The sequence below is a fragment of the Lethenteron reissneri genome, chromosome 64 (assembly GCF_015708825.2).
Source record: "Lethenteron reissneri isolate LAM-NWPU_2019-01 chromosome 64, ASM1570882v1, whole genome shotgun sequence".
Lineage (NCBI taxonomy): Eukaryota > Metazoa > Chordata > Hyperoartia > Petromyzontiformes > Petromyzontidae > Lethenteron > Lethenteron reissneri.
Window position 1 is genome coordinate 4,308,502 of NC_083842.1, and position 72,089 is coordinate 4,380,590.

General features: G+C 52.6%; 3 protein-coding genes and 1 long non-coding RNA gene across 5 annotated transcripts in view; all 4 read right to left on the reverse strand.

The window, feature by feature from the left end:
* LOC133359123 (5'-AMP-activated protein kinase catalytic subunit alpha-2-like) overlaps positions 1–18,314 on the reverse strand; it is a 27,210-nt gene extending 8,896 nt beyond the window's left edge. The window contains exons 1-7 of the mRNA XM_061577518.1: positions 18,287–18,314; positions 12,122–12,395; positions 5,532–5,673; positions 5,272–5,365; positions 3,411–3,555; positions 1,904–1,991; positions 1,304–1,528 (exon numbers count right to left, since the gene is read on the reverse strand). Coding sequence (XP_061433502.1) covers positions 1,304–1,528; positions 1,904–1,991; positions 3,411–3,555; positions 5,272–5,365; positions 5,532–5,673; positions 12,122–12,395; positions 18,287–18,289 — 971 coding nt within the window. The 5' untranslated portion in view covers positions 18,290–18,314. The remainder of the gene's footprint in view (positions 1–1,303; positions 1,529–1,903; positions 1,992–3,410; positions 3,556–5,271; positions 5,366–5,531; positions 5,674–12,121; positions 12,396–18,286) is intronic.
* Positions 18,315–31,194: 12,880 nt separating this feature from the next.
* On the reverse strand, positions 31,195–42,983 carry CMPK1 (cytidine/uridine monophosphate kinase 1). 2 transcript variants are annotated; one of them, XM_061577445.1, is made up of 7 exons: positions 42,718–42,983; positions 40,497–40,559; positions 37,138–37,284; positions 35,932–36,084; positions 34,982–35,058; positions 34,755–34,851; positions 31,195–33,817 (listed from the first exon to the last, which is right to left on the reverse strand). In XM_061577445.1, exons 1-7 carry the CDS (start codon positions 42,913–42,915, stop codon positions 33,779–33,781), a joined length of 774 nt encoding a protein of 257 aa, XP_061433429.1. In that variant the 5' UTR covers positions 42,916–42,983; the 3' UTR covers positions 31,195–33,778. The 2 variants fall into 2 exon arrangements, with proteins under 2 accessions (XP_061433429.1, XP_061433430.1); XM_061577446.1 differs by lacking the exon at positions 42,718–42,983 and having other exon boundaries at positions 40,497–40,791.
* Positions 42,984–43,795: 812 nt separating this feature from the next.
* LOC133359057 (uncharacterized) lies at positions 43,796–45,258 on the reverse strand. The gene is made up of 3 exons (XR_009757146.1): positions 45,078–45,258; positions 44,973–45,002; positions 43,796–44,910 (listed from the first exon to the last, which is right to left on the reverse strand). It is a non-coding gene; the product is annotated as an uncharacterized LOC133359057 (long non-coding RNA).
* Positions 45,259–48,938: 3,680 nt separating this feature from the next.
* Positions 48,939–58,056, reverse strand: SMIM7 (small integral membrane protein 7). Its single transcript, XM_061577439.1, has 5 exons — positions 57,965–58,056; positions 57,658–57,699; positions 51,500–51,555; positions 50,948–51,038; positions 48,939–50,096 (listed from the first exon to the last, which is right to left on the reverse strand). Exons 1-5 carry the CDS (start codon positions 57,988–57,990, stop codon positions 50,081–50,083), a joined length of 231 nt encoding a protein of 76 aa, XP_061433423.1. The 5' UTR covers positions 57,991–58,056; the 3' UTR covers positions 48,939–50,080.
* Positions 58,057–72,089: the final 14,033 nt, after the last annotated feature.

Genomic DNA, 72,089 nt, shown 5'->3' on the forward strand with positions numbered 1-72,089 from the left:
CCTCCCTTTCTTCCTCTTTCTCAGTGGAATGCTCCTCAAGAAGTGCCTTCTGTTGCTCACTGTGGAGTTCAGAAAGTTCTTTCGTGGTCAGCTCCTCCCTATGTTCCTCAACAAGCTCTTCCACATCAGCACAATCAACGTCCAGACCCATACTCTTGCCCATGGACACAATTTCCTCCACTACCTCTGCATCAGACCCTTCTAAGTCATGTTCACGTTCAGTGACACATTCTGGCCAGTTTCCTCCAGGCTGAATTTAGGGTTCGGGGAGTGACCTCTTCCCAGGCTTTGTCAATGAGGTTAATGCAGTGGACAACATTGAAATGTTTCTTCCAGAAGTCTTTCAAAGTCAAGGACGTCTCTTCAGTGACATTAAAACACCTAGTGAAGAGCGCCTTTGTGTACAGCTTCTTGAAGTTGCAGATGACTTGCTGGTCCATGGGCTGCAGAAGTGGTGTTGTGTTGGGGGGGAGGAACTTTACCTTGACGAAGTCATACTCCTGTTCGTGAACCGAAGCGGAGTTCATGAACCGAAGCATATCTTTATGAAATTTTCTGGTCGTGAACCGAGTTGTTCGTGAACCGAGGTATCACTGTACACACAAGCATGTGCGCGACATCCAGCGTGCATGCACACACGAGAACACGCGTGTGTGCGTGCGTACTGGATATCACGCACACACACACGCACGAGAACACGCGTGCGTGCATACTGGATATCACGCACACACACACGCACGAGAACACGCGTGCGTGCATACTGGATATCACGCACACACACACACGAGAACACACGCATGTGTGTGCGTGCGTACTGGATATCACGCACACACACACACACACACGAGAACACGCGTGTGTGTGTGCGTGCGCACTGGATATCACACACACACGAGAACACGCGTGTGTGTGTGTGCGTGCGTACTGGATATCACACACACACACACGAGAACACGCGTGTGTGTGTGCGTGCGTACTGGATATCACACACACACACACACGAGAACACGCGTGTGTGTGTGCGTGCATACTGGATATCACACACACACACACGAGAACACGCGTGTGTGTGTGCGTGCGTACTGGATATCACACACACACACACACACACGAGAACACGCGTGTGTGTGTGCGTGCGTACTGGATATCACACACACACACACACACGAGAACACGCGTGTGTGTGTGTGCGTGCGTACTGGATATCACACACACACACACACGAGAACACGCGTGTGTGTGTGTGTGCGTGCGTACTGGATATCACACACACACACGAGAACACGCGTGTGTGCGTGCGTACTGGATGTCGCGGACGGTGGCGCGCTTCACGGGGTCGACTCGCAGCATCTCGGCCAGGAGATCTGCGGCGTCGGCGTCGAGGTGGGGGGGCACGTGGAAGACCCCCCCCCGGATCTTGCGGAACAGCGCGGGGACGTTGGTGTCGTCGAAGGGCAGCGCCCCGCACAGCAGCGCGTACAGGATCACGCCGCACGACCAGATGTCCACCTCGGGGCCCGCGTACAGCCTGCGGGACACGGCGGGTGGGGACAATGAGCCGAGAGTCGGAGTGCAGCGACGCGGAGAGACACGGGGTGGAGAGACACGGGGTGGAGAGACACGGGGTGGAGAGACACGGGGGTGGAGAGACGGGGGTGGAGAGACACGGGATCGCGAAGACGCACGGGGAAAGGGAGAGACATGGAGACACGACACACGACACACACACGGGTGAGACGCGGGGACAGACCTACATGGGCAGACAGGCAAGGCAGAGACGCGGGGACAAGGGAGACTCGCAGCGAGGGTGCAGGAGGGACACACGGAGACACGTGCACGGGAGTGCCACGGGACAGATGAGGCAGGGAGTGGGGGGTGGGCGAGGGAGGGGGGGCACTCGTACCTGCCCGAGATGACCTCAGGGGCAGCGTAGTTTGGGGAGCCACAGCTGGTGCTCAGGAACTCCCCGTCCGACATCATGTTGGAGAGACCTACGAAGGGGGGGGGGGGGGACACACACGCTTGCCATGGAGCACTGCACACCTCACGCCAGCCATCGCGTCAGAAGCCACGAACCAGGGTGCAGGAAATTCCACATTTTTAAATGGACTTCCCCGCAAAGCGCTGCTGGCTTTATCATCCCTTGGGAAGGAGGATGATGGGCCAAGTAAATCCGCGGCGGCGAGATGTTAACTACCTCGCCTGGCATGCAGGTCGCGCGAGTGTGATCCCGACCGCTGTATATTTGCAGTGCGCCCACCTCTCTCCCCGTGGGTCGTGTGAATTTCCTGCTCAGTTCCTCCGGTTTCCCCCCCTCCACATATAGAATCGGCATGCGGTTCGAGTAACTGGCTGCTATAAATGTCCACGTGATAAGCCACTTCGTTGAGTTATCATTTGTGAGCACTTCTGAAAAAGAGCTGCATCACTCAGTAAGCCTTACCTGGCAAAATAAAAAAATTAACCCGTAAAAACAAAGTTTTTCACTATAAATCCTTTATATGCGTGGCGGCTAGAGTCCTCTCGTCCTCTGGCTTGAGATGGCTGCCACCTATGGGTCAGATGATTGTCTGCCACCATTAAGCAATTGGTAATTAAATATTTAATTTTATTTCCCTAAACAGTGTAAAATTTTGGAGAAAAAAATTTCACGAAAATTAATTGTCTCGCACAACGAGTCTGTGTGCAGAATGTCAGCTCGATTGGATCACGGGAAGTGGGTTAAAAAACGACCGAAAGATTTGCACGGTCGTAAGCAAGCAAGCAAGCGAACTTAATATAAAGGATTTAAAAAGAGTTTAAATCGTTAAAGACTGCTGGGGGGGTCAGGGCTATGGTACCCGTTGGGGTTCCATCACCGCTCGGCTCCACTAAACAATAGTTTAATAGTTTAGTGCCGGTTACCAATTACAAACTCTGCCGGTGTCGTTTGTTGACGGATGTCTTTGGGCCCGAGAGCCCAGAAAAGAAACTTTACAAAAAGTATTTTTTATTTCATCAGGTAAGGCACCAAGCCGAGCAATGTATTAGTTCTTTTTCAGAAGCAACCTGGCCATGAAAAAATCATGATAGCTTATCAAAGTGGAAATTTATAGTAACAGCTATGTGGAGGGAAAAACAGGAGGACCCTGAGAAAAATGCACGCAACACGGGGAGAGAGAGAGAGAACGATTGGTAGACTTCAAATATACAGCAGCAGCAGGCATCGTCCAGGGTTGGGATCGAACCCGAACCACCTGCATGTCAGGCGAGGTAGTCAACATCTCCTAGCCACCGTGATGTTGATGAGAGACGCAGACTAAAAATATACAGCAGCAGCAGGCATCGTCGGGGTTGGAAATCGAAGCCGCAACAGCGCCGGAAGCACCGAAATAACAAAAAACGGAACGAACGGGGGGGGGGGCGCTTACCGAAGTCTGCGATCTTGGCGTTCATGTTGGCGTCGAGCAGCACGTTCTCGGGCTTGAGGTCACGGTGGACCACCATGTGCCGGTGGCAGTAGTCCACCGCCGACAGGATCTGCTGGAAGAGGCGGCGTGCCTCTCGCTCCTCCACCTGCGGAGGAGACACGGATCCCCCCAACCCCCGGAGAGGCCTTCAACGGACCGCTGGGGCAAGCGCCGTTAGCGAGTAGCACCGACGAAGGCCGGTACGGCACACGAGGGGGTCGGTGGCCAGCACCACACCGCCCCCCTCCAGTGGCGATTTTCCGCACCACACCAGATATTAATTTGAGGCTGAAACGACCTAGGGGAGGAGGCCCAGGACCGGTTGAGGTAATCGTCACTGTGGTGTCGGCCGTGAGCGGGAATCGAACCTTGGGTCACCGGGTTCGTAGCGCAGCGTGCCAACGGCTCCCCACATACACGGACTTATAGCCTTAACAGACTGCTGGGGCAAGTGCCATTAGCCAGTAGCAGCAGCAGCAGCAGCAATGGGTGGCCAGCACCACACCTCAGTCTCCAAGGTGGCGATTTTTTGTGCTTTTACCAAAAGGCTTTACCACCGTATTAGCCGTTTATCATGATTATTCGGTGCAATTGTGAACAACGGCCATATTCAGACATTAGTAACATCTAAAACATAAATAAAAATCGGGCAGAATCACCGGTTCACTACAAAAGGCGTGCGGTGAAGTTAGGCGATTGTCCCAGGCGTGTTTCTCGGATTTCGAAGGCCCGAAAGACCAGAATCGGTGATGATGGGCGCCGGCAAAGGTGTCAATCGGGGAGGCAGTTCCATATCCGGACAGCAGAGCGAGTTAGGGAGCTTCTGTCCGGCACCAATGTTCCGGCAACTGGGAGCAGCAGGGCAAAGGGTGTGGGGCTTGGCAAGGTTGCGCTTAAAAATAAAAAACGGGTAACGGACTGCTGGGGCAAGTGCTGTTGGCTCATCGTAGCAGCAGCAGCTCTGGATGGCTGGCACGGCGCACGAGGGTTTGGGGTGGCCAGCACCATGCCCAGGCCAGTCGCCTCCCATGTCCCCCCGGTGCCGATTGTTGTATTGCTTTGACACTTTAAAAAATTAACCCGTAAAAACAAAGTTTTTCACTATAAATCCTTTATATGCGTGGTGGCTAGAGTCCTCTCGTCCTCTGGCTTGAGATGGCTGCCACCTATGGGTTAGATGAATGGCTGCCACCATTAAGCAATTGGTAATTAAATATAATTTATTTTTTCCTAAAAAGTGTAAAATTTTGGAATTTTTTTTTCACGAAAATACATTGTCACGCACAACGAGTCTGTGTGCAAAATGTCAGCTCGATTGGATCACGGGAAGTGGGTTAAAAAACGACCGAAAATATGCACAGTCGTAAGCAAGCAAGCAAGTGAACTTAATATAAAGGATTTAAAAAGGGAGGCCAAGGTTCGGTTCATGAATTCGTCACCAACGATGGCCACGAGCGGGAATAGAGCTCCGCTCGCCGGGTTCGTAGCGCAGTCCCCGCTAACCAAGGCGCCGCCGCTCCCTCCGTTTACGCGCGCACACACACACACGCGCACGCACACACACACACACGCACACGCACGCGCACACACGCGCGCACACACGCACGCACACACACACGCGCACACACACAGCCGAGATCTCCCGCACAGCACGACGCTCCAGACAGCGAGTCCAGCACGGGAGAGGAAGCCACCCCCCCCACTGCCACCCCCCCGCCCATTGGTCCCAAAAACACGACGACGACCTCGTGGAGAGAGGGGGGGGGGGGGGGAGTTCCAGCATGGTCACCAGCGGCGAGCACGGGGAGGGTGCGGGACTCACGCGCCCGTTCCTGCAGATGTACTCAAAGAGCTCCCCTCCCGGCACAAACTCCATGACCATGAAGAAGTCGGTGGGGGTGCTGATCACCTGGTACCTGCGCACGCAACACACGCCGAGTGCATTGAGCGTGTGTGCGTGCCCCGTGTGATGATGTGCTTGTGCAAGCGAGTGAGTGTGTGTGTGTGCTCCTAAATGATGATTGTCGAACTTTTTCCGCACCGCACGTGTGCTGTTGGCGACACGAGCGTGCGTGCACTCACAGTTTGATGATGTGCGGATGGCGGAAGAACTTGAGGTGCTGGATCTCGCGCTTGATTTTGCTCACCACGTCCAGGTTGCGGATCTTCTGCCGGTTGAGGATCTTCACGGCGACCTTGCACCCGGTCTGCTCGTGCTCGCCCACTGCCACACGCACCACGCCCAGACGCTCGCCGTGTCCCTCGCTCACCGCCACACGCACCACGCACCGCACCGCCCAGACGCTCGCCGTGTCCCTCGCTCACCGCCACACGCACCACGCACCGCACCGCCCAGACGCTCGCCGTATCCCTCGGTCACCGCCACACGCACCACGCACGCACCGCCCACAGACGCTCGCCGTGTCCCTCGGTCACACGCCCGCCCAACGCCACACGCTCGCCCACCTGCCGGCTGCTACGCTCGCCTCACCAATCCGGCCGCCCGCACGCACATCCGTCCGCCCGCCCATGTATGCGTGCGTTCATCCCTGCGAGGATCTGCACAGTCCTCGTGTAGGTCTGCGGAGTGCATCTCTCTCTGTCCGTGTCAACGGTGGCATCCAGGGGGGTGGCAGAACCGATTCCAATAAAATCACCCCGCCACTTAGTCAGCCGTGGCCTGGGCATCGACCTCTGACCCCGTAGGGTTCATTACAAAGAGGGGCAGCAGTGCCGTGCTGGCCGCTCGCTAACAGCACTTCTATTTCCACAGCAGTCGGAGTGTGGCTGCATGGGAAGGGTGGGGATGTTTGTCTTTGGTGGCAGCGATGATGGCGGTGTGGATGACGACGACGTGGCGACGTTAGTGGACACCGCGATCGCTTGCGTTTGTGTTGCCGGCTCCTGGCGGCTCGGACATCGTGTGACGCAACGGAGGTCAACAGAAAGCACAGCCGCCACGCGCACGCACACACAGATTCGCCACCCCCCCCCGCCCCCCCTCTGCGTTGGCTCACGGACCACTGGGGCAGCCAAAGTAGAGGCAAGAGTCAAAGAAGAGATGTCGTGTTCCTGAACGAGGAATCGATGCCGTTTCTCCCGTTCACTGCCCCGTGGTGGAAATTCCACATTCCTATGGACGGAGCAGAGTATAACCATAACCACAGGACGATCACCGTTCAGTTCCCTGCAAGGTGGTACTCGGTTAAAAATCGACCCAGAGAAGGATGGACAGGCAATCAACCCCCCGCCCCGAACCGAGGAGGAGCGGGCCAACACTCACAAGCACCCAATCGGAATCCACACACGGACACGCAGGCGCAAGACGAGGGTGGTGCGGTCAAGACCACGGCCCCCTGGGTCTCCCCGGTGCCGATGTTTCTACGCACCGCACCAGGTGCTCGGTTCGGTTATAAAAAAATGTTTTAAAAGGCCAAAGTCAAGCTTACGAGGAGAGGCCCAGGATCGGTTCCGGGATTTTCCAGCGGACGTCCGGATCGCCGGGTTGGTATCGCGATGCGCCCAACTCTGCACGCCACCGCTGGCGAGACAAGTGCCGCTGTGAGGGAGGCACCGCTCCCCAGGAGACGCCGACGAAGGCCGGCACGGCACACGGGAGGGGGGTGGGGGGCCAGCACCACGGCCGCACACGCACGGACTCGCAGGCGAGCGGGAACGAAGACCCCACATCCAAGTACACGTGCACCCGGCACCAATAAATAACAGCCACTGGATAAAGTAAACCCAAGGCCATTGGACTATTAGTAAAAAGCACGTGGTTTGCAGAACCCCCAATTCCCCTCCCCCCATGCATCGCAGATCGATGCGAGCCACGCGGGGCCAACCAAGCGAAGGCCAGGCCACTATTTTTTATTTACAAGGTAAGGTCCCAACGGAGCAATATAGGAGCTCTCTTTTACAGAAGCAGCCACGCACGGGCCGACCAAGCGGACCCAACAGGGGATCGTGTGACGTGCGGTAGGACGGGGAGACGGAGCGACGGGACAGACGGACGGACACGCACACCGATGGGATGGACCCAAAACACCAACACAGAGACAAGTGGACACGGGATCGAGGAGGCAACGGAGGCACAAAGGACTCGTACGTACGCACGCACGCAAGCGAGCGACACACGGACGGACAGATGGCGCCTTCTGCCGCTACACATCACCCGTGGGGCCGGAGCTGGGGGGGGGTGGCGATGGGTGTCCGGTTGCAGTCGCCCAAATGTCACAAGCGTCACGTATTACACAGATGCGCACAGGCGCATGCGGACAGCCACGAAAACTTTACAACCACAAAAACGAAAGCTCGTGGTGCACCTACACCGGGGGGGGGGGGGGGCAGGTCTTGGGGCTGCGGTCCAATCGCACCCCGCTGGAGCATTACCGAAATCATGAAAATCGCAACAAAACAGGTAAAACGCAGCAATAATCAGCCTCCGATGGTGAAGACTTGGCAAAGGGCTCTCCTGAAAAAGCACGTTGGGTACACAAGCAGAAATACAAAACAACCACCGCACGGACACACAAACGTCACGGCAACGCTCGCGTCCCAGTTCCAACGTCGCCGCACGAGGAGGAGGTTTCTCCGTGCGTAGCCAAGACCCCCTCCCCCCCGCACACCCCCAAGCGCGGAGTCTTGGCCGTACCCACGGGGGCGAGTGATGTTAGAGAGCAGCTCCGATAAAGGCCGGCACATCTACGGAGGCGCGGGGGGGGTTGATCGGCACCGCGCCCGGCCGCCATTGGATCCCCCAAGTGTGGATTTATTCTTGTTGTTGTTGTTCTAACACGCCACACCATTTTAAGGCCGAGTAGATCGAGGGAACCCCAGGACCGGTTCAAATACCTCGCGAGCAGAACATCGAATTCGGGGTCGCCGGGTTGGGCAACGTTCTAAGCGCTACACTACCGCACGGCCGTGTACACACACACACATGGCGGGGGGGGGGGGGGCGGCAGTCGTTCCTGGCCGTGTGAGCGAGATGCACTTTGCTCGGATCAGGGTTGCTCGGGTTCACGACCGGCGGAGAGAACCGGCGGTTCCAGGGTGGTGGTGGCGATTCTCGGAAAAGGGGGAAAACTGATAGCCGGGGGGGAGACAAAAAACCTGATATCCGAGCCCCCTACCCACGTGATCCAAGCAGGATGCAGGCCTAGCCACGATGCCCACTTGGAGCAAGACATCGAGTGCCATCATGTGCCATCGCGTGACATCATGTGCCACCGCGTGCCATCGCGTGCCATCGTGTGACACCGTGTGCCATCGCGTGCCATCGAGTGCCATCGTGTGACACCGTGTGCCACCGCGTGCCGTCGAGGAACGACCGTCTAGTCAACTGCCCCCCCCCCCCCCCCCAGCACACGAACCACCATACTAGTCTCCAACACTGGCCCGAACAAACAAACTCATCCCCAACCAGAATTAGACACTCCGCCCGCACCCCTAACACCGTAAGAGCAAACCACACCACGCTACGTGCCCGCAGGCCCACCCCAGGCCCAGCAACTGAACCCCGCACGGCGCTCCTCCTCCGGCCAGCAGACCCCCCCTTCTCATCCCGTTTGCTTTTCAGGTTTTGGTTTCAACAGAGTCGCCGACACGCCAACATGCGAGCGACGCATGTGCCACACGCGCTCGGCACAGACCAACAACGGTGGTGGTGTCGTGGTTAGCACACGCCGCGCGACGGACCCAGCACAGCCACGCTCGATTACCCAGCTAACGGCCATGACAGGAGTGAAGGATCTCAAACGGTGACTGGACAGAGCCTCCCCTAGGTCGACTCGGCCTGTAAAATGGAGAGTACCTGGCACGGTGTGTAAAAATCGGTCACCTCCACCGCTATCGTCATATTCACCACCCGACAGAATGATCGCCCGTGTGGCCCAACACAGGCTTAGTAGTTGGCCTTGTCAGGAGGTGGTGGGTTTCAACGACACATTTAGATAGATATTTATACGCAATCCAACCCAAAACAACCTCTATTCTGGATGATATTGGTTTCTATACACCGCGCTAAAGCACGACTCGTTGAGGCCGAGTCTACCTAGGGGGAAGCGCCCAAAAACCGGTTCAGGTCTCACGGAGCGCACGCACAGGCCACACAAAAACAACGAACGCACACGGAGGCAGGACGACGTTTGGGCACGTGGCCGGCAGGCCGAGCGCGACTCGTTAGGGGCCTGAGTGAGCCTCGGGCCCACGGACAGCAGAGCCACTCCGGTTCCGGACGGGGAAGATAACTCGGGGCGGGGAGGGGGGGGGCCCCATCAGCGGGAAGATTTTTGAAAGAAATATTTTTTGTAAAGAAACCGCGAGAGGTCACGGCGAGAGGTCACGGCGGTGGGCGGGAGCCTCGGCGGGGAGCAGAGAGCCGCTCGCAATCACGGGGTCAAATCCTGGTTTGGGGGCATGGGGGGTGTGGTTGGACACGGCCCATCATCCCTCCCGGAGCGGGTAAAACAGGTATCGCTTGCATTTGACGATTAATGAAATAAAATCTGTTGTTTATTTACTCAGAGTCACGGGAGATATGACCAACAGGCATTTATTGTTCTGTTTAACACATTCCTGGAACACAAACCCCCCCCCGCCCCCCCCCAAGCCCAACCCGCATATCCGTTACTGTAACTTAATGTTGCACTTGTGCTGCGGTGGGTCTAACTATCTGCCCAGGAATGTAGTATTTAAATAAAAAACACACGCGGGTTTGTGTTGACACGTTTCTCAAGCGACAGAGTTTATTTTGCTCCGATGTTTCTACTTCCTTCGTTTTAATACACGTTGCTTCCCCCCCGCCCACCCCCATTTCCGTGACAACAAAGTTGCCAATGGAGACTCCTGCCCTGGTCTCTCAAGAGTCCCACAGCTGGTGACACAAGAAATCTACTTGAAAAATCTAAAGAGGAACTTTCCGTGGCCAAGTCGACAATGCTCGGTGTCCCACGGAGAATACCGTAGCGGAGCACCCCGGCACCCCGTCACAGGAACGTGGAATTTCCACCCTGGCTCTGCAGGGTGAGAGAGCACCAATGGGCTCAATGCTCACGTGAACGGGAACTCAAAGAAGCGGACTGGACTACGGCATGTGTACGTTGAAACTTCGTTAGCACCGTACGTTGCCAAAATCAGAGGTGAGCAGGGAAGGAACAAACGGAAAACAAAAAACGCAGTCCTGAAGAAACGAGTCTGTCAATCTCGACGATGATATCAAAGCGCATCGCTCCAAGTGGCTTCCTAATAATCGGAATGGAAGAGCGTTCCAGACGGCCGCAGAAGCGCATCTGAAAGCGCCGCGATGCGGCAACCACCGTCTTTGTTCGATGACTTGGCAGCCAAAAGCTGCCGCCGCCGCTGCCGCTACTGCTGCTACTGCTGCTACTGCTGCTACTGCCGCTACTGCCGCTACTGCCGCTACTGCTGCGAGGCTGCGAGGCTGCGAGGCTGCGAGGCTGCGAGGCTGCGAGGCTGCGAGGCTGCGAGGCTGCGAGGCTGACCGCAGATCGCGCGACGATGGTTCACACCTCCACGACGAGAGAGCGGCGGCGAGGCATCGCGGTTCATTTGCGGCGAGCACATCGGCGTGTGCAATGGACGAGCGCGACGTGAGAGCGACGTTTCTCGTCCGGCAAATGAAACGACGGTGGAGTTCGGGGTGTTGGAAACTAAAAACGCCGATCCTCACTCGGCACGAGGGGAACGGGGATGCCGACAGCCCAGCCGATCCCACAGCAGCCTGGGCCGGGAAGGACACTGCCAAGCAAAAAGGGTCTCCCACCCCCAGAGGAGTCAAAGGTTGGAAGAAGGTGGGGGACGGGGAAGCGAGACCCTACACCTCGACTCCGGGTGACAACACTGAAGATGCAAGCGGTGGGAAGAAATGTCATCTAATGTGTACAGCAGCCCTGGGAGGCAGTGGAGGAAATTCCACCTTGCTATGGCGAGCTGGGGGGGGGGGGTGAGTCACCGGGTTCGAACAGAGGACCGTGACCGGGGGTTCGAACAGAGGGGTCCGACCGTCGTGCCACCGCTCCCCCCCCACGCGGGTTTAATATCGCGCTTTCAAAATTAAAAACCGGACACGCGCGACATTCCCCCCCCCCCCCCCATCGCTCGTGTACAAAGACACGAGCTCACACACACGCAGCAGCGTATAGACGGACACGTTCGAGTGTCCACGCACGCACGCACACAAACACACGGTAATCAAGACTTAGATCCCTCCCCCCCCCCCCCCCCATGTAGCCTTTAGCAGACCGCTGGGGGCAAGTGCTGCTAGCATGCATTGAACTTGGCGTGCATCCACGTGTATGTGCGCACGCGCGTTTATGCGAGCGTGCACTTGTTATACACAAACCAACCAAGCGACCAGAGTTCGATTCCCTGCTGAGATGTGAACCAGCTCTGGGCCTCCCCTAGGTCGACTCGGCCCCAAATCAGTACCTGGTGCGGTTGTATAAACTTCGCCATTGGGGAGACAAAGGCGGCCGGGTGCGGTGCTCGCCACTCACCCCCTCGTGTGCCGTGCCGGCCTTCATAAAGGAGTTACTCGCTAACAACACTTGCCTCAACAGTCTGCCAAGGCTACACGGGGATCTTTGTCTTTGTACGCGTGCCCGTGTGCGTGTACTTGAACGTGCGCGCGCCGCACGAGAGAGACCTACCCTTGACCTTGCCAAACGTGCCGACCCCGAGCGTGTCGCCGAGGCTGTAGTGGCCGATCTTGTACCGCGCTTCCCGCCGGCCGTGGCCCCCGCTCCCGACGCCCTTGCCGGGCAGCGCCGGGGCGAGCGGCGGCGTCGAAGACATCGCCAGCGGCGCAGCCGTCGTCGCCGTCCCTCCTCCTCCCCCATGGCCCTTCCTGCCCACCATGGGTGGTTGATGGGCAGACATAGCCACGCGTGCACACACACGCGTACGGACGCCTCCTACAACCTCCTGTACAGACACACACGCGCGCGCACAAACACAAGCAGGTATTCACGAACCGACCACGCACTCAAGGTCCACGCGCACACACAGAGAGGAATGACGAACGGGCACAGGCCGGACGCCGACCACACCGACGCACAGGCAGAGAGCGGCACGCACGGCACGAGCTCAGCAAGAAACAAAATCCGCTGCGCAGAAGTACAGCCAGAAAATATCATCGACCACATACCGACACCGCGCACCCATCCTCCCACCACTAGCACACCCAGGCCAAGCATCCACCCTCCCACCCAAAAACTCACTCGCTTACTCCAACCCACCCACCCTCCCTCCCACCCAATAACCCACTCACCACCACCCAATAACCCACTCACTCACCACCATCCACTCACTCACCACCACCCACCACCACATAACCCACTCACCACCACCCACCCACTAACCCATCCATAACCCACCCACCCACCCACCTCACTCTCCCACGGCACCCCATAACCCACCCACCCACCCATTTCATTCACCCTCTAACCCAATACCCCACCTCGCTTACCCATAGAAAGGAAGGCAAAGATCCCTCCCCCCGTATAGCCTTCACCGACTTTTGGGGGCAAGTGCTGTTAGCGAGCACCTATGATGGGAGGCCGGAACGGCACAAGACGGGGCTGGGTTTGGCCAGCCCCAACGTACGTACGTCCGCGTGGTGATCTTTACACACACACACCGCACCAGGTACAACCTCCATACAAAAACACCCCCACTAATAGACCAATCCACACACGACTCCATAATCATAAACCCACCCACCACCTCACCCACTCACACACCACCCCCCACCTCACCTCGTCTGCAAAACACATCCCGCGACCCGCAGCCACAACCCACCTCGTTCGCAAACGCCACCCACCATCTCCCCCCCCCCCAAACCACTCAAACGTGTCACCCGCGGGGAACGACACAGGTGGTGGCGGCATTTGCAGCTTGTTGCAGCAGTTCACATTCCCCCGCCTGGTCTACAGGAGGTCGTGGGTTCAATTCCGACCCCGACGATGCCTGTTGCTGCTGCTGCATATTTGGAATTTGCGTCTCTCTCTCATCATCACAGTGGCTAGGAGATGTTAACTACCTCGCCTGGTCTACAGGAGGCCGTGGGTTCAATTCCAACCCCGACGATACCTGCTGCTGCTGTAGATTTGGAGTTTGCGTCTCTCTCATCACCACAGTGGCTAGGAGATGTTAACTACCTCGCTTGGTCTACAGGAGGTCGTGGGTTCAATTCCGACACCGACGATGCCTGCTGCTACTGCTGTAGATTTGGAATGTGCGTCTCTCTCTCATCGATCACAGTGGCTAGGAGATGTTAACTACCTCGCCTGGTATGCAAGAGGTTGTGGGCTCCATCCCCACTCTGACGATGCCTGTTGCTGCTGCTGCTGTATATTTGGAGCTTGCGTCTCTCGCTCTCTCCCCGTAGATTTCCAGTTGTTTCCCTCCTCCACATTTAGAAAATCAACATCACGCGTTTAGAGCATTTGGCTGCTGTACATTGCCACGTGATAACGAAACTGCTGAGCCATCATTTGTGGCCAGGTTGCTTCTGAAAAATCAGGGGAGCTACATATCTAAGTGGGGCTTTACCAGAGAGAAAAAAAAATTGTTTCAACTCGGCGGCTGCCCTGGTTAATACCGCGGCGTTCACGAACCGCAAGGCGGTGCCGTCGTCCGCTACAGAGCGGACATTAAAGACCCACGTGGTGTCAGAATCCAAATTTGGAAAACTAAATACCGCACGACATTTACTCCGTTGGGAATCACACAGCAGCAGCAGCAGCATCGATCCCCACCACTGCCAAAACTTGGCAACCCTCCTGACAAGAGCCGTGAGACTCTGAATAGGAGTATTAAATAAAATAAAAACCCACCCCTCACCACCAACCACACAGCCGCCTCCTCACACACCCACCAAAGACACACTGCGACTCCACACAACCACCCGCACAGAGCTCACAACCCACACTGGAGCTCACCCATGACCCACATTTTGACGCAGCCACTCGCAACCACCAAAACACCGCCCCCCGCCCCATTCGCCCACCACGCGTTGCTGGCCCATGCACCCGGCCAACGCCAACTGTTAACAAGCAAGCCATGGATGCACATGGGCTCTTCACGGGCTGACAACTCCGCCCGTACAACCACACACAGCTCCACAACGCTGCACACACGACTCCTGGGGCTCGAGTGCGGTGAGCGAGCGTCTACCAAGACCGGCGCGTCACACCGAGCGGTGTTACTGACACGCGGAGCTCCGCTCGTTGTTGTGAGCGTCGCTCCTCCGCCCTCAGTTGCTGTTGGAGGGCGACTGCCCCCAACTGCCCTGTAGAGTCCTTCACGAGCCTCCTCCAGAGGCCGATCTTGACACCGCTGGTACCGGTCATCGGCAAGTCCACTCGGCTCCACATCCTTGTGAACCGCATCATTTTTAGCTGCATGACCAACGCAGCTAAAAATGCAACTTTGCTTGCCGGAGGAGCTCGCCGATGATGGGACCGTGTCCAGATCTCTCACGGATCTGCGAGCTCCTCTAAACCAGCCAAGTGGGACACGCACGCGCACACACATGCCACCGCACACACGCAAAAGGTCGCCATCTAAATTTGAATTAGCACCGTCTAGAATCGTGCGACACACACACACACGAGACATCTACCTCCATTTGCAAAATGGAAATTATTTTCTCACCAACCCAAGAGTTTCCAATTTAGGCGAAAACGACAATACAAACGGCGCGTCATTAAGCGCCGGTCGGTCACATCACATGGCAATTCAAGGTCTTTGGCCGTGGTCACCTCAACGGACACAAATTTGGACCGGATAATTTTACGTGGCCCAAAAACAGGGGGGGGGGGGGGGGGGAAACAATAAAAACATTTCAAACGAATTATTTCGGCCGCTAAAACCTACGACTACCCACTACGCGCGGGGTTGTTATTATTCTTACAAGCTGCTCGGCTTGCGATAATCGGACGACATCGCACGTTATCCACAGTCAAAGGCCACGCAAGTTCACACCGCAGGAGCCAATTGGGGAGGGGGGGGGAAGGGAAAATAACAAAAGCACGCAACACTGGGCCACACGTTTCACATTAGACACGGCAGAGGCGCAGCGGCGCCCTTGCGCAACAGCAGATCGCCCGCCCCGCTCACCCACCCCGCTCGCCCGCCCAGAGTTCACCCCACGCCGAGTTGGCCGTCCCCGTCGCACCTGCACGCTAAATAAAGGCAGCCGCTGTTGTTGTTGTTGTTGCTACCGCGAGGGGTAGGGGGCGGCTGCAATGGTCGCAGTGGGGCAATGGTGGAGACAACGCCACTTGAACGCGATTCCACAACAGCAAGGTCAGACCGGGGCTCGCGTAAACCTGTCACACAAACACACACGCGACAAAGATACACCCCCCCGCCGCCCTCCCCATACAGCCGCAACAGGACGTCAGGGCAAGCGTTGTCACCACTGTTCGTTGCAAACTCCGAGCCTGCACACGGGCAAAGACACAGACATTCACACGGGCGCAGGCAAAGACCCCCAGTAGAGCCTTCAGACTGTTGGGGCAAGGGCTGTTAGCGAGCACCTATGAAGGCCGGCAAAGGCACACCGAGGGGGTGGGTGGCCAGCACCAGGCCCGACTGCCTTTGTAGAGTACCCAGCGGCGATGCTTACGCACCGGGTACTCGTTTGAGGCTCCGTCAACAGAGCCGAGGTCCAAGACCGGTCCAGACATTGGTCACCAACTTTTGGGTGGGAATCCGACTTGGGTCGCCGGGTTCATAGCGCAGCGCACACAAACGCACGCACACACACACACACACGCACATTGTACGCACGCAAGTATTTGTGCGCGCGTTTGAGAGAGCGAGTGTGCGCGTGCATGGGCTTATGTGGGCGCGTGGGGAGCGGTGGTGCAGCGGTTAGCGCGCTGCGCTACAAACCCGGCGACCCGAGTTCGATTCCCGCTCACGGCCAACACCACCAGTGACGATTATCTGAACCGGTCACGGGCCTCCCGTAGGTCGACTCAGCCTCAAATGAGTACCTGGTGCGGTGTGTAAACATCGCCACTGGGAGACAAAGGCGGTCGGGCGTGGTGCTGGACACCCACCCCCTCGTGTACCGTTCAGGCCTTCATTAGATGCTCGCTAACAGCACTTACCTCTGCAGCCTATTAAGGCTACACGGGGGATGTTTGTCTTTATCTTTGATGTGGGCGTGGAACCGGCTAAACCACGCCCTGCCGTGCCGACCTTAAACTAGGTGCTCGCTAACAGCACTTGCCGACTGCCCGTTAAAGCTACACACGTGCCAGTGCACGTGTGTGCGCGCAAGTGTGGACAATACGTGCACACGCCAGCGTGCACTATTTATAGCACGGCACGAGCAGCATGCAGTGCCGCACGTACCCACACCACACACGATCCAGGTCAACGGAGGGCATCTTTAGTAGCGGGCAACAAACAAGACCGCGGAAACCGCAGTGAACCTCGCAATTACGCGGGGTAACGAACAAGTGCGTGGAGGCGGTGTGGAAAGCCTCGGAATCACATCCCCCGTGTAGCCTCCACGCACTGCCGGGGCAAGTGCCGGTAGCAAGCAGCACCTGCGAGGTGGTGGGGGTCGGCACCGCGTCCCGGCCGCCTTTGTCTCCCCGGTGGCGACGTTCACCGCACACGGCACCGGGCACTCATTGGAGGCAGAGTCGGCTCAGGACCGGCTCAGATCATCGTTAGCGGGGTGGTGGGAGCGAGCGGGAATGGAACTCGGGGGTCACCGGGTGATTTTTAAAGTTTAAAGTTTCATTTATTAGGTATAGAGCCCTGTGAGCCATTCGGCTCTTGAATCGGGTGCAACCGCAGCAAACAAAAAACAAAAACATGAACAAGAAAACATCTTAAAGTGACTATGTGCAAATAGAAAATCCAAGAAAAGACGGCAAAATATTGCAGAAAAATCACCGTACACCAACCCTGTGCAAATATCCCAGTGGGATGCAAGTCAGACAACAACAACCACAAGAGAACTTAGATTATTTGCGGAGCGTGCCAAGCGCTGCACCAGCACTCGCCACGTGAAGGAGAGAACGCACGCACACACGTTATTGACATTGAACGGACTTGGGCTCGGGCAGGGACGATGGACTTTTGGCGAGACTGGCATAAATAAATAAATAAACGTGGCAGGACGTGGAGATGACTTTTAAAAAAAATTAATTTGGAGTAAACACGGAGCAGCCCTCGCGAAGGGGACGTGTGCTTGTTCTGGATTATGATTTATTATTAGGCCGGCACTCCGGCAGGATTAGGTTCAAGACGCTTTTCAAATGTCAAAGGTCGCCACCGAGTCGAGGAGGGGTGCATGGTCGCGTCTCCCCACGCACCAAACAAACCTCTCATTACTCACCGACCCTCGGGGTCTTTCGCTAAAATCACGAAGGTTAAAGTAAAATAACTAAATCACGCCGTTTCCGAGGCAACACAAGCCTCCGACATCAGGTGGAACAACCGCAGCAACACTGTTTTACTCTAGTGGGCAGAGAGCTGTATGTGACAAGCGATTATGTAGGGTAAGAGCCAGGGAGGAGGGATGCAGGGGAGGGGGGGAGTCGGGGGTTAAGATGTTGTCGTTAGTTTCTGTAGCTCCGAGGCTATTGGGATCTCATATTAATAACATCCTTCTCGTGTGCGGTAGGTAGTGGCTGGTGAGATACCTGGCATTGCACACCGAGAAAAGCCAGGGTGCATGCTTGGCCATCGGGCGCTATTATTAATTTCAAATTACACATTGGAGCAGCATTCATCATTTATCAATAAAAAAATTGGAACCAGTTTCCTGGCTTACTACCGCACACCATCTCCTCCCGCGAGCGACATTCTCCCCGCGACTTTATTTCCTCTTCAAGATCAGCGGCACGGTTTCCAAGAGTGGGCAGGCAGATCGTAAAACATCCTGCCAAGGTTGACAGCGCCGGTGCAAGTTTAAAATCACGGACTACGACGCTCAGGGTTCCGCCGGTCGATCGACCGACGTACAGGCGACCAAGGTTGGTCCCCGCTGATATTTAAAAACAATGGGGTGGTTAACAGCAGCGTTAAGAAAACGTAACGGCAACACCGCAATGACCCAGGGTACACGGTTGGGTGCGACTGCTCCAGCGCGGGAAATTAAGTTTCAGTTTTCGGTTTTCATTTATTAGGATTTACCTTGCGAGCCATTCGGCTCTTGATTTGGGTTCAACCGCAACAAACAATAAAATTACAAGACACACCGAAAGTTCATTGTACACTAATCTGAACATCGCGTGCGTAAACAATAAAATCCTACAGAAAAATCAACACCCGTCCATGCTGCGTACAGAAAGTTCAAAACATTCCATTTCGATGTTTGATCCCAATAGCAATACAGATCAAAATTATAAGTATAAATCTGTACTAAATTAAAAAAAATCGGGCCAAACCAAGCCCCTCTAAAACTTACTAAAACAATGCTATATAAACAACGTAACAGTTTTCCCAACAAATGTGATTAAAAGTTTACAATAGCGACACACACACACACACATCACTAAAACTAGCATCCTTCACGAGCTGCATAAGTCAATCCGTAACAGCCGGATTAACAACAACGCCACGTGGTTTCACCCACAAAACAAGACGCGGATCGAATAAAGGCAAAGCAAGTTGACTCTCAATGGGAGCAGTCGTGGATCTAGGATACGCAATTCTGCCAAACGCGGTGATGCACGGCCCTCATTCCAAAGACAAGCAGAATGGTTCCTGGCCATTCCTTACGAAGCAAAGCAAAGCGAGTTTAACACGTGGCAGGCTTTCGCGACCAATATTATTCATAATAAAAAAGGTTTTTGGTTTAGATCGCCATTCTGGCAAATTGCCCGATGATGCTGGATGAAATTACCAGCGAAACGTCGTACTACTCAAAAACTGTAAATGTTGTGGTTTCACGCTTCAACACCCCGGGGCTAAAGTATTGAACTATTTTGTCCGATTGGCCGTGTCGGGTGGTGGAGGGTTACGACACATTGTGTTTTGAGATCTAACCCAAAACACCTTTATTATGAATCAAAGCCAAGCGGCATCTCTTCACTTAGTCAACCTAAACATAGACAAAGGACCCCCGAAAGCATTACACTATTGGGGCAAGTGCTACTCACAAGCAGTGCCTATGAAGGCCGGCACGGTACGAGGGGCTGGGTGGCTTTTACACACCGCGCCAGATACTCATTTGAGGCCCAGCCGACCTAGGGGAGGCCCAAGACCGGTTCATGCAATCGTCACCTGGTGTTGGCCGCGAGCGGGAATCGAACTCGGGTCGCCAGATTCGTAGCGGTGCGCTCACCACGACACAATCGCTGCAGAGCCCACGTCACCCAACGCTCGTATCCCTCCACCGGCTCTCCCCAATAGAACAAGCCCAAGCTCACGGCCTCCCCCTTTAAATCTTCCCGAGCGCACCGACTGTTTCTGTACAGCGGCTTGCGAGGCGACCGCTTTTGTACTTGTGTATGCAGAGCTTCTTTCGCACCGTACGTAACCAACCGTGCGAAACCGGAGGTGCGGGAGAAGGTAAACAAAAAGCAGTTCTAAAGAACTGGAGTTTTCAATCAAGACTTTTTAACAGTCCATAGCTCCAATGGCCTCCTAATATGGGAAGGAAGAACGTTCCAGACGGCCGCAGAAGCGCATCCGAAAGCTGTCTCAAAAAAAATGCAAACTGTACCCAAAGTGGGTCGCAAACGAACACCCATGGACTTGCCACAGACCCATGGACTCGTGCAGAGAGGCCAATGAGCTCACAGAGACCCGTAGAATCGCACAGAGCCACAGCCTGACAGGGTCTTACCACCGACCTCGTAACTAAATCAAACGCGCCCCGTGTTTGTGTGTGGCGTCTTGAGATGCAGTTGTATTTATACACCGTGTAAATACGAAGCCTTTGCGATTTCCCTCCGGGGCAAACCTCTACATGGTCACAATACGAGGGGAGTGGGGGGGGGGAGGTCACCGTTCAGTGGACGTAGCGACCTCTCGCGGCTGCAGGGGTCGTGGTCAAACAAAACCGCACCCGCTCCGGAGCACAAATGGCATCAATTCTCACAGGCACGTTGAGCTCAGACAATCTGATTGTGAAACTGCATCAAGCATCGCCAGGACGCGACCCAGGACGGCGGAAACAAGCCAGGAAGTCCGAATGACTTGCGATTTATTTCTTATTATTTCTGGACTGAGAAAAAATAAATTATTTGAGGACAAAAGATTTTTTTTCACGACTGAATTTTTTTTTCAGGACTGAATTTTTTTTTTCAGGACTGAATTTTTTTTTCAGGACTGAAAAAAAAATCGTTCAAACCAAAATATGAACCATGCATCACGTCAGCTGCAGGAGATCTACACTTTAGGACAAATCCCCCGTTCGCTCATAGCTTTGGGGTTCACCTAAAGTGGGTTCTCATTTATTTCATGTCCAAAAATTGTGGCGTTTGCCACAATGCAAGGGCGTGCGATACGGCACACACCAATCGGCAACTCAAATCCCAAAGCAATTGGGACTCCAGCAAAGTGGTCTCCCACTAATCCCCCCCCCCCGCTCCCTAGGCAGAAGTACAAGGACTAAGCAAAGCCTCCACAATGCTGCACAAGCTGTTCCAAGGGTGTGAAACACCAACTCCCAACACGCCAAATAAACAACGCGACATTCAAGTACAGCGGTACCTCGGTACACGAGCGCTTTGGAATACGTCGAATTTGGTAGACGTCGTGTTTGGACGAGAAAAAATGTCTTAGGATACGACGTCTTGCTTGGGATACAACGCGCTTGCTAGAACTTGCATGGGTCGGGATGAGTCACCGCGTACCCGCGTAGACCCCCCCCCCCCCCCCCCCGTTCACGACTGAAACAAAACGCCGCTCCTCAGTCTGCCTGTAGATCTCGTTCAGTGCACAACCCTTGCTACAACTGTGAATTTTCACGTGTTTTTTGTCATTTTAACGTGAATTTTCAGCAAGGTAAAGTGATGTAAAAAAAAATGTGCATTTATTTTAGTACTAAGTAGTGTCTCAATTATTTTAGACAACCCCATTAATGTATAATATGCCACATAAAATATCATTTATTACGCTCTAGAACGGATCATTTCCTTTCCCTTAATGTCTTATGGGAAAAATGTGTTTGGTGTACGTCATTTTCGTTACAAGTCCTCCTACCTTCTGGAATGAATTAACGACGTAGACCGAGGTACCACTGCAATTCACTCATTCCTTCTTACCGCATGAAAACAGCGGGCGGCAGCCACTCACCAGGAACAAACACAAAGACAAAGATCCCCCGCGTAGCCTTAACAGACTGTAGGGGCAAGTGCTGTTAGCGAGCACCTACGAAGGCCAGAACGGTACACGAGGGAGTGGGTGGCCAGCACCACGCCCGACCGCCTTTGTCTCCTCAGCGGCGATGTTTACACACCACACCAGCTACTCATGAGGCCGAGTCGACCTAGGGGAGGCCCAGGACAGGTTCAGATAACAGTCACTGACGGTGTTGGCCGTGAGCGGGAATCGAACGCGGGTCGCCGGGTTTATAGAGCAGCGTAGCGCTCACCACGACACCACCGCTCCCCACACACAGACGAACGTCCACTACGGGAGACCTGGGTACAATTATAGGAACAGAATGCACCTTCACGCGAGAGAGGACAGACCCCATGGTGTTTATCTCCCGCTTTACCGCCCCGTGCAACGAGCGGTGGACATTCCACATTGGTGTGGCGGGGGCAAGTCTACCCACGGTACAAAATCACTTGACTTCCCCCACAAAGTGGTGCTATTTTTATCGACCCCCAGGGAGAGAAAGATGATGGGCCGGGTCAACCTCCCCGCTCCCCCCACCCCGGATTTGAATGTGTGACCTCTCCATTGCGAGCTGCATCGCACTACCGATAAGCTGGCAGGCCCATACCAATTCTATTACCGAAGTAATAACTTTTTTCACCAGTTCAAAAATGCATATTTCGGCGAAGATAAAACACAGAGACAAAGATCCCCTGTGTAGCCATACAACGGAATGCTCACCTGGGTACAGCGATGTTAGCGAGCCCCTACGAGGAAGACAATACGGGGCTGCAAGCCTCTATGCAGCAGTGGATAGAGAATGGCTGCGTGGGTCTCGGTGGAGAGGAAGCTCCGACAGCACTCAGCTCGGACGCGGACTGTGGCACTCCCGGTTTGGAGCGCAATAAGGAAACCACGACAACCACCGCCACCAGCCTGCGACACACACACACAAATACACGGGTTAATGCAATCCAGGTAGTCCTCGACTTGCGATTGAGATGCGTTACGACGACCCCATCATCGTCAGTCAAAAATATCGTAAGTCGAAGATGGCCTAGCCTACCCAGGAGTCTTAAAGAATGGTGATAATTTAGCAAAACAGAGCAATTTACAGTAGCGTACTGTATCAACTATATACCGTATTATGTATTTATTAATTACAATACTGTATTGTACAGTAAAATGTAAAGTTAAAACAAGGTAAATTCTGAGCCTACCTATATGAACTGCAATTTAATAGAAAGTTTTTTTCAGGAAACAATCCTATCTGCTATAAACAAAACTTGTAACATGCATTGAACGTATCGGGGTAACACTACAATAAAATCTTACGCTGCTGCGTTTGCTTGCCACACGAAATTTAAAATATTTTACAATGTTGTCGTATCGCCATCGTAAGATCAAAAAATCGTAAGTCGCACCATCGTAACTCGGGGACTATCTGTAAGTATACACACCATACATAGGTGTTTTTCTGGTTAGGATTTCGTAAATATAAAAAATGGGTCGTTAAACCCACCACCACCAATTGGTAAGGGTTCTCACGCAAACAAAACACGCGATTTCGTGAATAGTTCAGCAGTAAGTGGTGTTGCAGAGTAAACCCCACAAAAAGTACAATGCTCTGCATGGTAATATCCACCCCAAACATGCACCCGGTGGTCAATAAAAAGTTGCACACACGTGACCAAACACACAAACGCGCACACCTGACCAGGATTCATAACACGCATCCACAACTTTTGCGTAAAGATGTACCCGTTTGGGGAAAACAAAGTGTGCCTCGTAAGCTGGAGACTAAAAAATTAACCCGTAAAAACAAAGTTTTTCACTATAAATCCTTTATATGCGTGGCGGCTAGAGTCCTCTCGTCCTCTGGCTTGAGATGGCTGCCACCTATGGGTCAGATGAATGGCTGCCACCATTAAGCAATTGGTAATTAAATATAATTATTTTTTTCCTAAAAAGTGTAAAATTTAGGAAAAAAATTTTCACGAAAATAAATTGGCACGCACAACGAGTCTGTGTGCAAAATGTCAGCTCGATTGGATCACGGGAAGTGGGTTAAAAAACGACCGAAAGATTTGCACGGTCGTGAGCGCGCAAGCAAACAAGCAAGTGAACTTAATATAAAGGATTTAAAAAGGGGTGAAGTTGTCTCGCGATTACAGATAAATCCCCCCCCCCCGGGTAAGATGCAATTAAAGGTTTAAAGAAAAAGCAAATGTAAGCGATTTAATCCGGCAGAAGCGGATAAAACACGCGCCAACACTGCACACGGAATAATAACTGGCACCAAATTCATCGACGGCTGGCAAGCGAATTTTTTTATGAATAGAATTGGTTCGTGAAACAAACATCACAAGGTTGTAGATGCAGGCGGGGAGTGAGAGACAGACCGAGAGAAAATCTCAATGGGTCACCAATGTGATGCATCGGTCAGGCGAGCTCTGGTCATTCCCGCAGCAGCGGGAGGTCATCGAGCAAGCCGGTCACTGCGTGGCACGCTTTCAGGTGCCCTCTACACTACACACGGCTAGATGCCACACTGCTATAGACGACAACTTTGACTTGCCATCGAACTAAGACGGTAACCGCATCGCACGCATTCAGGCGCGCTTCTGCGGCCGTCTGGAACGCTCTTCTTCCGATATTAGGAAGCCACCGTCATCGAACAGCGTCTACACATCTAAAAAAAAAATACACGATTCCTTCGCACCACTTTTGGGCGTTGAAAATATGCGGTCCTTCCCCGCTGGTGCGAAAGGAATCCAACACGCGCACACAGACATCACACGGTCGTGAGATGGACACAGGTCATCCAGCAGCGGATAGAGAATGGCTGATGATGTTTTTTAGCAGTGGGTGGTGACGACCCACGCTCGATTACAACTGGGTTACCCAGGGAAGCCTCAAACCAGCTCAAGGATTTATATCAGGAGGGGGCCTGCCAGTTTTACCCCGGTAATTTGGGAGTATTTTTACTTTCCAATATTTAGCAAATTTAAGACGACGATGCCCACTCACCACGGCGATGTTCAATCTGTAACCCTCCACTGCGGAGCGAAACAGCACGTGATATTTCAAATAGTCAATACTATTCTTTTTTATTGCACGCTTTTATTTAACTCAATCTGTCTGTTGTCGTATCCTTTAAAATATTGTAACTCAATTTGTACCCACTTACCAATGTGCCATCGACTGCAAACTTGGTATACTTATGTCACTGATGACAAGACTATATTCTATCATAAAAAATCCAAAATATATATTTTTTACATTTTACATACTTAACTCACTCTGTCTGTTGTCGTATCCTCAAATCTTGCAACTCAATTTTAACCGTCTTCCCAACGTCGCATAGACTGCAAACTTGGTATAGGTATGTCATACTGATGACAATACTATATTCTACCATAACAATTAAAAATATATATTTTTTAACAATCTTTTTTACGGCTCTAATTGTCCACGCTCAACTCACGTTGCCTGTAAATCACCACGTGGTCCCTTTCGTCACGGCAAGCCTCGGGGAGCCACGCAGAGGGGCGGGGGATATGGAAGGAGGGGAGGGGCGATGGGGGGAGGGGCAGCTCGGACAGTACATTTCATTAAAGCGTGGTTTTTAAAAAAGTATTTTTTTTATATTTGATTTTTACACAATTTGTTTTATTTCACCAGGTAAGAGAATCCCACACAGAGCTCGATCTAGGCCTTTTCCAGAAGCAACCTGGCACACCACAAGTGATAGCTCAACTTAGTGGCTTACAGCGTTGACATTTATAGCAGCAGACAAACTTTATTTGAACACGCAGACTCAAAATATACCAGCAGGCATCATCAGGGTCGGTATCCAACCCACGACCTCCTGTAGACCAGGCGAGGTAGTTAACATCTCATAGCCACCGGGGTGCGCCCACGGGATTATTCGGGGCTGCCTGGCGGATCCCGACCGCGAACCCCGCGATTATAAAATCAGTCCCCGGAAGCCAGCCCGCGACAGCGAAAATTGATTTTTGGGAAAAAATCCGTCTTTACGTCCCTCTCAAAGTTTACTAAATAAATGGGAAGTATCTTACAGAAAAAATAAAATCTGACCGAAACGACACGACGTACATTGCATGAAGAGTTAAAAAGTAAGTTTACATTACAGTGCATTAAAAACAACTTTAAACCAATGGGGGCATTGAACAAATAAAGAGTTTACCAAACAGCACTGTCAGATAATTAATAGATAAAGCCATATTTAACTGGCGCACTGACACTGTACATACAGTGGCATTACCACGTGCGTTTAACATGGCCCACCACCATCATCATCACCATCAGCACCACCATCTTACTGAAACACCACCACCATCGCCATCATACTGAAACACCACTATCACCACCATCAAACTGAAACACCACCACCATCACCATCAACCACCATCATACTGAAACACCACCACCATCATACTGAAACACCACCACCACCCACCATCACCATCATACTGAAACACCACCACCATCCTACTGAAACAACACCACCATCATCACCACCATCACCATCATACTGAAACACCATCACCATCATACTGAAACACCACCACCATCATACTGAAACACCACCACCATCACCCACCACCATCACCCACCACCACCACCGCCATCGCTCTGCAACGCACGTGCATGTGAACGCGGGCTACGGGGTCTGAACCCGGACCTTGACAAGTGGGGAAGAAGCCGCCGCCTGCAGCAGCAGCTCCTCCTGCTGCTGCTTCTTGCTGCTGCTGCTACTGTTGCTGCTTCTGCTGCTACTGCTGTTGTTGTTGTTGCTGCTGCTGACGACTGCTGCTGCTGTTGTTGTTGCTGCTTCTGCTGCTGTTGTTGTTGTTGCTGCTGACGACTGCTGCTGCTGTTGTTGTTGTTGCTGCTGCTGGCGCTTCCCGTTCGGCCTCGCAGGCCGAGGGGCGGGTTTATAGCGGCGTCACGTGGGGAGGGAGGGGTGGGGGGAGGAGGGGGCGGGGTGGAAGGGTGGGGGGAGGAGGGGGAGGGGTGGGGGGAGGAGGGGTGGGGGGGTGGGAGGGGTGGGGGGAGGAGGGGGCGGGGTGGAAGGGTGGGGGGAGGAGGGGGAGGGGTGGGGGGAGGAGGGGTGGGGGGTGGGAGGGGTGGGGGGAGGAGGGGTGGGGGGGTGGAGGGGTGGGGGGGTGGGAGGAGGGGGAGGGGTGGGGGGAGGGGTGGGGGAGGAGGGGTGGGGGGTGGGGGGAGGGGGCGGGGTAGGAGGAGGGGTGGGGGGAGGGGGTGAGAGGGGGCGGGGTGGGAGGAGGAGAGGCGCGTTCAAGTTCAGTGATTAGGTATTTCCCTGTGAGCCATTCGGCTCTTGAATCGGGTGCAACCGCAACAAACAAAAATAAAACATCTTGAAGTGAATATGTGACTAAGTGCAAACAGAAAATCCAAGAAAAGACGGCAAAATATTGCAGAAAATCACCGCACACCAACGCTGTGTGCAAACATCCCAGTGGGATGCAAGTCAAACAACAACAACAACCACAAGACAACTTAGATTAAGGCCATCAGTCTAACTCTGTACTACAACAAACAAACATGGCCAACCAATACACTTTGCGTGGAGGAGGGGTGGGGGCAGGAGGGGGAGGGGTGGGGGGAGGAGGGTGAGAGGGGGTGGGGAGAAGAGGAGGGGGGTGGTGGAGGGGGTTGGGGGGATGTGGGGGGGGAGGGAATGTGTGGAGGGGGGTGGAGGGGGTGGGGGATTGGGGGGGATGTGTGGGGGGAGGGGTGGGGGGATGTGGGGGGGGATGTGGGGGGGGTGGAGGGGTGGAAGGGGGTGGGGAGGATGTGGGGGGGGATGTGGGGGGGATGTGGGGGGGGGGGATGTGGGGGGGGGATGTGGGGGGGGAGCGCGCAACGCTACGAACCCGGCGACCCGAGTTCGATTCCCGCTCACGGCCAACACCACAGTGACGATTAATCTGACTATTATTTTAAATCACTATTATTTTAAAACAATAACAACAACGACCGCCATTCGCCACTAAGTGGCGGTGACGTCACCACGACGCTTGTGCCAGGCTAGGTGCACCTTGAGGCCACGTGAAGTGTCGAACGCCCGCCGGCAGGAGGTCACGGGGCAGACCCAGCAGGAGCCACGGGTCGACTGACCGAGATGACCGAGATGACTGGCTGATTCACCACCTGTGCCCCCTACTGTACCAACTTGCTGTGTTTTAGCCACCCGGCGCTCCGCTCGTTGTTGTGAGCGTCGCTCCTCCGCCCTCCGTTGTTGTTGGAGGGCGACTGCCTCCAACTGCCCAGTAGCGTCCTTCACGAGCCTCCTCCACTGAGGCCGATCTTGACACCGCTGGTACCGGTCATCGACAAGTCCACTCAGCTCCACGTCCTCCTGTACCATATCACTCCATCTCTTCTCTAGCCCGTGCCGCGCCCGTCTAGCCCCCTCGATCCGGCCGAACAAAAGCTGTTTCGGCATGCGGTGGCTGGGCATGCGGGCTACATGGCCCAGCCAACGCAGCCTTGCCTGCCGGACACACACACCATCACTCACAAACACACAAACACTGCTACACACACATTGCTACACACACACCCTCACTCACACACACACAGTCCATGCTGCTGTCTTATGAATATCGAGACTTTGCACTTTGGACACAATGTGAACATTGTTTCGATACACTGCGTATTTACATACCGTGTACTCGACAAAGCTCACTCTCATATCGATTGCTGCACAGATCATTCACAGTATATATATGCGTGTGTTCATACATCCCATGCAAATATGCACAGATTGTTATTTGGATTGTTGTTAAAACGTTACTTGGTTGTCATTTGGATTCGTTCGTATGTTTCGTGATTTTGTTGTCTTTAATTGTTGCTGTGTATTCGTTAGACATTCTATTGCAATGTTCAGCTTCACTGTGTATGCGACCAATACACTTTGACTGATTGAATACGGAACATCTGTGGGAGGGGGTGAAATAGCTTCATATCTCACCAGATTTCTCCAGGATAAATTAAGATTCTGATTCCGGATAGAGTCACACAAATCTTGCTCTGGTACACACCAACAAACCATTCCCTCATCCCTCCAAACAGCGAGGGCCATACAAAATTATCAACTTAAAAATTAGCCCGTGAAATCTGCTCAAACGTGTAATGAACTCGCCCCTAATGCGACGGCTGGAACTGCTTCTCTTTGGCGAGGCGTGATGATGTTCGCTGCTTTTCCAGGTTTGCTCCGAGATTTCTTGAATTTCGAGTACCGCCCCCGGTTGCCTTGGCAGGGCCAGACACAAATGATTTCGCGGCCCGGACTTTCCCCACCACGGTGATTGATAACGTGCAGCTACAGCGGCCCCACGTGTCACTCGTTAGGAATTGCTTCGTTTCCTTTGCCAAACTCCTCCTTGGCATACGTCTGAGCCATACAAAAATGTCATACTGGTAGGAACCTCCTGGTCACACCAACCCACAGGGGATTATTGTGTCCGTCCGTCGTGCAGGGAAGGGCTGGGTGGGGAGGGTGGGGAGGGATAGGGTGGGGAGGGGAGGGTGGGGAGGGGCTGGCTGGGGAGGGTGGGGAGGGGCTGGGTGGGGAGGGGAGGGTGGGGAGGGGCTGGGTGGGTGGGGTGGGTAGGCCTCGGCAAGGTAAGGTAAAAGTACTACTAATCACATACCTGCATTTCCCATATCCCCTCCCTTTGATGCTGCTAATCCTGCATAATGCACGGGCATAAGTAGTACTAATCACATACCTGCATTTCCCATAAATATGCTAAATTCCTCTTGATACGCAAATTATTTTGTCAAGGCGCCCTTCCCCCCCCCCCCTTCCAACCCAGATTAAATATACGCTCCAAGCACGGTGCTGTTTCATTCAGATGCTGTCTCCCCGACAGACCTGGTCTTCACCTGAGGACGGCTGCTTGCGTTGTGGCCGAAACGTCGTGAGAATTATTTGATTATGTTTTATTTTTATTATTTTATTATTTCCATTCTACGTGACTTTACCGAAAGAACCATAACCTCCTCGCCCAGTCGTCTTGGTCGATGGCGATCTCATCAACAACCTGATCAAGTTCGTCAGTGCTATCGTCCTTGGACGGACGACAGGCAATAAGATCCTGCGCCGCTCCAGCCCAGTTAGACGGAACCTTCAGGCAGCCGGCCGTGACCCACGAGTACAAGCACGTGGACTTGATGAAGAGCGACGTTGACAGCGACTGACGAACGCCGTGAACTCCCGCCCGGCTGCGCTATTCGCACGTTCACAGGGAGTTGACGTCGCCCGCGCTCCCAAGTAGTCGCAGGCCACCGTCTTCTCCGGAATATAAAACACCCCCCCAACACACCAGTTTCCTGCTGCTCATTGTGGTGGAAAATCCACATTCCTATGGACGGGAGCGAGTCCCCACCGTAAGGAACAACCGCCTGTAGACTTCACAACAACAAAGTGGTGCTCGGTTTATCGACCCCCCGGAGGGATGATGGTGGGGGCCGAGTCTACGCCCAAAAAGGGATTTGAAACTCGTGACCTCTGAGACTGAGGGCTTCACTCTGCCGCCCGGTCGTTCAGGATGTAGGCGTTCATGCGCAAGACGTTCAGGATGTAGGCGTTCATGCGAAAGACGTTCAGGGGGTAGGCGTTCATGCGAAAGACGTTCAGGGGGTAGGCGTTCATGATGCTAGATGTGCTGCACGCTGGCGGAGGGGGGTGGAACGTGCCCCCCCCCCCCAATGATCCGATCGAAATCCCTAATTTCGATCGGATCATTGGGGTTTATTAGTAATAAATCAGCATTTTGCGACCCCCACTGCCACTGTAGCATATTACTACGTGCCAGGGACTCGATGAGATGATAGGACAATAGTCTGAGTCCATAATTGTCAATAAGTAAGGGCAAAGCGGCTATAAGTGACTCACAGAATTGTGCGCAGTTGCGTGTCCAGCCCACGACTTCCCTGGAGGCGTCAGCAGCTGCAGCGAGCGCGATGCCGATCACACGACGCCGTTCCAATTCCACCCTCAATCGATGGCCGCGCCATCGCCGCACACGCGTCGAATGAAAACCAAGGGACAAGTCGTCACTTGCTAACAACTCCTCTATCATTTCTCATTGCTGGAGGGGCTGTCCCCCCCCTCTACCTGAAAATCCTGGCTCCACCATTGGATGTGCAGGAGCTAAGCGTTGAGTTCGATATTCATCAGCGAGACCTTCAAGAGATTGACGTTCAAGAGCGAGATGTCAATGTCGAGGTCTTCTCACCGCGACGAGAGGGCGTCACGAGTTGAGAGTCGGTGTCGTTTTGCCGTTCCTCCTCCGCCGAAGGAGCGCGCACTCCGCTCAACCGCATCGTGCCAACACCAGCGACATCGTCTCACCGCGACCACCGTCACCGCCACCTTTATTTGCACCAAATACGTTGCGAGGAAACGACACGATCTGACGACGGGGACTGAGAAAGAAGAACAAGACGCAGGAGCGATTTCAAATCGCCGCGACGAAACAAATCAAGGAGATCCGTACGTGACCACCGGCAGGAAAAAAAAACTAAACTAAAAACCGCGAGCCAAAGAAGAGTTGTCGAAGGTGGGACACGAAGGCCACCCAACAAAAACGCTACAAAATATAAACACGAGAAGAACCACGGACGCCACGCGCAGAGCGAGCGACGCACGCACGCTGGGAAAGCGGACGTCACCGCCCGAGGGCTTGGGTAAACCCCCTGCGATTCGAACCGTCCACCGACACCTCTCTTTCCACTGGCGCACCCGAGCCGTGCCGGTGCCGTGCCAAGCCAGCCCCGGCACATTCACACAAAGAAGACAAAGATCCCCCCCCGTGTAGCCTTAACCGACTGTTGGGGCGAGTAACACCTGTGAAGCCCGCAGCGGCACGCGAAGGGGGAGGGTGGCCAGCACCACGCCCGACCACCTTCGTCTCCCGAGTGGCGATGATTTTACACACATTTGCAGCCGAGTCGATCTAGGGGAGGCCCAGGACCAGTTCAGATAATGATCACTGGCGGCGTTGGCCATGAGCGGGAATCGAACTCGGGCCGCCGGGTTCATGGAGTGCACACACACAACACACGCGGGCGGTATTTAATTGCCCCTCCAACTCGCTGGATGCCGCCCCCCCCCCCTCGCCTGGCCCTGCTTGGCCCCCGAGTCACATGGGTGAAAGAAGTTCAACAGACACACACGTGTGTGTGTGTGCCTCGCGGGGCCAGCAGAGCGAGCGGATCTGAAAGAGGGTGTTGCGTCAAAGGCTCCGGGGGGGGGGGGGGGGAATGTCTTCTTACAACGGCGTGTTACGATGCGGCGTCGTCGTCATCGTCTTTGCATCGACCGCGAGACGGAAACTCTGGGAGTGCAGCTCATGGCTCACTCTCAAAACTGCGGAACGCCTTCTGCAGTTCCTTTCAAGTGATAGCTCTTGACACACACACACACACGAAGGGGCAGTACCCACCACCGTGCCCTGATATGATGAGTAGCGTTGCATGGCAGTCAAAGCTGATATTTGTCATTCTCCGAGCTGCAATTTGGCCAAATTAAGCAACAATAAAAAAAAAACTAAAAATGTAATTGTGCAGTCATTGGTGATCGGCTTTAATCTCTATGCAGGTCTACGGGTCTCTATATAAGTCTATGAGTCTCTATGCGAGTCTATGGGTCTCTATGTGCGAGTCTATGAGTCTCTGTGTGAGTCTATGAATCTCTATGCGAGTCTCTGGGTCTCTGTGTGAGGCTGTGGGTCTCTCTGTGAGTCTGCGGGTCTCTATGTGAGTCTATGGATCTCTATGCGAGTCTATGGATCTCTATGTGAGTCTATGGGTCTCTGTGTCAGTCACAGGTGAGACCATCAGCTGTGGTGCAATCACTAAGGGTGGGTGGCTGAGACCCGGGTTGGAACCCAGCCTCTCAGCCCCTCAGCCTCTCAGCGTCTGTGGCCGTCGGAGCCACCCCGGGCCCCGCTGGGGTTAACACCCAATTTGTTAATTCCGTGATTTCTATTTTTATTTTTCCATCGCATTGCGAGTCCTTGACGCGGAACGAAACATAACGATGACTACGTTCGGAGCACGCGGCTAAACATACAGACGCCAAGCCCCGGGGCCCCGCGGCCAAGCCACCCGTCACGTGACCCAGCCACCTGTCACGTGACCCGGCCACCCGTCACGTGACCCAGCCACCCGTCACCTGACCCAGCCACCTGTCACGTGACCCAGGCCGCCTTCTCGGGATCGATCGCACGACACGATCCGCGGACGCGGCCGCTTTATCTGCCGCGCCCCAGCGAGTTGTTGTGGACGTGCCCGTTGCGGCTGAAAGCTCGGCTCTTTCGGGATCCTAAGGCGGTGTTTGGAGCGAAGGAGGTGTGTGGGGGGGGGGGGTTTCTGTGCCGAGCTGCAGGTGCGTGAGGTCGTGATGTCGGGCAGCGCCGGTGTAGAAACGCGAGCGCTGGGCACAGCGCTTTCTACGGTGTCGCGACGACTGACGTTTCGATGTTGACGACGATGATGTTGACGACGATGATGTTGACGACGATGTTAAGGATGTTGGTGGTGTTGTCTTTGTTGAGGGTGACGTTGATCGTGTATGTACGTAGAACTTCATTCGCACCGTACCTAGCTAACCGTGATAAATATATTGATGATGTTGACGATCGCGACGATGTTCCCAAGCAAACAAGTTCAAGCGACCGTCACAGCCAACGCCACCACGCACGCACGCGCACACTCACTCACGCACACTTCTTCAGAATGTTACTTCCCTGAATTAAAAAAATGATCGCATGATTATCACCATCACCACCACCGTCATTCACCGTTCGTAGCATCCCATTTTGCGAGAAAGCGACGACGACCCAGGGGAGAGGAGAGAGAGAGAAAAGTGAAGAAATTAAACAAGCCGAGTTTCACAACTGCCTTGGACTCTGCACGCTCCGAGTGGCACTGGGGCAGTCTCACTTCTTCCCGAACACTTTCTTGACTTCGGCAAACACCTGCAGACAGAGGACAGAGGGTCAAAGGCCATGGGTACGCTCGTCAATGATTGAGAGTGAACACCTTGACAACGCCGCTTGTTACGAATGCTTACCACGCGATAACTACCTCGCCGGGTATACAGGAGGTCGAGGGTTCGACAGTAACCCATAGATCGACACAGACAACTACAGACTCACACAAACTCATAGATTCACACAGAGACCTTACAGACTCACACATAAACTCAGATACACACAGAGACCCACAGACTCGCACAGAAACCCATAGATTCACACACAGACCCACAGACTCACACTGAAAACCCATAGATACACACAGAGACCCACAAACTCGCACATAAACCCATAGATACACACAGAGACCCACAGACTCACACTGAAACCCATAGATACACACAGAGACCTACAGACTCACACTGAAAACCAATAGATACACACAGAGACCTACAGACTCACACTGAAAACCCATAGATACACACAGAGACCTACAGACTCACACACAAACCCACAGATACACACACAGACCCACAGACTCACACTGAAACCCATAGATACACACAGACACCTACAGACTCGCACAGAAACTCAGATTCACACACAGACCCACAGACTCACACATAAACCCATAGATGCATACACACACCCACAGACTCACACAGAAACTCATAGATACACACACAGACCCACAGACTCACACGAAAACCCATAGATACACACAGAGACCCACAGACTCACACACAAACCCGTAGATTCACACAGACCCACAGACCCGCACACAAACCCGTAGATTCACACAGACACCGATATACCCACGCAGAGACCCTCCACAGACTCGCACAACGATCGCAGCGACCGTGCTTTGTGAGCGAGTCGCTGCGAGCGAGCCCCGAGTCTTATCGACGTCCGCCCCCTCGCCGGGTGGAGGAGCCCTCACCTCGGCCACGGTGCCGGCCGCATCGACGCGGCGGACCTTCCCCTCCACGCCGTAGCTGTCGATGATGGGTTTGGTGGACGTCAGGTAAGTCTCGATCCTGCCGAGACGGGGATGGAGGAGGAGGGGGAGCGGGTTGGTGGACCCAACCACAGATGGGTTGAGGGTGAGTGGAGGGTGAGTTGAGGGTGAGTTTAGAGTGGGTGAGCCGCAAGGGGGCGACTTCTCACCGCTTGGTGAGGCTCTCTCTGTTGTCGTCCGAGCGTCCACTGCTCTTCCCCCGCTCCAGGCAGCGATCGATGCAGACCTGAGTGTGAGAGAGCGGACGGCCGGGGGGCGGGGGTCGGGGGTCATCCAGCAGTGCATGGAACGTGACAGACGCATAAAGAAGATGATGAGGAATGTGGTCCCCGGTGGGCTCCGCAATCAACGCACGACTTCATCATCATCATCATCGCCGCCGATTCCAGCGGGAGCCTCGGCCAATCTGGAGGCCGGGTTGGAGGAAGAGGGAGGGAGGTGGGCGCGGGTGGGAGGGAGGTGGGGGGGGTGGGAGGGAGGTGGGGGGGGTGGGAGGGGGGTGGAGGGTGGGAGGGAGGTGGGGGGGGTGGGTGGGAGGTGGCAGTTGGTGGGTGGGAGGTGGGCGGGGGTGGGAGGGAGGTGGGCGAGGGTGGGAGGGAGGGAAAAAGTGGGCGGGGGTGGGTGGGCGGGCGGGCGGGAGGTGGATGGGAGGTGGGTGGGGGTGGGAGGGAGGTGGGTGGGGGTGGGAGGGAGGTGGGAGGTGGGGGGTAGGAGGGAGGTGGGGGGTAGGAGGGAGGTGGGGGGTAGGAGGGTGGGAAGGAGGTGGGGGGGTGGGAGGGGGTGGGAGGGGGTGGGAGGGAGGTGGGGGGGGGTGGGAGGGAGCGGGGGGGTCAAGTTCACACTGAACTTTCTGAAGAATCAGCTAATAGCTCAGTGGGATTTCCCTGGCAAGATACCACAGTAGTAGTTGAGTTGCATTTGTGTAAACGTATTGTTTAAGTGATCTGTTTCCCCTCCCTATGCTTTGCACTCGTATCGTGCATCTGTTGTTGTTGTGTCGTTGTTTGCAACGCCCTGACCCCTGCGCCCCTACTTGGACCATCTGTGAGTAAAGAGCTTCACGGCTCATCGGATTCCTCCTCCAGCCGAAGAGCCTCACCTCGTTGCTGCAGTCGAAGAAGAGCACAAACTTGACGTTGGCCTTGCCCTCCATGTGACGCTGCCAGCCCTCCAGGTTGTCCTTGTTGCGCGGGAAACCGTCGACGAGGAACAGGCTCTTGCTCGGATCCTTCGCCATCGTCTCCTCCATCGCCTGGGGGAGGAGGGGAGGGGGGAGGAGAAGGGAGGAGGGAAAGGGTTGGGTTTCATCGTTGAGGCTGGGTCTCAGGAGGTTTACCAGAATCGCAATATTCTTGATTCTTTCGGTAAAGTCACGTAGAAGGGAAAGAATTAAATAATACAAATACCAAACAATAAAATGATCACGACGTTTCGATTGCAACACAAGCAATTATCATCAGGTGTCAAAATCCACAGCAAGAAAATTTGAAAAAAGTGGCTGGGTGGGGAAGGAGGGGCTGGGTGGGGAGGGTGGGGAGGGGCTGGGTGGGGAGGGTGGGGAGGGGCTGGGTGGGGAGGGTGGGGAGGGGCTGCGTGGGGAGGGGCTGCGTGGGGAGGGTGGGGCTGGGTGGGGTGGGGCTGGGTGGGGAGGGGCTGGTCACCCCGTGGTGCCCTTATAAAACTCAACGTTTAACCTACTCACGCCGGCTTGTGTCCGCCCTCACAGTCGGCCATATTTTCGGAATACACCACGCCGCCGTTGACCCTGGCCATTGACCGAGCAACCCAACGTTCCTACCAGCTCCCTCCGCAGGACAATGTGTTTTTCAGAAGCAATCTGGCTGCCATGAATGATAGCTCAACAAAGTTGGCCGTGTCAGCGAAACCAAAGCCAGCGCTTGGAAGAGTACGGGTTCGAGCCCTGGGCCTGTATGGGTGTCTCTCTCAAATGTTTGTTCATCATGGCCTTATCGGAGACACACGGAGCCAGCACCCACGGCAATGAGGCCACTCTGAGGCCATCGAAGGCCATCGAAGGCCGTGGGGGGGCACGGGTACACTACACAGGGACACGGGTCCGCGGGTACGTGGGGACGCGAGGCCTTGGGTACGTGAGGACACGGGGAAGTGGGGATGCAGGTACATGGGTACACAGGTACGTGGGTACGCAGAGACACAGGGATGCAGGTACATGGGTACATAGATACGTGGGTACGCAGGAACACAGGGATGCAGGGACATGAGGACACAGGTTCGTGGGGCCGCGGGGAAGCGGGTGGACGGCTGCGAGGGACGTGCGCCGTACTTTCTTGAGCAGGGCGAGCGTGATCTCCACCGGCACGATGCTGCCCTCCCGAATGCACTTCTCGATGAGGGTGCCGAACTCGGAGCCCTTCCGCGACCTCTCTGCCCGCAGCAAGTCGCCCGCAGACAGGTGTGTGTAGCCAAAGGTCTGCCAAGGGTTCAACAGCGCAGAGCAAAGCACGCGCCACTTAGTCAGACGTACAGGGGACGCGTCACGCGGTGCAGAGGCCTGCGGAACACTTTCACGTGCGCACTTAGACGCACGCACGTTCACAGCGCACGGAGAGAGACGTGGAAACACACCGGGCGCACACAGACACACGGCAGAACAGACATGCAGACGCACACGGCACAACACCCACTTGCACACACACACGCGCGCATAGCCACAGTGTAAATGTCGTGGTAATCGAATGAGTCTTTAATTCTCAGGGCTGGCATTTTGCCAAATGAAGTCCAGAACCACCCAAACTGTGGCACTAACACTCATCCTGACCTTAGCACCGATCCTGACACTAACACCGACTCTGACCCCAACACCGACCCTATAACACCGACCCTATAACACCGACCCTATAACACCGACCGAAAAATCCGAACCTTTGATGGCATCCCACACAGCGTGTCCATTCCTGTTTCTGTGCGGTTCACTTGCACAGGACGCAAGAGTTCGAACCCGTCTGGTCACTTTGAAGTCGTATCCATCCATCCACACACACACAAGACACGCACGCACGCACACCGCCCTTGCCTGCAGCCACGGCGCACCCCGACTCTCGCTCCCTGCAAATAACCTCCCGACTCGCACAGCCAACGCCCACGACAAATTCACGTGGAACCTTGCCCAATAGCGCCGGCTCGCGGCGAGCTAAGCGGGGGTTCAGCCTGGTTAGTACGCGGATTGGGGGGGGGGGGGAGACTGCCTGGCAATGAATCTAGCGGTGCGGAGCTTTCGAGTGTTATCGCGGCCGATTCATCGGTGCTTTACGGTCGATCCGCACCGCGGTATTAACCAGGGCGGCCGCTGTGCTCGAACCGCAAAACTCCCTGCGTCGAGCGGTTTAACGCGCTGTTGCAAGAGTGGTGGGCAAGAGGAGTTCTTCTAGGATGTAGTTTTATATAGTTTGTTTATTAGAGAGGCCGCAGTTTGCGGGATGTGTTTGCGGTAAGCCATCAGCAATGCAGGGAAGAATGTCCCAATCGTCACATTTCAGAAAATATTTAGCATTTTTGTAAACGATTAAGTCAGCCTTTGGCCCGTATGTAATTAAAACCGGATTTTCAAATTGTAGCGTGATAGTTTCAGCCTAGATAACAGAAACAAACAACCGAAAGATATATTAAAGTTGGGATTACAGTAAATAAAGGCATCACCGTCTCTGAATGTCCCTTCCCTGGCAGTCAGGACAGTGGGGATGGTCAAGGTGCCCGTGGGAGTGCATGTGTGTGTGATGTGTGGTCCGTGGGAGTGCATGTGTGTGTGATGTGTGGTCCGTGGAAGTGCATGGATGTGTGATGTGTGGGTGTGTGATGTGTGGGTGTGCAAGGGATTGTAAAGGTGTCCGTGGGAGTGCATGTGTGTGTGATGTGTGAATGCGTGCGTGGGTGCGAGAGGGTGGGCACACGTGCCAGACTGTGGGTGTTTCGTGACGGTGGGTGCGAGGGGAGCGGTGGTGCAGCGGTTAGCGCGCTGCCCTACTAACCCGGCGACCCGAGTTCGATTCCCGCTCACGGCCAACACCGGTGACGATTGTTTGAACCCCCTAGATTGGACTCAGCCTCAAGGGAGTCTACCCCGGGGCGACGAGGGGAAACCATCGACACCGGGGGAGACAAAGGCGGCCGGGCGTGGTGCCGGTCACCCACCCAACCTCGTGCGCCGTGGCGACCTTCACAGATGCTCGCCACTCGCTCCTCTAACAGCTCCTGCCCCACCACAAGTCTCAGGGCGTACAACGGGGATCTGTGTGTGTGAGTCATCAAGACCACACCACTGTCACACACACGCCACGTGTCACACACACACAACACACGCACACACACATCACTGTCACACACACACACACCACGTGTGACACACACACACAACACTGTCACACACACACACCACGTGTCACACACACACTGTCACACACACACACCACTGTCACACACAACACACACCACGTGTCACACACACAACATCACACCCTGTCTCACACACACACACCACTGTCACACCAACACACCACGTGTCACACACACACCACTGTCACACACACACCCTTGTCACACACACACCACGTGTCACACACACACACACACCACGTGTCACACACACACACACCACATGTCACACACACACACACCACATGTCACACACACACACACCACGTGTCACACACACACCACCGTCACACACACACACCACTGTCACACACACACACACCCTGTCACACACACACCACGTGTCACACACACCCACACACCCTGTCACACACACACACCCTGTCACACACACACATACCACTGTCACACACACACCACTGTCACACACACACACCACTGTCACACACACACCACGCCACGTGTCAAACACACACCACTGTCACACACACACACCACTGTCACACACACACACACCACTGTCACACACACCACGTGTCACACACACACACCACTGTCACACACACACACACCACTGTCACACACCACGTGTCACACACACACCCCACGTGTCACACACACACACCACGTGTCACACACACACACACAGCCTGCACCAGACTCTCACCCCCTCCTCGCTCCCACCTCCACCACCTCCACCACCTCCACCACTCTCCCACCTCCACCGCTCTCCCACCTCCACCACCTTCACTACCACCGCTCCCTCACCTCCACCACCTCCACCACCGCTACCTCACCTTCACCACCACCTCCACCACCTCCACCACCGCTCTCCCACCTCCACCTCCACCACCGCTACCTCACCTTCACCACTCTCCCACCTCCACCGCCCTCCCACCTCCTCACCTCCACCACCCCACTCTATCCACCTCCACCTCATCCATCATCCACCTCCTCCACCGCCTCCTCCTCACCTCCACCGCTCCCTCACCACCACCATCCCACTCTATCCTTATCCACCTCATCCACCACCACCTCCACCGCTCCCTCACCACCACCACCACCTCCACCACCGCACTTTATCCTTATCCACCTCCACCCTCCCTCACCTCCACCACCACCACCTCCACCGCTCCCTCACCTCCACCACCACCACCTCCACCACCCCACTCTATCCTTATCCACATCACCCACCCCCTCCACCCTCCCTCACCTCCACCACCACCCCCTCCACCTCCACCACCTCATCCTCACCTCGACGATCTTCTCACACTGGGTCCCTTTCCCAGCTCCGGGTCCTCCCAGCACGAACACCACCTCGGGAACAAGCGCCATGGTTCACTTCACTCTGCTCGTAGACTTCCCTTACAACAACAACCACCACCGCAGCAGCAGCAGCAGCAAGATGATGATGACGATGCTGACGGGCCGGCGGTGAGCGTGAGATGAGGTGGAGGGTCGTGAGGAGGGGCTCTTGTTTGAGTTGACGCGGCAGCGGCGATGGTGCTGATGGGTTCGTTAAGAACCCCACTCCCCGCTCACACGCACACCCGATCGATTCAACGATTACAAAGCGGAACGATTCCTGAATCGATACGGGCGAATGCAAATCTGGGTTTTTTCGCTACTCTGGCTGTCGCCTGGTGAAGGTGGTTGTGATTACTGGCGAAACGTCGGACTTAGATTGTAAATGTTGTGGCTTGGCTCTCTAACACACCGGTGTGGTGCTGTACTAGTATACTACACTATACACTACACTATACACTAAACTATACACTACACTATACACTAGACTATACACTAAACTATACACTACACTATACACTACACTACTGTATACACTACACACTATACTACACTATACACTACATTTCGATTTCAAGCTTTCGTGACTGCAGCGATTCATCTTCTTGGTTCTTTCGGTAAAGTCACGTTTCGGTAAAGTCACGTATAAAAGAATAAAAATAAAACATTATAAAATTATTTTATTATGTTTTATTTTATTATTTTATTACTTCCCTTCTACGTGACTTTACCGAAAGAACCAAGAAGATATACACTACATCAGTGGCGGCTCCTGCAAAATCTCTCAGGGGGGGCAAATGTCTGGATGATTGATAAGGATAAGGTCCACCCATGCAATGGATAAATTAACAGCTTAAGCATGTAAAGGCAACTTCACTTCTTTAATATTAATGAAAAATAAAGTGACTCTTACAATACATCTTGTTTGTTTCTATACTCACTATTAATACAATCCACTCAAGTTTCTTTTATTAAAGATTCCACTCGGTGGCGACAAATTATATTGTTGGATGAAACGTGCTTACGTTTGATGACGTAAGCACGTATGATGACGTAAGCACGTTCGAGCCCTCCCGGAAGCCATAGAGAATGCATTGCAGCGCCCCCCGGTCGAAAATAAACATCTTTGAATGTAAGTCTATGGGGCCACTCGGGGCGATTCTCAGCCGGAGTGAAATCGCCCAAAAAGAGGCGGTACTCCACAGAACGTGACATGACGCTGATTGGACTATATCCAGAGGCACAGTGACGGCTAGCGTGACTCTGTGGTTGAATGACATTGGTGGTGCGTCGCCCAATCGCCCTAATGAAGAAACCGCCCCTGCACTACATTATACACTACTATACACTACACTACATACTAGTGCTGTACTAGTATACTACACTAAACACTACACTATACACTACACAACATTATACACTACACTATACACTACACTACATACTAGTGCTGTACTAGTAACAAATTGTCCACGTTCTGTTGACGTGACAAACCACGCGGCAGCCAATTCGTGAGGCTGTCACATAAACAGAACTGCGGTCTTGCGTCCCGCCATCAGCATCTTTGTTCCGACTGCAGGAGGAATCCGATGAGCCATGAAGCTCTTTATTTCACGGGATCAGCGGAGTCCCATCAGCAATCGGCGCAGGAACGCGGCAAACCCCCAACACACATCTCAACCCCAAAGATCTCTCGCCACGAAACAGCGGAGAGCTCGACACACACTGGGACATTGTGTTCGCGACGCAACTCAACGCCGCGTTTGTTGTTGTCGTTGTTTGTTGTTGTTTACTTTGGTGGCTGAGATGTTGACTACCTCGCCTGGTATACAGGAGGTCGTGGGCTCCATCCCGACCCTGACAATGCCTGCTGCTGCTGTGGATTTGGAGTTTGCGTGTCTCTCTCATCATCACGGTGGCTATGAGATGTTGATTACCTCGCCTGGTATACAGGAGGTCGTGGGTTCCATCACGACCCTGATAATGCCTGCTGCTGCTGCATGTGACGTTTGCGTGTCTCATCATCATCACGGTGGCTATGAGATGTTGACTACCTCGCCTGGTCTACAGGAGGTCGTGGGTTCAATCCAGACCCTGACAATGCCTGCTGCTGCTGTAGATTTGCGTGTCTCTCTCATCATCATCACGGTGGCTATGAGATGTTGACTACCTCGCCTGGTGTACAGGAGGTCGTGGGCTCCATCCCGACCCTGACGCCTGCTGCTGCTGCTGCTGTAGATTTGGAGTTTGCGCGTCTCTCTCCGCGTGGACGCTGCGCGGCCCCTCCGGGTTCCCCCTCCACGTTTGGAGTCACCATCAACATCAACTCGCGCTCAGAGCGTTTGGCCGCCGCTATGAATCTGCGCATTGCGACGATGAGCCCCAACGTTGTTGGGTCATCGATTGTGGTCAGGCCGCTTTTGGGTTAAAGGAAAAACTAATCTGCACAGCTCAGTGCGCCTTCTACCTCGTGAGATGAATTTGAGTTGAAAAAAAAAGCTGCGTTGAGTTTGTGATGGCGCGGCAGCCCGAACCTCGCTGATGAGAACACTCAACGTGGAAACCCCAGCGGACGGGGAATCGATTCCGTGGATCGTGACGCGATACAAACCCGCGGAAAGATTCCGCGCGCCACCTCCAATGAATGGAGGTGACGCGACCCGGACGATGACGTCAGACGCCGCCGATCGACTTCCGCGTTAGCGTCGAGGTCGCGTGACCCCGCGGGGAGGACCAATGGGAGCCGCGCGTTGTGGGCGCGGGAGAGGGGGGGAGCGGTGACGTCACCGCGCAAGACGTGGCAAGTGGGCGTGGCTCGGCGTGTTGACATCACGGCAAGCGTACGCGGTGACGTCACGCGTCGTTTCCGACGTGCCTGGTGACGTCATTCGTGCGCGTCACTCTGCTGTCGTGCGAAGCGGTGCGCGATGACGTCAGGGCAAGGGGTGTGGGTGTCTTTGCCGTGCGTGACGTCACCACGGTGGTACGCGGCGACGTCATTCTATGCGTGATGACGTCTTCGCGTACACAATTGCGTCGTAGGTGCTGGGTTGTTTGACCATACTTCACCTAAATATGTAAAGAGTTGAACACGTGGGCTCTCGCGACCAATATAACCCATGAGAAATATTGACTTCAAGCTTTCGTGACTGCAGAAGTCACGTAGATAGGTTCAAATTAAGTAAAAACATTTTTTTTATTAAAGTCAATTTATTATAAAGTTCACTTTATTTTTATAAGTCTCAGATTAATACAAAAATTAATTGTATTTAATTATCTACGTTGACTTTACCGAAAGACCCAAATAATATCATCCGTAATTTTTGTTTGGGTTTGATCGCGTAAATATTGAGAGTTGGCATTTTTTTCATCTCAAAGGAACGGAATTTGCGTTCTGGTGGAAGTCGGCTCCCACCGCTGGGAGATGGAGCGATGGAATCCGAGTCGCGTGGACCCGTTGACATCGCAGGGTCGCGAGGTGGCGGCGGTGGAGGTGGCGGTGGTTCCAGGAGGCCTCCATCCAGCAGTGGATTGAGCATCGCCGATGGGGACACTGCACTCTGCTGCTGCTGCCCACAAAGTCTGCAACAGCTAAACCCGCAACGCATACACCTACAACAGCTAAACCCTACAACGCATAAACCTACAACAGCTAAACCCTACAACGCATACACCTACAACAGCTAAACCTACAACACCTAAACCCTACAACAGCTAAACCCCACAACACCTAAACCTACAACAGCTAAACCCTACAACACCTAAACCTACAACAGCTAAACCCTACAACACCTAAACCTACAACAGCTAAACCCACAACACCTAAACCCTACAACAGCTAAACCCACAACGCATACACCTACAACAGCTAAACCCCACAACGCATAAACCTACAACAGCTAAACCCACAACACCTAAACCCTACAACACCTAAACCCTACAACAGCTAAACCTACAACACCTAAACCCACAACACCTAAACCCTACAACAGCTAAACCCACAACGCATACACCTACAACAGCTAAACCCACAACGCATAAACCTACAACAGCTAAACCCTACAACACCTAAACCTACAACAGCTAAACCCACAACGCATACACCTACAACAACTAAACCCACAACGCATACACCTACAACAACTAAACCCACAACACATACACCTACAACAACTAAACCCCACAACGCATACACCTACGACAACTAAACCCACAACGCATACACCTACAACAGCTAAACCCTACAACACCTAAACCCACAACGCATACACCTACAACAACTAAACCCCACAACGCATACACCTACAACAACTAAACCCACAACGCATACACCTACAACAGCTAAACCCCACAACGCATACACCTACAACAACTAAACCCCACAACGCATACACCTACAACAACTAAACCCCACAACGCATACACCTACAACAACTAAACCCACAACGCATACACCTACAACAACTAAACCCACAACGCATACACCTACAACAGCTAACCCTACAACACCTAAACCCACAACGCATAAACCTACAACAGCTAACCCTATAACACCTAAACCCACAATGCATAAACCTACAACACCTAAACCTACAACACCTAAACCTACAACACCTAAACCTACAACACATAAACCTACAACACATAAACCCACAACACCTAAACCCTACAACACCTAAACCTACAACACCTAACCCTACAATACCTAAACCTACAACACATAAACCTACAACACCTAAACCTACAACACCTAAACCTACAACACATAAACCTACAACACATAAACCTACAACACCTAAACCTACAACACATAAACCCACAACGCCTAAACCCTACAACACCTAAACCCACAACGCATAAACCTACAACACATAAACCTACAACGCATAAACCTACAACACCTAAACCTACAACACAAACCTACAACACCTAAACCTACAACACATAAACCCACAACGCCTAAACCCTACAACACATAAACCTACAACACATAAACCTACAACACATAAACCTACAACGCCTAAACCCACAACGCATAAACCTACAAGACCTAACCCTACAACACCTAAACCTACAACACCTAACCCTACAACACATAAACCTACAACACATAAACCTACAACGCCTAAACCCACAACGCATAAACCTACAACACCTAACCCTACAACACCTAAACCTACAACACCTAACCCTACAACACCTAAACCTACAACACATAAACCTACAACACCTAACCCTACAACACCTAAACCTACAACACCTAACCCTACAACACCTAAACCTACAACACCTAAACCCTACAACGCATAAACCTACACCTAAACCTACAACACCTAACCCTACAACACCTAAACCTACAACAGCTAACCCTACAACACATAAACCTACAACACCTAAACCTACAACACATAAACCTACAACACATAAACCCACAACGCCTAAACCCTACAACACCTAAACCCACAACGCATAAACCTACAACACCTAAACCCTACAACGCATAAACCTACACCTAAACCTACAACACCTAACCCTACAACAGCTAACCCTACAACACATAAACCTACAACACCTAACCCTACAACACATAAACCTACAACAGCTAAACCCTACAACACCTAAACCTGCAACACCTAAACCCACAACACATAAACCTACAACACATAAACCTACAATGCATAAACCTACAACACATAAACCTACAACACCTAACCCTACAACACATAAACCTACAACACATAAACCTACAACACATAAACCTACAACACATAAACCTACAACACCTAACCCTACAACACATAAACCTACAACACATAAACCCACAACGCATAAACCTACAACAGCTAAACCCTACAACACATAAACCTACAACACATAAACCCACAACACCTAACCCTACAACACATAAACCTACAACACATAAACCTACAACACATAAACCTACAACACCTAAACCGACAACACCTAAACCCACAACGCCTAATCCTACAACTAAACCTACAACACCTAAACCCACAACACCTAAACCCACAACACCTAAACCTACAACACCTAATCCTACAACACCTAAACCTACAACACCTAAACCCACAACACCTAAACCTACAACACCTAAACCCACAAAACCTAAACCTACAACACCTAAACCCACAAAACCTAAACCTACAACACCTAAACCTACAACACCTAAACCTACAACACCTAAACCTACAACAGCTAAACCCACAACGCATACACCTACAACAACTAAACCCACAACGCATACACCTACAACAACTAAACCCACAACGCATACACCTACAACAACTAAACCCCACAACGCATACACCTACGACAACTAAACCCACAATGCATACACCTACAACAGCTAAACCCTACAACACCTAAACCCACAACGCATACACCTACAACAACTAAACCCCACAACGCATACACCTACAACAACTAAACCCACAACGCATACACCTACAACAGCTAAACCCCACAACGCATACACCTACAACAACTAAACCCACAACACATACACCTACAACAGCTAACCCTACAACACCTAAACCCACAACGCATAAACCTACAACAGCTAACCCTATAACACCTAAACCCACAACGCATAAACCTACAACACCTAAACCTACAACACCTAAACCTACAACACCTAAACCTACAACACCTAAACCCACAACACCTAAACCTACAACACCTAAACCCACAACACCTAAACCCTACAACACCTAAACCTACAACACCTAACCCTACAATACCTAAACCTACAACACATAAACCTACAACACATAAACCTACAACACCTAAACCTACAACACATAAACCCACAACGCCTAAACCCTACAACACCTAAACCCACAACGCATAAACCTACAACACCTAACCCTACAACACATAAACCTACAACACATAAACCTACAACACATAAACCTACAACGCCTAAACCCACAACGCATAAACCTACAAGACCTAACCCTACAACACCTAAACCTACAACACCTAACCCTACAACACATAAACCTACAACACATAAACCTACAACGCCTAAACCCACAACGCCTAAACCCTACAACACCTAAACCTACAACACCTAACCCTACAACACCTAAACCTACAACACATAAACCTACAACACCTAACCCTACAACACCTAAACCTACAACACCTAACCCTACAACACCTAAACCTACAACACCTAAACCCTACACCTAAACCTACAACACCTAACCCTACAACACCTAAACCTACAACAGCTAACCCTACAACATATAAACCTACAACACCTAAACCTACAACACATAAACCTACAACGCCTAAACCCTACAACACCTAAACCCACAACGCATAAACCTACAACACCTAAACCCTACAACGCATAAACCTACACCTAAACCTACAACACCTAACCCTACAACACCTAAACCTACAACAGCTAACCCTACAACACATAAACCTACAACACCTAACCCTACAACACATAAACCTACAACAGCTAAACCCTACAACACATAAACCTACAACGCATAAACCTACAACACATAAACCTACAACACCTAACCCTACAACACATAAACCTACAACACATAAACCTACAACACATAAACCTACAACACCTAACCCTACAACACATAAACCTACAACACATAAACCCACAACGCATAAACCTACAACAGCTAAACCCTACAACACATAAACCTACAACACATAAACCCACAACACCTAACCCTACAACACATAAACCTACAACAGCTAAACCCTACAACACATAAACCTGCAACACCTAAACCCACAACACATAAACCCACAACACATAAACCTACAACACCTAAACCTACAACACATAAACCTACAACACCTAACCCTACAACACATAAACCTACAACACATAAACCTACAACACCTAAACCGACAACACCTAAACCCACAATGCCTAATCCTACAACTAAACCTACAACACCTAAACCCACAACACCTAAACCCACAACACCTAAACCTACAACACCTAATCCTACAACACCTAAACCTACAACACCTAAACCCACAACACCTAAACCCACAACACCTAAACCCACAACACCTAAACCTACAACACCTAAACCCACAACACCTAAACCTACAACACCTAAACCTACAACACCTAAACCTACAACTAAACCTACAACACCTAAACCTACAACACCTAATCCTACAACTAAACCTACAACACCTAAACCACCGGAGTCTCATGGATGGTGGTCACCTATCCCAGCGCAATCCGGCCGATGTGACGAGCCAAGAACCGCCAGCCAGGAGTTGAACTTCTCCACCCGTTACCCATTGCGATTCTGCTGAGCCACCGGGCCAATTGTGACGTGGGTCGCGGATCAACGTGTGCGGCATGAACGCATCTCGGGAGTTTCGTTTATTGACCTCAAAGGTAGTCGCTGCTGAAGGGACAGCTGCAACACAAAAGTACGCCGGGAAAACCGTCACCGTCACCACTGTCACCACCACCACCACCACCGTCACCACCACGCAAGCGGCTCAACGCGCGTCAAACGATGGTGCGTTACGGTCGCGTCGAACGACGGAAGCTTTCGGTGTTTCACGCGTCTCTTTCACCTAAATTGAAGATGGAACCTCGACAGCCCTCCCATCTTGCCGTTGCCAGATAAGAATTGATGATCTGGCACTCGCCAATTCACTCCAGTGACTCGCCGGTGGTCAGTCACCTCGTCACCACTTTGCTAACGCCGCTAGAATGATGGCCGTCCCGTAAACTTCACTCGTTGATTCACCCACCAACCCACTTACCACACCGTGGAATCAATTCCCTCCCCATCGCCCCCTGTGACGGTTACTCGGCATCCACTTGAACATGGAAGCATAGAAGTGCAGTACAGCAACTGGTTTGCGCCGCACCGCCCTCTGCCGCCCGCCACGAGTTTTAGTTTGGCTTTTGTATTTAAGTAATGACCGAGGCTTCGCCAACTCACGGGGTGAGCGGCTGGGACGACCCAGCCGAGTGGGCATCGCAACAACTGTCTGGTGGATTGAATTGCGTTAGGCAGTTCGGAACGGACATAATTCATAAACAAGAGATGAGAGAGGTGACGAGAGGGGTCTTCAAGAGGGATGCGGATTAGCGGTCACGTGCGTAGGATTACGTTGGCTGCTTCTATTCTAATCTTGCGCGCGAAAAGACATCGAAATGAAAAGCCTCGCAGACAGCAACTTCTCATCGTCGACTTGCGTTAACCGTGCCACTCAGCCCGGCGAAACGCCACGATTCTGACGGCGTTTGGTCCAAGAAAAAGAATCCTTCATCTTCTTCAGAAGGTGCAGCTGCGAGCGGGCCCCCTATTGTATTCGGTAAAAGCGAGGAAAGCCAAAATCGGCACCGGACATTTCCGGGCTGGCTGGGTGTTTGGTGGCGCCAAATGTAACTGGGTGAGGGCGTTTGGGGGGGGGGGGAACCGGGAGAGGCTCGGCGAAATCGGCAAGAGGAGTAGAGGGTACGGGGCCGGAGGGTGATGGCACCCACGTCTCCGCTACGAACCAAACAGCCTGGAACGAAACGAACACAACATGGGGGGGGGGGGGGGGGGGGGGGGAGAGCCCAATCATTTTATAGCCGGCAACCGTCAAGCGCCTCTAGCCGGCCACCGTGATTCCGTTACACATCTACAATGTCTTCTTGGTTCTTTCGGTAAAGTCACGTAGAAGGGAAATAATAAATAAAATGTAAACATAATAAAATAATATAATTACTTTAAAATACTATTATTTTTTTATAATGTTTTTATTTTTTATTTTATTATTTCCCTTCTACGTGACTTTACCGAAAGAACCAAGAAGATGAATCCCTGCAGTCACGAAAGCTTTAACTCGAAACGTCTACAATGCTTTCTTATGAAGGCAGGCATTATTATTATAATAATAAAATATAGATATTGTTATGCTCGTGTTCCTGGCAGATTAATATGTTTCGATTGCTGCACGTTTCCCCAATAATAAATAACATTTTAAAACGTGGTCCGCCACGCCGCGGTATTAACCAGGACGGCCTGCAGGATTCGAACAGCAAAACACTGCAACAAGTGACATAGGTGCTACCGCTGGGCGCTCATCTCCTGGTTACAGCTTCAAGCCAGTGGTGGAAATTCCACATTCCTACGACGGGGGGACGGGGCGAGTATAGCCATGTAACAACCATGATGTGAGAGTGCCCCATAAAGTGGTACCGTTTTAATGACCCTGGAAGGATGATGGGGCCAAGTCAAACCCCCAACCAGGATTTGAACTTGCGACCTTTTCTGACTGCGAGTCGCAGGCTGTACCCCCCCCCTCTGACTCGGTGATCAGCGAAATCACTTTAACTTTTTCTCTACTCATCACGTTTTGCGGCGTGAACTCACACGACCATGCACAGCATCATGAGGATGTTCCACATGGCGATGAATATCCGGAAGTAGCGCAGACTCAGCAGAAACTCGCGAATGCCATCGCCTGCACACGGACACACGCACGCGCAACACAGATATCAAGATCCCCCTCCCCGTATGGCCTACCACACAAGCCCGTGGGAGGCATGTGTTGTAAAGCGAGCATCTATTCAGGGCGGCACGGCACACGAGAGGGTGGTCCGTGTGTGTGTGTGTGCGGAGAGCGGTGGTGCAGCGGTTAGCGCGCCGCACTCCAAACGCGGTGACCCGAGTTCGATTCCAGTCCTGGGCCTCCCCTAGGTCGACTCGGCCTCAAACGAGTACCCGGTGCGGTGTGTAAACATCGCCACTTGGGACACAAAGGTGGTCGGGCGTGGTGCTGGCCACCCACCCCCACGTGTGCCCTTCCGGCCGTCATAGGTGCTCGCTAACAGCACTTGCCCCAACATCCTGTTAAGGCTACACGGGGGATCTTTGTGCGTGGTCAAGGGCGTTGTGGTGATCCTGTGTGTGCGTGCGGCTCACCGGTTGTGTGCTCCACCGTATCTGCTCCGAACCCTTGCACCGACTCCTTTCGTTTCCTAACCACGGAGAAGATTGACATTTTAAACTCCCCTGCTCCGCAGCTTTCACCATGGCGTCCGTCTTACGCAGAGAAGACCTCACCGAGTCTCAGGTTTGTTTCTCAGGATAAACACGGTGTGTGGCCAGGTCGCTTCTGAAAAATAAGTTAAATCCTCAGTGGGCCTTGTCTGGTAGGACGGGGATGGCTTCGTTTGTATTTCTTTGTTTTTGGGGAATCTTTTTACTTTTCTTGTACTTTGCACAGCTATCGTGGTTTTGTACCGTTTGTTGTTAAGTTCTTAACCCTGAACTAGCGTGGAGCTTTCGTCGCACGAGATACCATCATCATCTTACGTCACGGCCTATAGAACCTGCCAAACCCCAATCAACCCCACGTGGCACACGGGGTGATGGGCCGTATAAAGTCTGCCAGCAGGGAGTGATGTTGCTACGTTTTGTGTTTGTACTGGTAGGAACCACCTGGTTCCACCAGCCCACAGGGGATTATTGTGTCCGTCCGTCGTGCATCCAAAAATGGGAGGGGTGGGGCTGGGTGGAGATGGGAGGGTGGGGAGGGCCTGTGTGTGGAGGGTGGAGGAGGGTCTGTGTGTGGAGGGTGGGGAGGGATAGGGTGGGGAGGGGCTGGGTGGGGAGGGTGGGGAGGGGCTGGGTGGGGAGGGTGGGGAGGGGCTGGGTGGGGAGGGGCTGGGTGGGGAGGGGCTGGTCACCCCGTGGTGCCCTTATAAAACTCAACGTTTAACCTACTCACGCCGGCTGTCCCTTTAGCAGCGACAGTCGGGCATATTTGCGGAATACACCACGCCCTGGCCGTTGACCCTGGTCATTGACCGAGCAACCCAACGTTCCTACCAGCTCCCTCCGCAGGAATGTGTTAAGTTGTGGTGGTCACCACATCACGCGCGTTCAGATGCGCTTCTGCGGCCGTCTGGAACGCTCTTCCGTCCAATATTAGGAAGCCAATGGAGCTATGCACTTTTAAATCATCTCGATTGAAAAGTAATTTCTTTAGAACGGATTGTGTTTAGTTTGTTGTCCTTCCCCCGGAGCTCCAATTAGCACGGTTGGCTACGTAGAATGCAAAATAAGTTGAGCATACAGTGATACCTCGGTTCACGAACGCTCCGGTTCACGAACGCTCCGGTTCACGAACAACTCGGTTCACGAACAGAAAATTTCATAAAAATATGCTCCGGTTCACGAACTCCGCTTCGGTTCACGAACAGGAGCCGCGGCCATTTTTATGCTAATTCCAGGCTGTCACATGGTCGTGACTTCCTGTAGGAAGATCGTGGAGAGAAGCAGAGACACAGAAAGGAGTACTGTGAAGACACTTTCAGTGACTTTTTGATTTTTGGTGTGCTTTTTAGCACATACAGTACTGTACTACTGTACTGTACAATACTGTACTTACTGTATTGTACAGTTCACCCGTTTGAGTGCTTACTGTACTGGACTCCCAATATGGCTCCCAAGAAGCATGGTGGAAAGAAGAAAGTGCGGAGCAGCAATGAAGGTGACAAGAACAGCAATGCAGGTGACACCCGCCTCCCACCTGCCTTCCTCCATGCCAGAAGTCATCTCAAGCAAGGTTAGTGTTCTCTCTTTATACATTACTATACTGTACACTACTACAGTAATGTGTATTGTCATTTGTTTGTATTTTTGTGCTTCAAAAACCAAAGAAAAAGGTCAGAACGGATTAACCAGATTTACATTGAACCCTGTGGGAAAATGTGCCTCGGTTCACGACCAATTCGGTTCACGACCAGAGTCAGTTCACGAATTAAGTTCGTGAACCGAGGTATCGCTGTACATACATACTATGATGCAGATGATCCATATTATTTTGGTTTGCGCAGCTGCAGTATAAATCAAGGCAGCGCCCCGAAGTAGAATTTTTTCGCGGGAAAGTTTTCAATATTTCGCACAATGTGTTCCACAGTTGTCGGTGTCGAGGCTCTGCCCGGTCGAGATGTGCAGCGGGGGAATCTGCACTGGCCTGTGTGTTGTATTGCCAGGTGAGGCCCCCTGAGCGATGGAGCTCGAAATGTCGAGGAGAAAACCGGAGGACACGGAGAAAAATCCACGTGGCGACCACCACGGGGAGAGAGACACGCCGACTCACAATGTACAGCAGCAGCAGGCGTCAGGGTCGGGATCGAACCCACGACCTCCTGTACACCGGGCGAGGTAGTTAACATCTCATAGGCACTGCGGCGCCGACTCTGCCAGGTCTATGCACAGGGCTGACCCGTGGTGGTGGAAACGCGACAATGAAATGCCTGCAGAAGCCACCAGATGGGGACTTTGGCTCATGAAACCAATCCAGCATACCGGTGAATGAGGCACCCCCCCCCCCGTAGCCTTGACAATTGACGGCGTGCGATAGGCGCTGTGTGTGTGTCGCACTGTGGGAGATGCGATGCTGTGCAGGGGGCTCGTGAAGGACGCTACTACAGCAACAACGGAAGGGCAGCGGAGCGACGCTCGCAACGAGCGGAGAAAACCCAGCAAGTTGGCACAGGAGGGGGCACAGTCATCTCAGTCAACCCAAGGCACCCGGGTCAATCCTGTGACCTCGTCGGCGGGTGTTCGACAGTTCACGTGGCCTCAAAGTGCACCTAGCCTGGCACATGCGCTGTGGTGATGTCACCGCCACTTAGTGGCGAATGACGCGATGCTGCAGGGGGCGATGGTATAGCGGTGAGCGCACTGCTCACGGCCAACACCACATAAATCGGTCCTGGGCCTCCCATAGGTCGACTCAGCCTTAACTGAGTACCCGGTGGGGGAGACAAAGGCGTGCCATAGTGGCAGCCTCCACAGGCGCTGCTACTCGCTAACAGCACTTGTCCCGACAGTCTGTTAAGGCGTGCGCGGCACGGCTCGGCTTCTGCAGTCGAAAAACAATCTGGCGGCCTCGTGAGCCCTGCCGGGGCTGGCTTGGCTCGGCACGGCTCGGACGTGCCAGTGGAAAAGAGGTGGACTGTGGGCGGTTTGTCTTTGATGGCGCAGTGAACGATACAAATGCAGCGCGGTGTTCCCATCATCGAGCAGCACGTGATGTACCAATATCCGCCAGGCCAGGTGCACCACGGGTGGAAACACCAAGAAAAGCCCGTGCTAGTAACCAGGGGGGGCATGATGTTCCCACCCGTTCAGCACACACGCACGCACACAACAACAACAACAACAACCGCCATTCGCCACTAAGTGGCGGTGACGTCACCACGATGCTTGTGCCAGGCCAAGTGCACCTTGAGGCCACGTGAAGTGTCGAAAGCCCGCTGGCAGGAGGTCACGGGGCAGACCCAGATGCCACTGGTCGACTGACCGAGATGACCAAGATGACTGGCTGATGCACCACCTGTGCCCCCTACTGTGCCAACTTGCTGTGCTTTAGCCACCCGGCGCTCCGCTCGTTGTTGTGAGCGTCGCTCCTCCGCCCTCCGTTGTTGTTGGAGGGCGACTGCCTCCAACTGCCCAGTAGCGTCCTTCACGAGCCTCCTCCACTGAGGCCGATCTTGACACCGCTGGTACCAGTCATCGGCAAGTCCACTCAGCTCCACGTCCTCCTGTACCACATCACTCCATCTCTTCTCCAGCCCGTGCCGCGCCCGTCTAGCCCCCTCGATCCGGCCGAACAAAAGCTGTTTAGGCATGCGGTGGCTGGGCATGCGGGCTACATGACCCAGCCAACGCAGCCTTGCCTGCCGGAGGAGCTCACTGATGGGACTTTGCCCAGATCTTTCAAGGATTTGTGAGCTCCTCACACAATCCAGCCTGGTTAAACCCAGGATGGATCGCAGGCAGGCCAGCCTAAATGTTTCCAACCGGCGAAGATGCTCCACCAGGGGGGTCCACGTCTCGCAAGCGTAGAGAAGGGAGGGAATGACCGTGGCCGAGAAGACCTGAAGCTTCGTGCGGAGCGACAGACCAGGTAGCTTCCACACAGCGTTACGCAACCGATGAAAAGATATTGCCGCTCGACTGATTCGGAGTGAGACCTCTGCTGATAGACTGGAGCCGGTCATAAGCACACTGCCCAGGTATGGGAAACTCTCCACTCTCTCCACAACTGCCCCATCACCAATTGGGAGTTGTGGGGGTGGAGTGTCCGATGGTACAAAATACCCAGGCAGGTGCTTGGTTTTGGTGGGGCTGATGGTAAGGCCCCACCTCTTAGTGGCACGCTCCAGTCTCAGCAGCAGCGCCTCCAACTCCTCTTCTGAATGAGCAGCTATTACCAAATCATCGGCATACATAACGTGGTTGACCAATAGGGAGCCATCCCTTGATCGCACCCGGGCACACACGCACACACACACGCACGCACACACACACGCACACACGCACGCACGCACACACGCACGCACACACGCACACACACACGCACACACGCACGCACACACGCACGCACACACGCACGCACACACGCACACACGCACGCACACACGCACGCACACACACACACGCTGGCGACTATAAGACGCCCTGCATCCGTGTGATGACACGAAGGTCGATTTGACACGCACGAGATTCTAAGAGGGACTCCCCTCCCCAGCCCAACATTCTAAAACATTGGTTGGGTGGTAGCGTCATATAATCCGGACATCAACAACAAAGACAAATATCCACCGTGTAGCCTTAACAGACTGTTGGGGCAAGTGCTGCTATAGCGAGTAGCAGCAGCAGCTATGAAGGCCGGCATTGTGGCACACGAGGGGGTGGGTGGCCAGCACCACGCCCGGCGCCTTTGTCTCCCTCGTGGTCGATGTTTTACACACACCGCACCAGGTACCAATTTGAGGCTGAGTCAACCTAGGGGAGGGCCCGGCCGCCTTCGCCTCCCCTCGTGGTGGATGTTTTTCCACACCACACCAGGTGCTCATTTGGGGCTGAGTCGACCTAGGGGAGGCACAGGATCATCGCCGGCGTTGGTGGCCGTGAGCGGGAATCGAACTCGGGTCGCCCCGGGGTTCGTAGCGCTAACCGCTGCGCCACCGCTCCCCACTCATCAACAACATCAACAACAGCACAATAATAGGCTTTGTTTGTGTTAGATCGCGTTCATAAATGTGTCGTGAAACAGCCAACTAGTGAGGGTCGTCACGTACACAGAATGGGGCCAATTCGTCACTAGTACAGCACCAGTATGTAGTGTAGTGTATAGTGTAGTGTATAGTGTAGTATACTAGTACAGCACTAGTATGTAGTGTAGTGTATAGTGTAGTGTATAGTATATAGTGTAGTGTATAGTGTGTAGTGTATAGTGTGTAGTGTATGTGTAGTGTATGTGTAGTATATAGTGTAGTATAGTGTATAGTGTAGTATATGTATAGTGTAGTGTATAGTGTAATGTGTAGTGTATAGTGTAGTGTGTAGTGTATAGTGTAGTGTATAGTGTAGTGTGTAGTGTAGTGTACTAGTACAGCACTAGTGTGTAGTGTATAGTGTAGTGTACTAGTACAGCACTAGTGTATAGTGTAGTGTATAGTGTAGTGCATTGTGTAGTGTAGTGTATAGTGTAGTGTATAGTGTAGTGTACCACACCGGTGTGTTGGAGAGCCAAGCCACGACATTTACAATCCGAGTCCGACGTTTCGCCAGTAATCACAACCAGCTTCACCAGGCGACAGCCAGACGCGTCACTTAGCGGCCGTGTCGGGTGGTGACGGGTTTAACGACACATCAATGTACGCGACCTAACCCCCAACAACATAGAACAAAACATTACGGTTGATGTCGCTCGCGAAAGCCTGACTACGTGTTAAGCCAACAACATCAACAACAACATCAACAACAACAGCAACAACAACATCAACAACAACAGCAACAACAACAACAACATCAACAACATCAACAACAGCATCATCAACAACATCAACAACAACATCAACAACAACAGCAACAACAACAGCATCAACAACAACAGCATCATCAACAACAACAACAACGGTATCATCAACAACAGCAGCAACAACAGCATCAACAACAACAGCATCATCAACAACAACAACAACGGTATCATCAACAACAAGAGCATCAACAACAACACAACCGAGGCCTCCTCCTGCTCGTGCCCGTAGACGACTCACAGCTTGAAGTTGAGCACCGCACCCGCGTTCACCAGCAGCGTCCTGCGGCAGACGAGAGACAGAGGGGAGGAGGTGAGACGAGGTGGTGCGAGAAGATGGTGATGATGATGATGGTGAGGAGGAGGAGGAGGAAGAGTAGGCAGAGGGTTGATCTGCCCGGAGAGGTGGCAAGGCGGATGTGATCGCGGACAGCGTGGAGAGACGAGAGAGAGATAATGGTGGGGGATTTGGCGAGGTGGCAAAGAAGAAGATGATGACGGCGAGGAGGAGGAGGCGGGGGAGGAGGAGTAGGCAGAGGGTTGTTTACCCAAACAGGAGGAAGTCGGATATCATCGCGGAGCTCAACAGCGAGCCGAGCGAGCGGAACGGAAGTGGACGAGCGAGGCCACGCCCACAGAGGCATAGACCACGCCCACTGTGACATAGACCACGCCCACAGAGGCATATACCACGCCCACAGAGGCATAGACCACGCCCACTGGTGCATAGACCACGCCCACAGTGGCATAGACCACGCCCACTGGGGCATAGACCACGCCCACAGTGACATAGACCACGCCCACTGTGACATAGACCACGTCCACAGTGACATAGACCACGCCCACAGTGGCATAGACCACGCCCACAGTGGCATAGACCACGCCCACAGTGGCATAGACCACGCCCACAGTGACATAGACCACGCCCACTGGGACATAGACCACGCCCACTTGGGCATAGACCACGCCCACTGGGGCATAGACCACGTGGCATCTGCTTACGTTCTAACACTGAAAAACTCACGGATTTACATCGTTTAATAATATCAAGAACAACAGCAATAAAACGTCTACAACGACTAGATTGTCCCGCAGGTGAGGTCTCTGAGAGCAGGAGAGAAGTCTCGTGGCTGGGTGAGATGGCGGGCAGAGTGGTTAGATTATTGAGTTGAGATTATGAGAAAGTTCCACGTGCTGGATTATTTTGTGTTTAAGCCACGCGTGAGATAACGGCGGAGACACTGGGGCAGGAGGCTAATTCGCAAGAGTTGAGTCGGTTGACTTGAGTGAGATGGGTGGGTGAGTGAAGATGGTGAGGTGGGTGGGTGAATCAGTGAGTGGGTGAATCAGACAGTGGGTGAATTAATGAGTGGGTGAGCGAGAGGGTGAGTGGATGATTGAGACGGTGGGTGAATTAGTGGGTGAGCGAGAGGGTGAGTGGATGGTTGAGACGGTGGGTGGGTGAATTAATGAGTGGGTGAGCGAGAGGGTGAGTGGATGATTGAGACGGTGGGTGAATTAGTGGGTGAGCGAGAGGGTGAGTGGATGGTTGAGACGGTGGGTGGGTGAATTAATGAGTGGGTGAGCGAGAGGGTGAGTGGATGATTGAGACGGTGGGTGGGTGAATCGCTTGAGTGGTCGAGTGAAGATGGGTGAGCGAGTCATTGGGTGGTGGATTGAGCAAAGATGGCGAATTTTAGAGGCACGTGGCGCAGTCATTTCCCACGAGGTTTCGAGGGGGGGGGGGGTTCAGGGGGGGCATCATGAAAGGCCCTCAGCTGCCTGTGTGGTGGTGTCCAGGAGGTGGAATTAATTTGCGTCGACGGGATTGTTGAATGTTATCTGGTGGGAACCTATCATGCACGCGATGGCTTCGTGGACGTCCTGGCAGTGCGTTTCGTCATCTGTTCGCCACTCGTACGGCGGCACTTATTGAACCCCATGGACTAATCAGTGCCCTACAAAACATTCATCGATGCCACCAAAGGTTAACGCACAAACATAGAAAGGGAAGGACATTTTACGTGCGACGTTTCGGGCAATGGACCTTGCGGCATTTGTGTGGGAGGCAAAAGAACGAAACCCAATTCTAGATTTGAAGTTTTCGTGACTGCAAGGATCCATACTCTGTTTTTTCGGTAAAGTCACGTAGGTAAAAAATAAATAAAAATGAAAACAAATAAATAAATCACGCATTATAGATGTTTTTACACGAGAGGGCGCTAACACCGCACAGATGGATGCAATATCCACGGGCCCCAACTGCTGACGAACGGAAAAAATCTCTGCAGCAGGACACACGAATCCGCGACAGAGTTGGAAGATCAAGTGACTTTAACGCAGAAGAGGAAGCCGGTAGAAGCGTGAAGAAGGCGGCCTCCCCGCCATCCACAACTCGTCTCTTTAGATCCGGAAATCACGTGGCAGGAATCACTTGGGACGTGCTCGAACGGGGCCCCGTTTCATCGAGCTCGTTGAAAACACGTAGATTCCCATTTCAGTATATTCCTTATATGGGCAGAGCCACGCTCAATTACACCATATATGGGCCTAAAACAACACAATTTAACACATTGTCCTGCGGAGGGAGCTGGTAGGAACGTTGGGTTGCTCGGTCAATGGCCAGGGTCAACGGCGGTGTGGTGTATTCCGCAAATATGCCCGACTGTGAGGGCGGGCACAAGCCGGCGTGAGTAGGTTAAACGTTGAGTTTTATAAGAGTGTAGTAAGTATATATGGAGGCTTGACGACAGGATCGGAGGCACACTTATTTATTACACCAACACAGTTATTACAGGTCACTTGGCTACAGGGATTTCTCGACAGCTAACCCCTCTAGCCTATACCAACTCCTCCACTACGGGACTAGGGGAGGCTATCTGTCCCAGCTTGGTTAAGCTGGGATCCCGGCTCCCTGAGTCACCAGACCAGCTTCGTCTGGGCTCTCGGGGCCACGCCACCGGCTTGCCCTGGTCGGCCCTTAGAAGGACAGCGAGCCAGGGGAGCTCCGGGGCCTATACTGGCAGGTCTTCGTTCTTCTCTGGTTAAAGCTGAGTCCCGACTCCCGAGCCTTTCGGCTCATCACCTTTTATAGGACTTGCCCCCAAGGGGGGGCCCGTGGGGGATACACATGCGGACGTCGGTGCGAGCGCCACCCTTGTGTACGGCCGTAACCCCGCCCCTTGTGTTTGTTGGCCATCCGTGGCCATGCATAATCACGCCTCAACATTCGTAGCCATGTGCAATTACACCTCTACATCACCCCTCCCTGTACAGCTCGCAGCCGTCCCCGGCTGCAAAAAAAAAATCAGAATAAAGGTGCATCCCTCACGAAAACCCCGTGTGTGTGCCTCGCGTAATTTTTAACAAGAACAAGAAAACCTCAACAAGAACAACAAGAGGAAGAGAGAGAGAGAGAGAAAAAAAAATAACCCGACGCACCCTCCCCGGATAAATACCCCAAAACCAACATATATATACGCTCCGGACGCCACCTTTCCCATTGTCCGCAAGGCCCCCCAACGGCCGACCTCACAACACCCCTTCCCTTTTTGTCCGCAAGGCCCCCCAACGGCCGACCTCACAAAAGTCTGCACGTTTTGGCGCGCGTTCTCGCGGCGGGCCCGTCACAAGGGCCCGTCCCGGCACGCTCAGTGACGGTTGTAGACGGTCCGGGTGCAAGAGGGTCAGGCGTCGCTGCCGAGTGACCCCCGACCCCTCCGGGAGGGGTTGGTGGGCGTGGGCCCGTCACTCCTGTTTCACCTGGGGACGGAACAGCTGGCGTCAGGTTAGGCGAGTGCAGCGACGACGGGGAGTCGGCGACACCCTCACACGTTTGGCCATGCGTGTGTGTGTGTGAACCACGGGGCGGCGTGACGAATGGTTTTAACCTTGAGGGGTGCACATACCACCGGCGCCTCCCCCATTTGACGCGAACACATTGCGGCCGCAAAACCTGCACGACCTCCACTGGCCCCCGCCACGGCCGTACCAATTTCGACGAGGTTGCCAGCGGCACCTGAGGACAGTGCAACCACGCCCTGTCCCCTGGTTTCCATTTGACCACCTGCACCCGCCCCAACCGAAGCCTCTCGTTCGCCTTCTGGCGGAGTTCGGAATTTTGCACGGCCGCTTCCCGCGCCTCAGACAATTTAGCGATGTTAAATTTAACGTGTTCGGACAAGTTAGACTTCGCCTGGGGCGCAGAGAGCTTCAGCTGGGTCGCCACAGGGGGGTGAACTTCGCGCCCATACATCAAAAAGAAAGGGGAAAATCCGGTGGCCGCATGGGGAGCCATTCTGTAGGCCTGCAACACACCGGCTATACGGAGGTCCCAATCCGTCTGGGATATCGACACCTGCTGGGACAGCATGGACGTGATGGTCCGATGCAGCCGTTCCACCATCCCGTCAGTTTGTGGGTGATACGGAGAGGTCCGAACCTTCTCCGTACCCAAGAGGTCGCACACCTCACGTAGGAGTTTACCAGAAAAATTCCTACCCTGGTCAGTAAGCAGCCGTTCCGGAGCACCTTTGTCGAGGACATAGCCCTGGACAAAGGCCTCCGCGATGGCTGCTGCCGACTGGTTCGCCAGGGGCCAGGCCATAGGCCATCTCGTGAAGTATTCAACCCCCGTTAGTAAATACCTATTGCCCCTGGGCGTAGCGGGAAATGGGCCAAGTATGTCCAGAGCGACGAGCTCGTTAACCCGGGAAACTTTTATGGACTGCAGCGGAGGGTTGGACCCCCTCGCAGGCGGCTTCCTCTGCGCGCATTGCGTGCATGATGTTGTATGTGTTGGTATTATGAAATTTGATAAAAATAAAAAAATTAAAAATTTTCCGAAAAATGCGCAAATCGCATTAATTATGATAGTGTGTGTATTAATACGCATAAATTATGATAATGCGTGTAATTATATGCATAAATTATGATAATCGTAGTAATTTATGCAGATGTTTGCGATTATGTTAATGTGTGCAGTTATGTTAATTAGGCTTGGTTTCGTTAATCCAGGGTTATATCAATCAGGATAACACGATTATCGTCGATTAAACATTTACTGATTATCTTAGTGTGTTTATATTATTTTAATTCTCCAGGTTCAGATCTCATCACAGGATACAGTTGTCAAGAATAAGACAGTTTTGCATGGACTTGGAAAGAAGCACTCGAACAGTTGGTGTTAAGCAATTTTAATTCTAAACAAGCACATGACACTCTAGTATGCGAAAGCGAGTATACGTCAATAAATTCATGGGCAATCTTATGCAATTAACGAAATTGAATGACTAAAAATACTTCTTCATTGGCGAAATTATGCAGTTAACGAAAATGAATGACTAAAACATTTCTTATTCATGCAACTCGACGGCAGCAACTGCTTTGCACGATCAGTTGATATTGAACGCACCACCTCGAAATGGCAACCCTTTTTGAAACGCAAAGATCACTTTTTGAAAGTCTTATTCGTGTGCGTGCTGTGTGTGCGTTGTCCTCTCGTAATATTAATTGTGTCGTTAGCTTATGTGGTGTGGGAGGATACGAACAGCTCCTGCTGCTCCCTCGCTCGGCGTGTCGCTCGGCTTTTGCTCTCTCTCTCTCTCTCCACTGCTGGATTGAGCGGCGTTGGCACGATGTTCCTTGAAGAAACTTGCTTGCTTGGCGCTTGATGGTTCCGGGGGCTTGGTGCTGCTCGTGCGCTCTCTCTTTCTACTGCTAGATGACGAGTTGGCACGATGCTGTCCTTGAAGATGCTCGGTCGCTCGTGTCGCTCGGTGTCGCTCGGTGGCGCAAGGTGTCGCTCGTTGTCGCTCGATGGCGCGCGGTGGCGCACGGAGGCGCAAGGTGGGCACGGTCAGCGCTCGTTCAGCGATCTCCGCCTTTCCTGCGGGTTGTTCGCTGGTCGTCACTCTGACGAGGAGCGGTGCTTCGTTCGTGGCAGGGTGGACGTTGGCGTCTTTGTTGGCTTCACTCGCAGCTCTGCGACTCAGAGTAGCGATTCTTCTCAGGTGGTGCAGACCTCGGCTTTTAGCTACGCGTCGCTACTCCGCAAACCTCGTCATTCTGAATGACAGGAGCTTCTTCGTTGGCGGCGACAAGGAGAGATGGAGCCACAGCCCTGGAGATCTGTGATGGGGGCCAGAGCCCCTGTCGATCTGTGGTGGAGCCGAAGATGGGCTCGTAGCCCGGATGATATGTGTGTTGGAGCCGAAGCCCGGACGATATGTGATGGGGGCCAGAGCCCCTGTCGATCTCTGTGATGGGGGCCAGAGCCCCTGACGATCTGTGATGGAGGCCAGAGCCCCTGTCGATCTGAGTTGTATGGATTTTCCTTCGGTTTATATCGGAAAATTCCACTCGGCTTCCCGAGTTGTTCAAAAGCTGTGTCATAAAACCTTCCTGTGGGGGTGGACCATCTGCGTCCGTGTGTGTGTCCGTCCGTGTGTTTCGCGTGCGTGTTTGTCCGTGTTGTGGGGAGACAAAGGCGGTTGTTTCCACGGTGGGAGCACCCGGCGCATGCGCTTATTTATTCGAAGACGTGTTAATTTCCTTTGAGCCATTGCCCCCTTTATGGGTGTCATTTCCTAGCTTGGTGCCTGTGTGTGGAGATCCTCTCGGAAAGACAAAGGCGGCCGTGTTGCTCGCTTCCCATGGGTGTTGTGTTTGGTTAATTTTGAGAGCCTTCTCCGCCCTTGATTCCTCTTCTACTTTAATTCCGTACTTATTATTTGACTTCTTGTGATTATTTAATCTGATATCCCGGCTTATCTTTGTTCAGAATATAATTATCTCTTACTCCATGGTGCCTGGTTCTGTGGTTTTTTTTTTAACAAAACGATGTCCTGCTGACCCCCCCCCCCCCCGCCTGCAATTCCCCCCCTCCCTTGTTCCTCTTGTGTGAATTTAGGGGAGTTTTTATTACCTTATTGCCCCCCCTTTCATGTCCTCTCTCCTTTGAAATGAGGTATGCGCGCATCTGTGGAAGTGTGGGGGCCTCTGTGGAAGTGTGGGGGCGTGTTCGTTCCCACGTGGCCGCGTCTATTAAAAAAAACGATATTATCTATGTTGGCAGAATAATTCTTTAAAAAATTAATATTAAAAAAAAATAAAAAGGGGGCATATACACAACAGTCCGCCCTTTTGAAAATTATCAGGGGTCGATTTGGCCACTGGCGAATTTTCAAACAAAGTAATGCCCCCTTTTTATGTCATGCATCCCATCAGCCGCCCTTACTCTCGGCGGTTATTTCTTACGACGCGCGTGCACGTATTACAATCTTAACCTGGTTACATCTGAAATAAGCAAAGAAAATAACAACATGTTAACATTGATATTGCGTTACATCGGTTCTCATACATCATAACTCCGGCGAATATTCATTTTTGTTTTTGTTAAATCCTGGTTACATTTGAATTAAGCAAAGAAAATAACACACGTTAACATCGATATTGCGTTACATCGGTTCTCATACATCATAACTCTGACGAACATTCATTTTTGTTTTTGTTAAATCCTGGGAAACGCTAGGTAGCGGTTTCGAACGCATTTATGCGTTACCTTCCTCATGTTGCCTGGTTTACCACTTATCACTTTGATAATTTGATCACGGTTTTCGGGTTCGTTTTTGTAGTTTCCTCTCTCACTCTCTCGCGTCGTGGGAGTGTGTGGTGAAAAATTGTGCTGCACGTAACCAGAATTCGCGCACACGACCCACTTTGACACTTGGTTCGTGGCATTCGCTCTCTCTGCGATTACATGCACATTTGCCGAGTCAGTGTGTCGACTTAATTCTGTGCCTCGTAATGTTGCCCTCTTTGTTTTTACGAGTGTGTTAGATTCCAACACCATTCCTGATATGTCATGAACATTCGTCTCCATTTTAGCACTCCGATCCACATACATTTTGGTTTCCTTTGGATATTTTCCATTCAAAGGCTCACGCCTGCGCTCCTCAGGGCGTGTCTCTGTGTTCTCTCTTTGTCTCTGCTGTCTGCTATCCACCGTCCGATCACACTTCAATTCAGCCCTGTCACTTGCAGCCTGCTCAGGGTTTAACACCTCGGCGGGTGGGGCGCGTGTTGGCCGCTCGCTCGCACTCACTGTGGATGGTTCATCACGTATTTGGACCGCATTCTGTGTTATTCCTCTATTCCCTCTTGGTATAGCCGGTGGAGGAATTGGTCGGAATTGGATCGATTGTGTTTGACCTCCCATCCTGCGATTCTCCTGAATGTTCGCATCCATACCTCCGCGGTCTGTGTAACACCTTCCCGCTAGGTGGTTATCTTGCCATCTCTGTGCGTAATTTGAACCTTGCGTGTGTCGTGGGATGGGGTGTTGATATGGTTCTGCTCTGAACCTCTCCCTCCTGCGTTTCTCGTACATTTTTAGCCCAGTATTTCTCCCATTTGGGTGCCAAATTTTTCCTGGATTGTTACCTCGCCATCTTTGTGGGTAATTTTGATCTTGTGTGTGTCGTGGCATGGGGTGTTGGTATGGTTCTATTCTGAACCTCCCCCTCCTGCGATTCTCCTGAATGTTCGGCTTTGTGCCGCTCTCATTCTCGTGCCAACCTCTCTCTGGGTTATTTTGCCATGTGTGCGTGCGTTTCTGCTCCGTCCTGCATGGTGGGACTGCTCGGTGATTTTTATTCCTCTCTGAGAGGCTGGGTTCCTCATCCCTCTCCCTGTGTTCTGGATCCGAATTATGATTCTTAGCTCTGTATAACCATGCCATGTACGCCTTGCTCTCTATGCGGCGTAAGGATGCGGTTTCTGGATTCAAAACCATTCTCACCCTTTCTGTAATCTCTGGGCTCAAGGATTCAAAAAACATAATTTTGAACATTTTATCTCCTTCGTGGTATTGATTCACATCGCCTGCGTAATACGCTCTTTTAAATTGGACGAGGTAGTCACGTGGATCTTGGTCCATGCCCTGGGTCATCGATTTTACAGCATAAAACCCCTCAGTGAGTGTCGAATATTCTCCAAACTTCCGAATCACTGCCAGGCTCAATTGTTTAAAATCATTTCTAACCTTGTGTGGTAGTGACTTTACCCATGGAATAGATTCTTTATGTAAGGTCCGTTTCAACAAACTCGCTTTTTCATCCCGTCTCCTCAGCCCTCTAATCATTGCCTCCTCTTCTACGGTTGCGATATGTGTGTGGATATCCATAGTCTTATTGTGGGGGTCAAAATCGGGAATTCTGACTAGAGCCTTGTCCATCAATTTAAGGGTTTTACTGGTGAATAGGTATTCCGAAAGTTGATCGCCGACAGCGTCATCATAAAACAAGTTATCATCAGGCAATCTGTCACTTTGGTCTGTGCCGTGTCGGGCGTGTTGCCATTTCCCTTCAGTTTTTGCCTCTGCCCTTAGTGGAGCATGTCCTGTCGACTTTATTTTAACATTTTTCCTCCCTCTCTCGAATTGTGAGGGTTTCCCTTTGTCAAGGATTTTTTGTTCGATATCCATAATTTTTGTGCGATCAATCCCTGGACTCTGTCCACGTACCCAAGAGTGTGATTTAATGTCACTTCCATATTTATTCTGTGGATCCACGTCTGTGAGTTTCGCTGGTGTCGCGAGCACTGATTTCTCTCCCGTTTCCTTTCCAAACTTTCCCTCATTCCACAATCCCTGTCTGTATGCCTGTGTGAGAAGGAATGAGTCCTGTCCTGCCTTCTCTGCAGTTTTTGCATCGTGTTCGCCTTCGTTACATTTTATCCAGTCAATTAGTTTCCCCCGAGGTGTGTTCGTGTTATCGATACAGCTCCCTTCCCATATGTCTCTCTGACTGTACTGCTTTGTAACAGATTGGTCGGTACGTTTAAATACGAGCTCCCCGTATCCCGTAACCCATTCAAAAATTATTCTTAATCCCAGCATCTCAAGGTGTGGCGGGAGTTACTTTGACATTCCCTTTCAGAGTGCATATAAAACAATTATCTCACAGAGTGTAGTCAATTCGACTCGAGCTATCTGTTATTTTCCGATTCAGAGTGCGTACCTCTAACACCATTTATCACAGGATGCAATTGGTTTGATACGATATTATCTTAATTCCACTGTCTCTGTTTTAACCTGCTATTCTGGGTTTTAACCTTAGAGGGCGTTTTTTGTTTTCCGCCCGTTCACAATTACCATGCAATGTTCGATCCTGATATTCTGGTTAACACGAAGTGATTCATTCCATCATCCATGCAAAACACTGTCTGTGAGAGATCCCGGACGACGCCACCCATTATGTTGTATGTGTTGGTATTATGAAATTTGATAAAAATAAAAAAATTAATAATTTTCCGAAAAATGCGCAAATCGCATTAATTATGATAGTGTGTGTATTAATACGCATAAATTATGATAATGCGTGTAATTATATGCATAAATTATGATAATCGTAGTAATTTATGCAGATGTTTGCGATTATGTTAATGTGTGCAGTTATGTTAATTAGGCTTGGTTTCGTTAATCCAGGGTTATATCAATCAGGATAACACGATTATCGTCGATTAAACATTTACTGATTATCTTAGTGTGTTTATATTATTTTAATTCTCCAGGTTCAGATCTCATCACAGGATACAGTTGTCAAGAATAAGACAGTTTTGCATGGACTTGGAAAGAAGCACTCGAACAGTTGGTGTTAAGCAATTTTAATTCTAAACAAGCACATGACACTCTAGTATGCGAAAGCGAGTATACGTCAATAAATTCATGGGCAATCTTATGCAATTAACGAAATTGAATGACTAAAAATACTTCTTCATTGGCGAAATTATGCAGTTAACGAAAATGAATGACTAAAACATTTCTTATTCATGCAACTCGACGGCAGCAACTGCTTTGCACGATCAGTTGATATTGAACGCACCACCTCGAAATGGCAACCCTTTTTGAAACGCAAAGATCACTTTTTGAAAGTCTTATTCGTGTGCGTGCTGTGTGTGCGTTGTCCTCTCGTAATATTAATTGTGTCGTTAGCTTATGTGGTGTGGGAGGATACGAACAGCTCCTGCTGCTCCCTCGCTCGGCGTGTCGCTCGGCTTTTGCTCTCTCTCTCTCTCTCCACTGCTGGATTGAGCGGCGTTGGCACGATGTTCCTTGAAGAAACTTGCTTGCTTGGCGCTTGATGGTTCCGGGGGCTTGGTGCTGCTCGTGCGCTCTCTCTTTCTACTGCTAGATGACGAGTTGGCACGATGCTGTCCTTGAAGATGCTCGGTCGCTCGTGTCGCTCGGTGTCGCTCGGTGGCGCAAGGTGTCGCTCGTTGTCGCTCGATGGCGCGCGGTGGCGCACGGAGGCGCAAGGTGGGCACGGTCAGCGCTCGTTCAGCGATCTCCGCCTTTCCTGCGGGTTGTTCGCTGGTCGTCACTCTGACGAGGAGCGGTGCTTCGTTCGTGGCAGGGTGGACGTTGGCGTCTTTGTTGGCTTCACTCGCAGCTCTGCGACTCAGAGTAGCGATTCTTCTCAGGTGGTGCAGACCTCGGCTTTTAGCTACGCGTCGCTACTCCGCAAACCTCGTCATTCTGAATGACAGGAGCTTCTTCGTTGGCGGCGACAAGGAGAGATGGAGCCACAGCCCTGGAGATCTGTGATGGGGGCCAGAGCCCCTGTCGATCTGTGGTGGAGCCGAAGATGGGCTCGTAGCCCGGATGATATGTGTGTTGGAGCCGAAGCCCGGACGATATGTGATGGGGGCCAGAGCCCCTGTCGATCTCTGTGATGGGGGCCAGAGCCCCTGACGATCTGTGATGGAGGCCAGAGCCCCTGTCGATCTGAGTTGTATGGATTTTCCTTCGGTTTATATCGGAAAATTCCACTCGGCTTCCCGAGTTGTTCAAAAGCTGTGTCATAAAACCTTCCTGTGGGGGTGGACCATCTGCGTCCGTGTGTGTGTCCGTCCGTGTGTTTCGCGTGCGTGTTTGTCCGTGTTGTGGGGAGACAAAGGCGGTTGTTTCCACGGTGGGAGCACCCGGCGCATGCGCTTATTTATTCGAAGACGTGTTAATTTCCTTTGAGCCATTGCCCCCTTTATGGGTGTCATTTCCTAGCTTGGTGCCTGTGTGTGGAGATCCTCTCGGAAAGACAAAGGCGGCCGTGTTGCTCGCTTCCCATGGGTGTTGTGTTTGGTTAATTTTGAGAGCCTTCTCCGCCCTTGATTCCTCTTCTACTTTAATTCCGTACTTATTATTTGACTTCTTGTGATTATTTAATCTGATATCCCGGCTTATCTTTGTTCAGAATATAATTATCTCTTACTCCATGGTGCCTGGTTCTGTGGTTTTTTTTTTAACAAAACGATGTCCTGCTGACCCCCCCCCCCCCCCGCCTGCAATTCCCCCCCTCCCTTGTTCCTCTTGTGTGAATTTAGGGGAGTTTTTATTACCTTATTGCCCCCCCTTTCATGTCCTCTCTCCTTTGAAATGAGGTATGCGCGCATCTGTGGAAGTGTGGGGGCCTCTGTGGAAGTGTGGGGGCGTGTTCGTTCCCACGTGGCCGCGTCTATTAAAAAAAACGATATTATCTATGTTGGCAGAATAATTCTTTAAAAAATTAATATTAAAAAAAAATAAAAAGGGGGCATATACACAACAGTGACCCCAAGAGATCCCCCACGTCCTTTTCCATGCCTGGCCAGAAGAAATCCAGCTGGAGCGTGGCAAAGGTCTTGTGAACCCCCAAGTGCAGAAGCCGCTCATGAACAGCCCATACCACCTTACCCCTTAAAGCAGCAGGCACCACAAGCCGCTGGCGCCGGGTTTTTCCATTCCAGTGCATCAAAAGACCCTGGAACAACCCCCACGAGTCAACGTTTTCCACCCCCTGACCAGCCCCCCCGACGCGACGGCGCAAAGCGAGGAGGGAGGTGTCCTCCATTTGGAGGCGTCCCCATTCCGCGACCGGCAACCCCAGCAACGAATCCCTCCCTTCTTGCTCGATAGGAACCGAAGCCGAAGGTGCATCGGCAGCGGCCACGAGGACCGAATCGGTGGTGACGTTCGGGGGCCTACAACGCCCCGAACCCAACAGGCACGCGCACTCCGAAGTGGGTGGCAATCGTGACAGGGCGTCAGCGTTCGTGTGGCGGACACCCTTACGATATGTGGTGACAAAGTCATAGTCTTGGAGGATCTCCAACCATCGAGACAACTGGCCCGATGGTTGTTGAACCCGCAGGGCGTACTGTAGGGCCGCATGATCTGTACGGACGGTGAACCGCCGACCGTACAGATACGGGCGGTACTGCTGAATGAAATAAACAATCGCCAATAATTCCCGACGGGTAACGCAGTACCGCTGTTCGGCTGGAGACAGTACCCGACTACCGTAAGCCACCACATGCTCTACGCCCCCAATGAGCTGGGACAGCACGCCCCCGATGCCCGTGTTACTTGCGTCAGTATCGAGCAAGAAGGGTTGTGAAAAATCGGGGTAATTCAACGGCGGAGCCCCCACCAAAGCATTCCGGAGGGCGCGAAAAGCAGTCTCCTCCTCCGGCCCCCAATGAAACCTGACTCCCTTGGACGTCAAGGCATGCAATGGTTTCGCAATCGTAGCGAAGTCAGCCACAAATCGTCGATAATACGACGCGAACCCAATGAAACTCCTGACCTCTCCCACCGAGGTGGGAGTCGGCCAGGAGCTGACGCATTCCGTTTTGGCGGGATCAGTGGATATCCCCGAGCGCCCAACAATGTGACCCAAATATCGCACCGATTCGCGGAGTAAATGGCACTTCTGCGGTTTAAATTTCAAATTGGCAGCCCGCATTTTGAGAAAAACAGCACGCAACCTCTGGAGGTGTTCCTCGAAGGATTTGCTAAAGACGATGACATCGTCTAAGTAAATCAAACACGAATCCCATTGCAAACCTGCCAAGACCAATTCCATTAACCGCTGAAAAGTTGCCGGCGCAGAATGTAAACCCATCGGCAAGCGGTTAAATTGGAAGAGACCTTGCGGTGTCTGAAAAGCAGTCTTAGGTTTTGATTCGTCATCCAGAGGAAGCTGCCAGAATCCAGATAGCAAATCGAGGGTGGAAAAGAATCGCGCCCCCGCCAAGGCATCGAGCGACTCATCCATTCGAGGAAGCGGGTACGCATCTGCCACAGAGATTTTGTTCAGACGCCGAAAGTCGACACAAAACCGCAGTGAGCCGTCGTGTTTTTTCACCAAAACGATCGGCGCGCCCCACGGGCTGTTGGAAGGGGAAATGATATCGGCGGCTAGCATGTCATCAACAGCCGATTTGACATGATCCTTTTCGGCGGGACTCAACCGAAAGGGATTTTGGCAGATTGGCGCGCTGTCACCCGTGTCAATATGGTGTCGCAGCAATTTAGTACAACCAATATCAAATTTGTGTTGACTAAAAACGTCAGCAAATTCGCTCAGGAGAACTCGCAGCTGCGCGCGCTGCGAGTCGGACAGGTCCACTGAACCCGCGCAAAGCGCATCCAGCCATCCGTCATCACAGTCCGAATGCGGTCGCGACGGAGGATCGGTGGATACCTGACCCACGAGTGGTTCCTCATAGGGTACCGGCGTTGCGTGTGCAAGCACGGTCCCTTGAGGAACCACGGCCGTTCGCGATCCCACATTAAGGACTGCAATGAAGGGGTCCCCATCCCCTCTCACCATGGTCTGAGCCGCGAGCAAATCG

Coding starts and splice junctions, on each gene's coding strand:
- SMIM7 (XM_061577439.1), bottom strand. CDS start 57,990: ATGATATCCGACTTCCTCCTGTTTGG. Junction 57,700..57,964: donor TCCGACTTCCTCCTGTTTGG/GTAAACAACCCT, acceptor CGTCTGCCGCAG/GACGCTGCTGGTGAACGCGG. Junction 51,556..57,657: donor GCGGTGCTCAACTTCAAGCT/GTGAGTCGTCTA, acceptor CTCCGTGGTTAG/GAAACGAAAGGAGTCGGTGC.
- CMPK1 (XM_061577445.1), bottom strand. CDS start 42,915: ATGCGCAGATTCATAGCGGCGGCCAAACGCTCTGAGCGCGAGTTGATG. Junction 37,285..40,496: donor AGTGTGAGAAGATCGTCGAG/GTGAGGATGAGG, acceptor AACCCTTGGCAG/ACCTTTGGCTACACACACCT. Junction 34,852..34,981: donor AGAGAGAGCCTCACCAAGCG/GTGAGAAGTCGC, acceptor CCGTCTCGGCAG/GATCGAGACTTACCTGACGT.